Here is a 72,089-nt window from a genome sequence, read left to right on the forward strand (position 1 = left end):
CCGCACTTAATATTTCAATAAGTGTGCATGCAGTGCTTGTATAGCAGTGCCAAACATAACATTTTGAAAAATGAACCTTTAGTAAAACCGTCAGACGCAGAGTGGTGAGTTCTGTGGAGGATATCACTGGGAGAAGCGACACAATACTGGGGTCTCTATCTGGATTAACCAAGGAACTTGTGAAAAATTTAACATCAGCTCAGTATTGATGGGTTTCCTAGTCAGTAATCTGCTGGACTGGCAATAGCTATTTTGAGCCCTTTCCGTTCTGGGCAAGGGAGTTTCACTTGCACAAAGCGGATGGGCAGGTGCCCTTCAATCTGTCGTCAAAGGGCTCGTGGCCCGGCGGGTCCCGCAGAGGCGATGCCGGGTGCTCCGCACCGCTGCCCCGCTCCGGCCCCGCCGCTGGGCGGGGGGAGACGCCCCCGCGCCCCGCCTGCGCTCGCAGTATTTGCCGTTTACCTGCAAATCGCAGACGGTGGAGCCATGAAAGCCCGAGCGCTGCTTATAAACGCATAAAGCATGGAGGGAAGGCAGCATGTCTGAGGGCGGGCGGCGGGCGCTGCTGCGGCGAGCGGGCTGGCAGGCTCGCCCGTGGCGGATCGGGGCGCCGAGGAGGTGAGGGGGGAACAGGGTCTGGGGGAAACCATCGCCTTCCCAGCACCTCTCCGCGCTGGCCGTGCCCGGGGGAACGGGGCGGGGGCTGCCCACCCGTGGGCTTTAGTGGGACACTGCCGGGGCAGGGGGGGGGGCGCAGCGACCCCACCCCCGCGGTGAGCTCAGGAAAAAAAAAAACAGCAAACAAACCAAACAAAAAACCGTCGGGGTGTGGGTGGGAAAAACCCTTCATTGTTGCCGTGGCTGCTCCTCACCTCCCAGGCGGCGCTCCGCGGTGCCAGGATTTCCCTGCAGCCCGGCCGCCCCGCCGGCAGCGCCGCCTCCCCGCGGCTCCGCTCGCCGCCCGCGGCCCCGCGCCGCGCCCCCGGGACACGGGGCGCCGCCGCCGCCGCCCGCGCACTGACAGGCGCTCACAGGTGCCGCGCTCGACCCGAGTCGCGGAGGGGCGGCCCCGCTGCCCTCCCGGCTCCGCACCGGCGGGAGGGAGGTAGCTCGGGAGGGAGGAGCGGCGGGGGAGCAGCCAGCAGCGCCGTAAGTCGGGGAGCGGGGGCGGCGTGTGCGCCGAGCGGGGCGCGGAGTGGAGCGGGGCCCGGCACGGCCCCTCGTCCCCTGCGGAGCGGCGGCGGGGCCGCACCGCGCCCGCTCGGCGGGCAGGGAGGGAGCCTCCGGGGGAGCGGGGGCACCTGGGGGTGGCCGGGGAGAGCATCCATTAATGCGCGTGTTCGGCGGCGGGGGGATTTGTACCGGAGCCATCGCATCGCCAAGACGGTCTGGGGGTGTTCCTACATCCCTGAAACCCCCAGCTGAAACTCGCCCCTCGGCTTAAATTTTCTTCCTGTCGTGTTGTGACCTACGTGATTCCGTGCCCTCGCCTGGGAGGCGGAAGGCATACGTACCTACATCGCCCCGAAACAGCGCGGCGGTTCTAATGCGGGATGTCCCCTCCTGCCGCGCCTTTCTGCGTGGGTTTAAAAATAGCCGGGGGGCTGCGGGGGCCGCACCTGGGGCGGGCAGGGGGCTGGGGGCAGGCAGCGGCCCCCGGTGCTGCTGGGTGCCGAACAAAGAGTTCCGAGTCGGGAAGTCAAATACGAATTTGTATTGGGTTGCTAATGAAGACATGCGGGCGGTATGTTAATAAGAGGGACTTGATTTATTTTCGCCTGAAATTAAAAAGAGGCCAGAATAGAGGAAGTAATTAATTTAGGACTTGCGTCACTGTAGATTGTTGTTACGTTTTAAAAATAGGAAGAGGGCTTATTATGAAATGTTTAATGTAACAAATACGATCCTGATCTCTTACTTTCCTTTGTAAAATATCTGGGGGAGGAAGGCAAAGGAGAGCTCCCGGGAGTGTAATTACTCACGCATGGACCATTATGTTTGGTTACATACAGCCTATAAGTATGTAACGTTGTTCAGCGAAGCACAGGGGAAAAAATCTGAGGCTTTAAGGTATGAAAATCTAAAGCCGAACAATTCTTAAGATGGACGGTACCAGAAATCTTATAATCCATGTGCTGTGGTTCAGACGTGTAGAGGAATGACAGAGATACCAAAAAAGGCATCATGATACTCAGCTCAATTCCAGGAGCAGAATTTTCTCCTTCCCTAACAGAAAAGGAAAGCCCATTTCTGGAAGCAAGAAGTGACAGATGTGGCATCTCAGCAGCTGGCTAAACATAAAAGCATGTATCAGTAGGTGATTACTGTTGCATGGATTTATTTTTAAAGTGTCTTTTACTGAAAGGATCCAGCCTTTTTTAGTGTTAGCATTAAGATTTACTTTAGCTCTATGGCACGTTAAAAATAGTCTTTCAGCAGAAGCATTCAGAAAAGTAAGGGAAAACGCCTATGTTCAAGACACTCTTGCTTTGAACGTTTGTTTTTTGTTACAGCATGCAGAGGAGAGGAATGAGCAGGTTCTTCAGTTGGCAGGATAATACTGAAGGGAATGATTTTTCCTGGCCTCAGCATAAGCCAACGGTATCTGGGAAGGAAACAATGTGGCCTATCTCCTCCTTAGATTAGAGATAATCATAGTTACTGTTCTCTCAGGGACACCTTGTGCATCCACAGAAGTGAAAATCAGGCTGCAGAAACTACCTCTGTGGTTCTGCCTCTTCAGTGATGGGTAAAGCCAGCCAGAATCACCAGGAGGTGGCCTGGGTGAATTTCAGAAAGGAAAGAGATGATATCACCTAAGAGGCAGCCCAGAGCCATTCTTTCCCTGAGGCAGCGCGGCTCTGCTCTGTCCCTATTTGACTGTTGTGGCTAAATGTCACATTGACTTCAAAGAGGCGTCTAAAACTGTTCCAAACCACTTATATCAGCTTTACTGTAACCAAAGAAAGCCACGGTTCATGGCAAAACATGTTTTGTGCTCAGCTTTTCATAATTGGGTATGCTGCTTTGGTTTATAGTCTTCTAAGCTAGATTACTTCTTATAGAAGAAATTCTGATGCTCTGCCCAAGTCTTGAGAAATAGTTTGGAGTAGGAGAGGGAAATGGCATTGAAGAACAAATATCCCTGTGCCATGCAGAATTTACCATCAAGTTATCCTTCTCTTCTTGCCAGTGACCTCTATCCTAGGGGCTCAGTAATGCTCTCTGACCAGTTCTTTTCCTCCTATTCCTCACCCTCACTGACAGAATTGCAGTGGATCAAGTCTGGTCCCTTTTTGGGGGGATCACCTGGTGCCCGTTTTGGCCTTTCACAATGATGTAAAACACCACAGGCTTTGGCTCTCCTGCATGTAAATGTTACTTTTTGAAAACAAATAAAAAGCATAGCTTCTTTACTACTCCCCCCCCAACCCGCCCCCATTATGATCAAGGCAGAGCAAATGTATTTTCTCAAGATCTGAACCATCTTGGGAAGAACTGACAGCCTCTCCCTCCCCCAGCAGTAAAACTGAACTTGTTGGGTGGTCTGTGCCTAATAGGCGCAGCCATGCTGCAGATATTGTATCCCCAGGGGTACAGCCCTCACAGGGGGTGGCAGTTGGCTGAAGGTGTATCTTGTGATGGGTTGGTTGGTTTTCTGTGTGATAGCAAGGTGAATTTCCCAAATAAATTCAAGTCTGAGCTTACATGGGGATGTGGGGAGTATTGTATTCAGGTGTTGGATGGCGAACTTTTTAAATTATTTCCTCTCGCTGCAAAGCAGACTTGTTACCAGCTTGTGAAAGTAGCTAGCTGGTGCTGATGGATGTGCCTGGGTAGAGCAGTGAGAGCAGATTCAAAGCACCACCTATGCAGGGGAGGGTTTTGTGTGAAGCAGAATGGCAGGCTGAGGTGCAACTACTGAGTACAAGCTCAGGTGAAGTTCACGCTGAAGAAGAGATTTACTTCTAGTGCTATGTTAAATAAGATTTCTGGATGATGTTCATGAAGATAAACATTGCTTACAGTATTTTACAATGTTCCGTATTTACATTTGTAATGTTATTGAGCAAAGATATTGATCCAGTGTGGTGGCTGGTGTGGGGAGGTGAGTATAACTGCAGCAGCTGGAACTGGCTGACAAGAAGACTAGCTTCCTCATAGTTTAAGGGTTAAATCAAGATATGCAGTAAAGCTTCAGGAAACACACTGCCAAGATAAAATGAGATGATTACAAATGGACAGAGTTGGCCAGGGTGACCAAGATATATTTATACCTTTACTTGGGTTTCATTGACATTTATGGAATAGTCGGGTGTAGAAACAGATGTTTGTCTTACAGTTCTGCCACTATTTAAGGCCGCAAGAGCACAGTTAGTTAATAGTTTTTGTAAGCAACTCTAAGATTTCTCTTTTGAGAGGCTAGTGAACTGTTGAATGTGTCTTACTCCTTTTTGTTTGTGTTGTGGGTTTTGTTTTTATTTTGGGTGTCTAATTTTTTAAGGAGGGAGGTAAGCTGTTTACAGCCTTCTGAGTGGCACATTTTAATGCCTAAAGCTCTGACAATGTGAAAGCAATAGCTGAATACTCAAACTAAATTGTATCTTCATGACCATAGTAGCTTTTTATGTGAGAGCATTTATTGAAAGGTACGTTTAGCAAAAGTAATTTGAAATAGTTATCTTAGAAATTATACAAGTTGCGCAATACTCAAGCAAAACCTGATGACTAGTATCTCATGAATGCCAGGGAGCCACATTAAGGGTTTCAACCCCCACTATGTGTGGGACCACAACATACAACTTAACTATGTAAATGTGTTAATGTTGTTTACTTGCACTGAATAATAGAAGGCGGCTCACAGAGTCTGATACACTGCTTTGATTTCTATCATAAAGGTCAACAGGGAACAAGTTAGATAAGAAACTAAATGGACTGATATAGTAAGTTATTGTGCTGGGGCTTATTTTGAATGAGCTAAGTGAACTTTTCTGTGATTATGTGTAAATAGCAGCTGACCTTCTGCAGAGATACAAGTGCTGATGGTGAGCTGTGGTCACTGAAACTAGGCATGAGTTGCTTAGTCAGGCCTGCAGACTTGTTTAGATCCATTTAGATAGCAATTAATTATTTTTTCTTTTTTAGGACATCTGTAGAGAACTTTCTAAAAATAAATACTTCTTCATGTCTTTGCTTGGAAGATCTAAAACGTAGAGCCTGGTGTATTTTTTTAATTCTGTCCTTTGAAATACCAGATGTTTCAATTCCAGTTCTCATTGTTTTGCTGTAGAAGTTTTAGGTGTATCTGAATATTTGTGTTGTGCCTTAAACAAAGGAAATGGGTGTTGAGTCTTCATTCCAAATGTTTTTTCACATTAGAATATTAGGAATGACCATAAAATAGTAACTAAAAGCAAACTATTAGCTTTTTATAAAAAATAGACTTCAGACTAACTCTTTAAAAGGTCTGTGCTGTGTAACAGTAAAGTTAGGCAAACCCCAAAACCTAAAGCCTGTTTTGCTGGCAAAATCAAGTATCTGTAAGTTGGAAAAATGCCTGTAGAAAATGGTGATATATATGTAAGTGCATTATGGTCACATTATTTCTCATAGCCCTCTTGCCTCAAACAGTATGTGGGGCAAATGAGATGAGAAGTAACAAAAAGAGAGGATCTGTTTGAAATTCTGTGCCAAAGCTGAAGGTCCTGCTCTGTCATAGTCCTTTTGTTTGGTGCCGAGCAACATTGTAATACAGGTGGTAAAGGAACCAAATAATGGTTGCACGAGTAACGTAATCTTGGGATTTCCTAACTTTGCATTCTTTGACTTTTCAACCTTAGTGTTCCACATACGATATTTCTAATTATGGGGTTCAGAATTCTCAGTGATACTCTGCAAGGAAGATCAAAGGTGCTTTGCTGCCACCACAGTCAGCATGTATGAAGCACTTCTCCAAAGAGGTTGTGAAACAAGCTTTCTGGCCGGCAGAGCTCTGTCATGATCTTCACAGAGTGAAGCCCTGAAAGAGTATGAGTAATATTATTTCAGATCTTCAGCAGAAAGCAAGGAAGAGTCAGGAAGGAGGTGGTAGACAAAATTTGAGGCTTAAGTCTTTAGTGAAGAACAGGCTGATGGATCTTGTTGCTTTGACAAAGACTTTCTATTTCTTCTATTCTAGTTAAGCTACTTACTGACTTCTAAGAAGGTGGTTTTCCCAAGCCATACAACTGGGTCAGCTCCTGTGTAGTAGACAGTGTTTTGTTTGGTTGGTTTGTCTAGTGCTTGAGTGGAGCACTAGTACTATGTGATGTACAGCAATATAATGCCAGTGTTACTGGGGATTTCCTCCCCCACATTTACATTCTTGCCTTTTTGTTTATTTTTTCCCTTAATTCATTTACATTGTCAGAAATTACATGACATCACTAATGGATTCCTCTCATCAAGAAAGTTTTTAAATTTTACAAAAATCAATATTTCAGTAACTTAGAAGCTTAAAAAGATTTCCTTGTGATACCAGAACAATTTTTGAATGTTCGTCTTCAATCTAATACTTACTAAATCTAACCTTTCAAATTGTATTCATTGAGATATTGTGGTCAGAAACAAGTTCCATTCTCTCTCCCTTCTGTGTGTATCTCCAGTTCTAGTCAAGTAAAACCTAAACCATGTGTTTACATATATCTTTTTTCATGAAGGCCTAAGTATTTTCTAGAAACCTCTAACTTCACCTTTTTCCTTCTGTTAATATGGTTCGGTGTATACTTTGATCTAGTTTGACTTTAATTCTGTTTATTCATGAGATTGGATACATTAGATCTGAAACTCTGGCAAAAATTACTTCAAGATGTGGTGGAGTTTAAGGTGAATGTTTTGGTTTGTTTTTTCTCTCCCCTTTTCTGTGCTTGAGATGCACACCATAAATATCCTGTCTTCAATGTGACAGACCACCATTAAGGAACGGCATTGTGTTCAGGAACTCTTGCCACTGCTTCTAATGATGAATTCTGTTGGGGAATGGTCACCAGTATTATTTTTTTGGCCTTTATTTTTGTATTATTTGGTAAACTGCCTTTTTGAAACTGAAGCATAGTTTCAATTTGGTTAAAATTTATCTCCAGAGAATGGTCAGGCCAATCTTTTCAATGTTCAGGTTTGAAATGATAACTTAATCTATTTTAATTTTACAAGCTCTCAGTCATTTGAAGCATTAATGTGACTCATTGATTCTTTGAAAGTACACATTTCTGTAACCACAAAGAATAAAACCAAAAGCATCTCTGACACCCGACACTAAAAGCTACATGTGCCACAGTTAAGGGTGAAGGAAAAAGGAAATGCAGGTTCTGCCTTTTGTAGTCTGATGTAAAGGCCAGCCACACCATTTCTCCCCAGCTCTGCAGTCCTTGCAAAGGCACTGTTCTGTAGCTTTTCCTTGAGTTTTCTGTATTCATTTGGAGAATGGTATGTGGCTGTGTAGTCTTTGGTGTTTCCCTTTTAAGGTTGCATGGCTTCTTCAAATAATGTTAGGGGTTAGCCCAGTTTAAGGAAGACTTAAACAGTAGGAAAGCTACATGTTGAGTGAAAGAGTGACAAGGAGAGAATAGTGCCATTGATTGTCCTGCATGTCAGATGCAGCTCACATGTTCTTGCTCCAGATACAAAAGATTACTGCTCTTCATCAAGTTTAAGCTGGTTCTTTGCTTGCTTATGGCTCTCTAGCAGATGACCTTGGAAGAATAACCACAGTTCATGAAAGGGTAAGATGCAGTGTATCTGGGGATCGCTTCTGCTTGGATGTTAAAAAAACATATGGGAATATGAAGGTAAAGAATGGAGTAGTGTGTTGACGCATAGGCTGTATATATGGCACAAAGAATTGTATTTTACTTCAGTCCAAACGCTTGGAGTGGAAAGCTGAAATAGGAGGGAGGTGGTGCTCACAATAGTTACAATTCTGTTGCAAAGGTAACAGCACTCTCTTCCCCAAAAGACGCAACAACTGGAAATATTTTTTGTGAGATTCTGCTGTTGTTGTTTTATGTCTGCATAATTCTTAGTATACTAGGTACTTGGCTTGTGATTAGGTCTTCTGATGCTACAATAGTACAAATTTATAGTAATACATTGCTCAGTTTGGTCATCTTGCCTGGAAGTAAATTGCAGAATCTAGTCAGTTTGAAGAAAACCTTAAATGAAAAGGTTGGATTGGTAATGTTATCATATCTGTTTTAAACTTGTTTCTTATTAATGATATGCAAAGTAATTAGTGGTACAGAGAAGTCCTACAGACTGAATAGAAAATCTGTTGTTAGGAACAACATAGTGGACTGAGCAGACAAGTAATTTGTATGGCAGCTGCTCTGTTCCTGTATGTCCCTGTCCCACTTGCACAGCATGATTCTTAGTGAGGAGGGAGGCTATGTTTCTTCTGATTTTGTCTGTATGCACTCTCTGGCATGATGAACACCCATCTCAATCTCCAGAGTCTTTTAGATAAGATCCGCTAAGGTCAAAAGCATAGAATCATAAAACTGTTTTGGTTGGAAAAGACCTTTAAGATCATCAAGTCCAACCCTTAGACAACAAAATTATCCATTTTGTGGCAGTGGGCTGAACAACTCTCTTAAAAATACATATTTCTAGTTCCAAAGAAGAAAAGTTGTAATAGCAAAAGCCCAAGTAGGTTAGGAATCTGTAGGAGTTCCTAAAGGAATTTGTGAGGACAAAAATTAAACACACCTTTCCAAATGAAAGCAATGAACAATCAAGCAGTTTATGCTGCAGACAGCTTTCAGATTTTTGTCTAAGAATTAATTTCACTTTTAGTTGCAGTAGTTATTTTAACTTGAGACTACAACAGTACCTCAATACTTTGGCAGAGGACTATGCAACAGTATAACAGTTGAGTTGCTGAGATATGCTCTGACAACTTATAGGAAGAAGAGACAGGAGTAGTATCTAATGAAGCAACAGCAGAGAAGTTGGAAGCTTTTTTACACTGGCTTTGGTAAGAACAGTATATCCATTGAAATGTAAATCCTTAAGTGTATTCAAGTGATCACTGAAAATACAGTTATAATCAACACAAAACTGATGAAACTGTAAGGAAAGAAGTAGGCCTCAATGTCCAAATGAGCAGTCTAAACATGAAATTAACTCCTGTTGCTGAATTCCAGCTAATTTTCATGCATCAAGCCTGCTTACCTGTCTTTCTCCCTTGCATCTATGCATAAGGGTCTATGACTTAGCCACTTCCACTGTCCTCCATCTCTACATCCCTATGCAGAGGTTCTGTCCTTCCTCTGAATTTAGGTTGATGGTTATTCCTTTGTGTTGAGTTGTTTGTGGGTATAGAGCAATGTAAGCAGGAGGGGTGGTATTTTTAATGGAGAGGGGATTTTGGAAGACTAGCTGGCAGACATGAAGCTACTGAATCTCACAAAAATTATAGTTAAAAAACCTCAAAACTGACTGTCCTGGTAATTCACAGTGACAGGAAAAGACACATTCCCAGACACAAATTTGAATGTCAGGACTAGCTTTAACAGCACAGAAGTGTCAGAACATTTTAGTAAGGCTGTGAATTTTGATGGGTGATGTATGCATAGGAGTAAAAGCTGTTACAGTAGACCAGGGGAGTAGAAATAAGTAATTTTGGTTTGTCTCAGTAGAGGAACAGTTTAACAACTTCAGTTAAAATTCTCCCACCTGTTTATAATCTTCCCAATAAACAAACATATACAGATTGCTGCAGATGAAAGGTAGAAAGTGTTGGCTTGAATGGCATAGTCTGATATTTACAAACAACTCTGAAAATGAGCTTTAAAATGGAAGCTTCCAAGACATCTGAAGAGTAGGTGGACATGTTAAAAAGGCATCATTTAAGAAATTGTGTGTATACTCTCTGTAATAAAACAGTGTGGTATCTGTGGAAGTAGGAGCAGCTGTGTGTGTATGTTAAAAAATCTGTGTACGTTAAAAATCCTCGTCTGAAATGGTACCAGATAATTTTTCAGGTGCTCTGATTCAGTGTGTTTTTTCAGTCCATCTGGCGAAGTAGCTGTCTTGGCTTTCTGCATTTCAGAGTTTGTAGGTTTTGGGTTAATGTCCTGAATGTACAAATATGGTCCCAAAGTCAAGTTTAACGATAGAAATAATATATAGATGTGGCTTGAAAAGAAAGGATAGAGTATTATCAAATTCAAGAACTATGTCAATTTCTGTTGAGTAAAAGGGAATGAAGCCACATGACATTTTTTCATTGTGCTTTTCTTCGAAAGTAAGTACCTGAAGTTGGACACTGGATTCTGCTCGGTCATGGATTTGAGATACCATTGTTAGAAAGTTGTACTTTAAAATGTCTGTAACTTAAATTTAGTCTACCTTGTTCACTAACCAGGCTAAGTTGTTGTGAAATGTGTGCCCTTCTGCTTGCACAGCATCAGAAGAGAAACAGCTTTTAAAGCTTGCAGATCTCAAACTGTTCGTGGCAATTTGACAGGAAAGAGTTTATTCAGTTCTACATGCAGGATGTGAAGTAGTGTCAAACATAGATATCTATTTTTTTTTCTTTCTATTTGGTGCTGAAAGACAAGAATTCTCCAAACACAACAGTTTAGATCAGAGCTCTATTTTGCTAACTTCCAGGAGATTTGCCCTTTCAACCTTTGTAACCATCTTGATGGCCAAGAAAACAATCTGTGGACAAAAGGACTCTAAAAATTTAGTATGGCTTTCCCTAGATAAAAATGTTTTTCAAAATATTATTAAGAGAAATGTCACATATTTGGGGAAGAATACTGTTTATATCTTGAATGATAAAAGCCAGAATAGACCATTGGGAACTTGCCTGTCACGAGTTTTAGGCCTTTTCTAAATTGTTACCCAGTTCTGTCAGTACATCTGATTCAAACAATTCAGGCAGAGCTAGGAGTCAATGGGCAGGTTTTAGATGTTTTGTTGGGGTTTTTTAACAAAAATCCAAATAACACAGAATCCATCACAAGCCTTGGTAAATTGTTCTACTGTCAAGAAAAAGTACATTTTCTTTCTTACCCTGCTTTGTTTAGCTTCAGTCTAGCAGACATAAATGATAGTATTGGTCTTGTGGCTCTTCTGAAAATTATTTTTTTTTTTTTGGTGACATTCTCCTGGAATTGTGGCTACCAGGACTGGACATGGTGATGGCCAAACACAGAATTGCTGGACCTTACCTTTTCCTTGTCAGTACCCTCTTATGCAGCAGGGAATTGCAATAGCCTCCTGTGACTACAGCACAAAACCATGAGGTGTAACACCAAGTGACTCAAGCAGTTAATCTTTATTGTTTTTTAAGCTATCAGAAAAGTGTCATTAGTAGCCGTCAAGTGCTATAATGTTTTGACATGTTAATTTTGTTTCATTCTTGCTTCCTGCATCTACTATTGGAATACTCTAGGAAAAAGAACAGAAATAGGAGTTCATTGTACTTCCTGGGGTGAGGGCTGTTGCTTTCCAAATGCAGCGTGCATACCAAGATGTTCATTATATGGGTAAAACCCTTTTTTGCACTCTGCTGAGGGCATGAATGCTAAGTTTGACCAAGGAGCAAATTGCTATATCCAGGTGCCTAGTAAATGACAGCCTTTCAGTGAAAAGTCCAAGAAGAACATTTTGGTGTCTGGAAAGACATATCAGAAAAATTTCTGTATCTTCTGCATAAGAACGATGACTAGCAAAAGGCATAATTTATTAAGCTTAATCAAGTTCTAAATCAGTCCTTGGTTCATCTTGTTGAATAGTAAGCCACTGGGAATGTAACAGCCAAAATGCAAGGCAGATTAAGAGCCTCTCTGGATTTTTCAGGTATTTTCGATTTTCAGGTATTCATAATACTTTTGTTTTTAAAGTTGAGATTTCACTTTAAGATGTAATGCTCTTTCAGCCTGTATTGGCACCCTGGGTGAAACTGCCTGCCTCCTTTCAGACAGTCTGAAATATTCACTTTGGGAGCTGTGAACTTTCTTAATCAGCAGCTGCTAACCTGGGAACCTGGCGACTATTAAAAGTTAACTGTTCTACTGCAAGCTGCTAATGTGTTGTATTTGGAGAGTTTTGGTTTACTAATTAGGTGCAGATTTTTTTTTCTTTTCATTGTTGCTTGGGCCTTTCTTCCAATGCTAAATGTCTCTGCCTTCCCACTTTTGTTCTCTAAAGTGAATGGATTATGGTCTTTTCAGGAACGGCAAGAGTTTAACAGTAGTTAGGGTGGCAGGATTTTTGTTTCAGAAAATGTATATATTTAATTTGAATTATTGCAGGATAACCTATATTTAGTGTTCTGCGTTTGAGATTTTAGACTAACAAAACAGCAACAAAATCCCATTTTTCCCCAAGAGTTTAACTTAAGAAGCATAGGACTATAGCAATAGGAGTGTTGACGAATTATTTCCAACATGGATCTTTGTAGCTGTTGGTGAACAGTTTAACAATTTCCTCCAGTAAGGATCTCCTTGGGCTCCTTCCTTGGAGCCCAAGTATGCTGCCCCACTGCTTCCGCAACCAGAAGGAGCATAAGTCTGGTGAATCCTGGTAGCGCCCATGTACAGAGGAGAAGGAATGTCAGTTTGGTAATATCATCGTCCTTTTAGAACTTACTGTAGATGCCTTTTGCTAGGACTGTGTTTCAAAGAATTTTGGTTATGATATTTCTATTCCTTCCCATGTGAGCTATATCCAGAGAGCCAATAATTTCTTCCCATCCAGTACTGAAGGAGCAACACTGAGATGTTGATGCCCTCCTTGGATGCAAGTTCCCTCTTGAATTTCTTGTGTGTACTGTCTCTGGCCATGTGCTCTTCTGTAATTCAGGGAGCTGAAGTGTGTTGCTTCCCTGCATTTTGACAGAGGCTATCTCTGCTAAAGAAACAATATGGACTTTTACAAGAGAAGAGATCCCCACACTATGCCTTAAATTAATGCAATCCGGGTACATTGTTGCTGTATTAAGTGTGTGTGTGTGTTTCTGAATATGGATTGGATTTGCACTTGGGCAATTGACCTCAGTTTTGCTCCCCTTGCCTACTAAGGAGAGCAGGACTAGCTGGCCACTTCTGTGGCTTGGATTCTGACCATCTTTACATTGGTATTGTTTTCAGAGTTGGTGGGATCTTTTTGTCACAGTTATTGTGGTTTTTTGTTTGTTTGTTTTTTGTTCAAGCTGGTGGTTTGTGTTATTTTAGCTTTGATTCCCTCCCCCCAGCCTCGTTTGAACAGAGGTTTTTGTCAGCATTGCAAGTGTCTGTCCTGGGCTGTACAATGTGTGTGTCACTTTTCCTTAAATTTCCAAAGGATGGTAAACCACGCTAATCAACATATCGCTCCTACCATGACTTGAATTCTGACTTCCTGAAGCTTGCAAGAGCCATTAGAAACTTGTTTTAAATAACCTTCATTAAAGCCAGAAGTTAATATTATCTACTTACTGAAGTATTAAGTAAATAAATGTGCCATTTACACAGGAAAGCAGGTCCCCAAATTATGTTCTTCTGTTTTTCTGCCTACACTCCACTGCCTTCCACACTAGCTGTATGAATTAGTACACAAAAGACTTGAGCATGTGGTAACAGCTCATTCTTGGTCAAGACGGAGGTGCACCCATGCCCAAAGGGATTGCTGCACCTCGTTTCTGTACTGCTAGAGTTGTATAAATAAGACATGTGATGACCAAGCAGAGTTAGAACAGTCTAGCAGCAAGTGTCACAATACAGTGTAAGGTCTTGGCATGTGTGTGCTTTGTTTCAGAACTGGCTTCTCTCAACTCTGAAGTAATTAGTGCAACACAGATAAGGTATAGGCTTAGTATATTTAGCTGGTGTTGGTCTAGTCAGACCTAAATATAACTTTTGCCCTGTGCAACTGATTGATTCTCCTATGTGTCCCCCAGTACTCTGTAGCATGAGGGGCAAAATGTCTGAGATTTCCAAGAGGTAAGCTACGGCATTGCTGAAAAGCCAGGTGATTGTTAAATTATGGTTGAATTTGGCTGTTGGACACCTGGTATAGGTCTCCTCAATATCCTGGGAGTGGAGTGTCACTGGTGATCTGTCTTAATTCTGTGGACAATGGTTTTGGCAATGGATTTTATATTTAATGGTCAGCTTCAGGATCTCTCTCCCCTTTGATCTATCTCTGTTGTTGGAAGTAGCATAAGGAACACAGTAACTGGTGCTGAGGAGTAAAAGGGAGTGAAAGGGACCTGCAAATGCAGAGCTGTGCTTCTGAGGTAGGAGCGAGGGAAGAGTTGTCTTGTTGAACTTGATGATCTTAAAGGTTTTTTCCAATGTAAATGAGTCTATGCTTCTATTTGGCCTGTGAGGGTTGCAGAGAGGTGCAGCTGCGTGTTGTCATTTGTTACCTAATGTCTAGCCTAGTTTCTGTTGAAATATCTGATTAATTTTGGGGGTTTTATTAATGTGGGTTTTGGAACAAATTAAATGTGACCAAGATCCCAGCAAGGATCTGAAATCTTTCTGCTAAAGAACTCTTTATACAAATTAACACCAATTTGCATCATTAAGCGCACGCTTCACTTGGGCTGCCCAACAGGATTGAACACTGAGACAGAAATTGCCTCTTGCAGTGCCTTTCTTATAAGGTGACAGCCACTCAGGCCCAGGTTGTGCTTTGGCGAGCACGTGCGTGTTCTTTTGCAGCCTTTCTGAGGAGGGGGTAGTTGCTTTACAGCAGTCTGAGTTTGCTGCGATCCTCCTCAAAAGGGCCATGTATCTTCAATTTCTTCAGATACTGACTAGCAGTTGGATATTCCGTGCCTCTCCTTATGTGCCCCGAGGGATTTACAGTGTTTTAAGGTGTGTGAGAAGGTTTGTTCAGGTAGGAGAGCTCATCATAAAAAGTTGTAACTTGTTTCTTGCAACAAAGGCAAGTTGTTGTTTTGGTTGAGTATGGTATTACACCACTGTGTGTGTCAGTGTCAATTTATGCCAGGCTTTAAATAGGATACTTTGTAATGAGTTTGTTTTCTGGTAGCCTGTAATCCTTTCAGGCTAGCTAACATTAATGAGCGGCAGCATTACTGTGGCTGGTTTTCGTTTGATCATGCACAGCCCTAGTCAGGAAATGGGTGAGGAGCATGAGTCATGATTACATTACCCTAATGTGACTGCCTACTTGAAGTTTTCTTTTTGCCGCCAATACGCTTTCCCTTGACACTACTTCTGAAAACAAAATGTCCATTTTGGAGCACTTTGAAATATTGACCTTTAAACAGAGGGATTTATGTTCTCTTGCAGTCCCAAGGCAAAGTTCTAAGTGGGAGCCCCTGCAGAGTGCAGAGAGAACACGAACGTTTGCAAAATGCTTTTCCAAAAAGCTGCAAAGGACAGGACTTGACTTGTAGTACATTAGGTCTGCTTGGGTTCATTGGATCCAGCATGTTTCTCTGACCCATTTAATTATTCTGTCATGTTGCCTGCACATGCAAGCTTGAGGTCCGGTCTTCTCTACACACAGATGCTGTCATCTCATTCACCGTTTGGGTAAGCTGTGTCTTAGAGATGTACTTATCTTTTGAAATATGGCTGCAGTGACGGGAAGATAAGTGCTGAGTGCTGGCTGAGGTAAACCCCTGAGTGTTGAGGAGGTAGCTTTAGTGGGATTTGAGACAGCAGCATTTCAGACAGTTTAATTAAATACACGGGGCTTACAGTTTAAAAGAAATATCAACGGCTAATCAGTAAACTAGCTTTAGCACTGAATTGTCACTGTGCCAATCTGAATATTCAGACAGTATACCTCTGTACAAGTGCTGAGTATATTGATTTCTTTCAAATTAAACTGATCAACTCTGCCTAGTTTTAAGACCAGTATGTGAAATACGACTGTTGGCACAGAGAGTGAATGCACTCTGATACTGCTTGATATATTTCAGAAAAAAAGAAGTCTGATCAATCTGGGACAAGCAACTCAAGTTAACAGAACCAAGCATCTGTGGCAGAGAGATCTCAGGAGGAAATGGGGACCCCTGCGCTGCTGTCCAGCATGATGTGTCCCTATCAGCTGGGGCATGTCACAGGTGCCACTGACATGCTGCGGAGCAAAGCCAGAATATGAGATGTGTTTCAGTTGTCACTTATTCCTCCAGATTCTTACTTCCCTCAAATGGTGCCTTCAAATAGTGAAGTTGTTTTGTTAGGAGTTACACTATAAACTCACAGTGAAGATGGAATTTCTATTGTTTTTCCTTTTGTTTCATATCAGGGTGATAAAACAGTTACTTTAGTTGTATTGGCAATCTACTTCAAATTGCATATAGATTAAAAAAAAAAATAGAAGCTGTATTTACTCCATGATTTCATCCCCATTCCTAGAAGTGGGCATAAGTTGGACCAAAAAAAGAAATTATGTGAAGATTTTTGTAACTCATTGAAGAATCTCCTTTTTTCCATCTACCCCAACCCCATGCTCTTTGATCTCATTTTGATGACCATTCAACTCTCTGAAGGAGGTAAACTGCAACAGAGCAGAGGATTCATCCTTTTTCTATGTAATAAAACAAATGAGTCCTGTGCAACCCTATATTTTTCTGTAGCTTTGTACCTCTACCTGACTGTTAGCCTTCGCATATTGAGGGCTCTTTGGCCTTCAAGTTTGTTTTAAAAATAGTTTATCAGCCACTTCAAGATGGTAAATACTTATTTCAATGGAAGCACTTTGAGAACTGAATAATGGGAGAACTGGTGATTATAATATGCCTATGTCACTTGTGTGTTTCAAGGGGATGATAAAGAATATTTGACTTGGAGATGAAGGGTATTTGAGAGTTGGAGGTGGGGAGTTCAGGGTAGGGGTTCTGGGGGTTTTTTGGTTGGTGGGTTTTTTTGGGTTTTATTTTTTATTGAGATCTTGCAATATGATTTTATTTTAGATTACCTTTTGCCAGGAGCTACTAGTTAAGGTAATGTTAAGCTAGAGATCCTTTTAAAAAAAAAAAGTAATAGTATCATCTTAGATATGGTTCAAAAAACTTTCTCAACGTGACAGCAGCCTTGGGAACTGTAAGGCAGAAGCTACTGGACATACCAAGCCATTTTTACAACAGAAGTGAGTGAAATCTGGCTGTAATTCCGTGGACATTTTTTCTTGCAGAAGAGTTGATTAAGAATTGCCCATCCATTCTGCCAGAACTCCATGCTCTCAAAGGGTGGTGTCTCATGAGACAGCTTCATGAGCTTGTTGCAGCTCAAAGTAGCAGTCTTACTCCTAGCCTTGTGATTTTACACCCGTTTCCTATTTAGTTTTCACCCAGTTCAGTGTGCTGAACTGGCTTATAAGGGGTCAAGTGTGTGCATGCAGTAGGGGGGGAAAATGCCTTTCTGACTGCAGCAGTTATATTGAGCTTGAACTCCTTGAAGGATTGCCTTCAGTCACACTGCAGCTGTCAGTAAGCTTTTACTGTAAACTGAGTCAGTGGGGAGAACTGCTGCTGTGAGTGGTTTGCAGCGTGGCTTGTAGGTCTGCCTGGCCACAGAGGGTACAAGGAACTGCGGTGCAGAACTGGGAACCAGCAGCGAGGAGTGAGGAATCCAGGGTGGGAACTCCTTAAACCAGCCTTGAGAGCAGAGCTGGGTTGGGGAACTACACCCTCTGTGTCAAAAGAGAAAGCCATCTATGCTAACCTGCTCAGAACTAAAAAGTGTGTGGATTCATAATCCACTTAAACTGATATGAGTTCTGGCTGACATCAAAAGGGGCAGCACTGCCTGTCTCAATCCACATCTTCCTAAGTTCTTCCATATGACAATACCATCACTTACATGAACATGGCTTGAGCTGCGTCAGGCAGCTGTGCTGGCTAAAAACTGTTCCTTTCTTCTCTCTCAGCAGTTGAGATTTTTCAACCAGAGCAGCCACCTAACCTTTTAGGTGGCACATAAGCTCAGGTTATAGTTGGGGGTGTGGGTGTGCATTGGGGGTGTTCCAGATTTCACAATTGTTTTCCTTTGGCCCAAGAGAACTGATGGACATCTTTTTAAGCCTCTCCATCATGTGACTTATGAGTTTATGGTCCCCAGCTATTTGCTCCTCTAGTCTGCTGGCTTTGTAGGAGGAAAAGTGTGACTGCTTCACTGTACAGTCTGACGTAGCATAACCTCACCTTCAGCGGTTGCATTAGTTAAGGTGCTAGACTTTGTACTGACATGTACCTATGCCTAAATCTGCATGGTCTTGCACTCAGCCAGTTTTTGAAAGCCAATGATAAAACTGAACTATATGGTATTAAATCTGTATATATGAATGTACCAGCCAACAAAGCTAAGGAGAAGGTAATAAAGAGGGACCTTTTTTGGTCCATGGAGCTGAACAACACAATACAGTGAGTTCATTAAATTCCTATCTCTGGAGAAGAGAAAGGGTTTTATTATTCTGGAAAACATGCTAACTGTTAGAAGCTGAAAGAAAGCTGTGACTGAAACCTGATGGAAGGTGAAAAAAATGTTTGCTTGATTAAAAAAAAAAAAAAAGGAATTATTTAAGACATCCTAATAAGTGGTCAAAAGCACAACTGGAAAAGACGACTATAAGGCATTTGACTTAATACTGCATCACAGCCAGTTTTTTAGAATGTTAGTCCTCTGCAGTGGCAACAAAGCAAGTATTAAAAAGCATTTAGAATCTCAGAGTACATATCAGAAAGAAGTCAGTATTAGAGGGACATATTTCTATTGAAATAATGCAGAGGTCTTTTTATACAGCATTGAGCTGCATAGTATTTTTATGAGCTGCCTGTAAATAAGTGTAAAATTGTTGCAGTACAAAGTTGCAGGTGGTCGAGATTGGTGAGGAAGTATCTTCATGAGGAAGATGGAGAAATCTCAACTGATTTATTGATTGACAGCTTGAGCACGTTCAAGTATGATGTTTTCTCTTTCTGAAGTATGGCCTTGCTTTTTATCCTAAACAATATAAATCTAGCTTATTTTCTGGAGAACAATAGCTTGGAAAGCTTTCTTCCCCCAAGGAATAGAGTCTTACTGGATAAACAGTATAATATGAGCACTACCATTGGCTGTGCTGGCAAAGTTTGTTGATTAAATGAATAAATGTGTGTATTCATCCTAAAAAAATAGAATGGGGAAGTCCACTCAGACCTGAGAAATGGTAGTGATAACAACTTTCTGCTTTTGCCAATGTAGTTTATTCTGCTTGGAGAACTCATTTTTGTTACACCAGCGTAAGAACTCTTAAGTGGCTTGTAATATTATCCTAACTTGTAAATACAGGAAAATTCCTGTTGTAAGATGGTGAGGATAAAAGCAGAAATATGATCTTGTTTATAAACAAGGCAGCAATGATGAGAAGAAAGAAGTGATTTTTATCTGTGTATAAGCTGTTAGGGAGAATGATACTGAAATGTTGTCGCTAATTCTGATGTTCTCTCAAAAGGATGTTGGAAAATTGGAAAGGGTTCAAAGGAGGGAGAGAGGGAGGGAGGGAAAAGTATTTGAAGGCTTAAAATTACTTCCCAGCATCACCACATGAGGAATTCCCCCTGTTCACTTCTATCAAAAATGATGACTGAGAAACAACTCGATTAGTATTCAAGTACCTTAACAGGCATGAAGGTTACTGGTTGATAAAAGGCCTTTGTAATCTCACAGACTGATACAGAATAAAATAATAACTGCAGACTGGGGCCAGTTGCTCAAATTAGACAGCAGCCCCAAATTAGATAACTTCAGCAGCTCCCTCCTGCTGTGTTGGTACAGCTGTCTGAAGGATATAATGAACCATGAAAAAGATTTTTGTTTTTCTTTTTCAAACCAGGTTGGCTTTGTTTCATTTCTTTTTCTTGTAAGGTAAAATGAAAACTCTTAAATAGGTGGAATACCTCCTTCATTTCAATATAATGCACAAGTACTTTAATGGTTTAGAGCTGAAAGTGTTCCCTGATTAATATAATTTACTCTGGCTTTGTCCATTTGAAAGGGTATTATGCAGGGAAAGGTAGCAATATTTAAAGGAGTCAACAATTAAAAATAATTTCAGGAACTTGTTTTTTCTTCATTCATGAACCTAGGTTTTAGCGGGGAAGAGGAGGGTGCTGGAGAAAGGGAAGATACCTGGAGAGAAAGTCACTGGATGCAGCCTGCCCCTGTCTGTGCTTACACTTAATGACAATTAATACTTCAGGTGGACTGCTCAGAGCTAGTGTACTATTTATCTCTGATTTACGTGGGAAAAAGTGTTTGTAGCAAGGGTGATGAAAATGTATCCTTATATGATTTTTCTTACATTTCCCGTTCACTTTCCCTTCTAAAGATGACTGATAATGAATTAATTACTTTGCATTATTATTATTATTATTATTTCTCCCCAGCTAGTGTATAGCTGAAGTTTTCCAAGCCTTTCTTGTCATTCGTTAATACACTTGTATTATGGAGCATATTCACATTTTCTTAGTTATCCTGAGCAGACAATTGTTTCAACAATTCAAGCTGCTTCAAACAGCAGTATCTTGGAGTATTTAGCTGCTGTTAATCTGGAAAGATATATCAGGTGGAACTCTGCAGGGCTATCTTCCATCTCTCTTATTTCACAATATTTTCATGAATGATTTCACTGTATGCTTATTACATCAACAGATGATGCTAAAACTGTATGCTGTAGAGGCCCAGATTAAAATTCCAAGTGATCCTGACCATTTGAAGTGTTTGAAATTAATAGAATGCAATACAGTGAGTATGGAGGCTTTGTTACAGGGGCATAGCCAAGAACAAGATGTAGAATAACTGGCTAGACAACAGTTCTTCACTAAAGGAGCTAGGTTTTCAATGGACCACAAACTAAATATAAGCCAACGACATTGTGATGTTGAAAGAAAAATGCAGACACTCTATTAAGAGAGAAATTGAAACCTCTGCTTGAATATTGTGTTTGCTTTTGGTTGTATTTGAAGAAAGATTTGAGCTGAGGGGAGGAAGACCAGAAAAGGAGGTTGAGGGGAAGCAAACTGAGTTCCAGAAAACATGACCTGTGTTGAAAGACTGAAATCTTTGTGGTGTTTAATCTGAAGAAGAAAAGGCTGAAAGGAGATGCATAAAATAATGAACTGCATTCATCAGGGCACAGATTGGAGGGACAAATTGGACAGGGGAGACTTTAGGTGAATCTTGTCTGATGACTAGCCCCTGTGAAGTAAATTAATGTGTGCAGTCTGCAGCTGTAGGGAATTTTAAGAGGAGGGTGGACAAACATCTTCCAGGACTAGCAGAAAGTACCTGAGTCTGCAGGATGACGGAGAAATGAATGAACTGCATCATAGGGTACCCTCTTGACCTGTGTTTCTGGGGACTAGGGATTTTATTTTTTTTTCCTTCACTTTCTGAAAACTGTATATGATAGTGGGATAAAATAGGTTAGATTTGATCTAGGAAAGTAGGTTGAGTGCAGCCTGAGAAAATGAGTTGAAGTGTGATTAACCTGATTTTTTTTTTAAAAGTAATTAAATCTGCAGCTTTAATCAGAAAGGCAAATTCTTTGATGGAGGGAGAAACAAAGGGGTGATGACTTCTAATCTGATCAGGGGAGTTGACTTTAATACAGATGAATTCAAAGGCTGGGCCTCTTATAAACAAGGTACATTTAGATGAACAGTCTGGAGGGAGAAGTGTTACCACCTGGTTAGGTTAAAGTTACTCAGAAGGTGGTGGCTCTATAAGCACAGGCTCGCTGTGGCCTGTCTACAAGCAGCCTTTCATCTTCAGAGGCTGCCAGTTGATAAGGACACTTAAGTCCACAGGAACATGAGAGGCAAGCTCTATGGTGCATCATCTGTTGCTTTTTTCCTACCTGAACACTTGGTTATACTGGGAGTTTGTTTCACCAGCATTCAGGAATTGTGACCGCGTAAGTTCAAGGCTTTTTTAGAAAAACAATAAAAACATGGTTTGCACTGATGTTGTGTCAGGCATAGTGAAAGTAACAGCACTGACAAGGATGTTCTCAACACTATGCTGCTTGAAGGTTACTGGTACCTAAAACGAACCCCTAAAGCCTAATTCTTCTGTGCTTGCAGGTATTTCATTGCATAGAAAAGTTGCAGCAGCTTGTTGCATAGTTTGTGTCTGCCTCTTGCTGTGTTACTGTATTCTCATTTGGATATTTGTATAATGTACATACTTTTTTTTCTTACTGACTAGCACCACAAGATAATTCAATGTTATTTTAAACAATGCTTTGGAAATGAGTTCCTCTGAAGTTCACATGCTTCTACCCATGATGCCTAAGACAAAGCCCAAGGGCTTCTCAGAGCACAGATTTTCTAGTGGTCCTGCTCTGTGGAAACAGGATTTTCTTTCTATCATTTCTGCTTAAGGTTCTAAGCCTCTTGGGATTTGTGCAAAAATAAAATTTTGCACCTTGACCCTCATTTGACTCTGGCTTTGTAAGCTTGGCTGTTGAGATATTTGCTGATAGTTTGTCCTTTTAAAATGGACTGTGGAATAAACTAAGGCATCCATGGAAAACTTTAAGCTGTTTGGAAGGCGATGACTGCTGAGTGGACAGAAGGTTTGTAAGGCAGATTGAGAAGTGCCTCTGAAAATATTAGTCTTTGTTACCAAGCAAAACACTTATGTGAGAGTGTGAAGTGATAGGAATGAAAACGAGCAAGTGTTACAGCCAAACTAAAACTTTAATTTTCACTGGGTTGAAACTTCTCTGACTTGGCACATGCTTGGATCTTGTCAGGAGAGGGTTATGTCTTCAACTGGAATAAAATTAATTTCATGTTGTTTTTCTCTTAAGTTAAGGTTTTCTACTGTAGGCTGGCAGTCTACCATGGACTTTTGGTTATGCATTTGGTTTTCTGGTAATTTCTCATTCAGCTTTCCAGTTTGACTATACATTCCCTTGGTTACTGAGCTGAAATTAGTCAAAACAGAGACTTAGTAGCAAGATCAGAAAAAGGTCTCATTTTCAGACAAAGTGAACTTTACTTTGTGGCCTAGTATCAAGATTGTAGTGTGTTTTGTCCCTTCCCTTAGCCCACGTGTACTGGTGCTTCCATTAAATCTTGCTGAATGGAGGCAGTGTGTAAGGTTCCTGTGAAAATTTTGTGGACTAGTTTTTTCGTTTTGCAGGAGTTGAGCTCTAGGCTTAGTCTCATTAAGCCTTTCTTCATTTGCCAAAGTTGGACTTTTTTCTACTAAAAGCTTTTTTTTTTTTTTTTTTTTAAACCATATGTTATATTGATATAGGTTCTTCCTTATTTAATTGTAAATGAAATATGAGTAACAACAGTATTTTAGGCTAAGTGAATATTTCCAGAGTTATGATATATTTCAGCTGTTCAGAGTAGCTTGGAATCTGTACTCCTTTGGACAGTAGTTGACAAAGAGGATAGATATGCAGAAACAAAGTACAGTTGCTCTGAAGCCTATTATGCTGTATGTGGAAATCTTGCTCATATATGAGGGAACCTTTATCTTTTATTTACAAGATGTAATTTGTAGATGTTCACTAAGGTGGCTAGTGAAATCTGCAACAAGGTAGCCTTTGTTTCCAGCAGAGAAAATGGTGCCTGTAGTAAGCATGTAATTGTGAAAGTTCTCTTCTAGTGTAAAGCCTCTTGCACTGGCCAAATGGAAGGCAAGGCTTTCACAGTTGCTGGGACTACTGTATGCAGAGGGATTATTTTTTGACACTGGAGTTTCTTGCAGCATCCTTTAAGGTAGGGTGGTTTTACACTGCCCCTTACTGGGGTGCTCTCATAGTGCAAGAACAAAAGGAGATTTGGATGCCCAAAAAGTTGCTGTGTTTTGGGTGTTTGCATATTCCCCACCCCGAGCTATGAGCTAAATAAACCACAGCGGTCGTCTTGTGTGTCAAAATGGATTATTTATATTTAAAGTTATGTTATGCTTGATTTTAATATTTCTTGATGTTCAGATGTTTCATTATGTCCTTCAGGTTTTTTTGAAACTCTGTGGAGTTTAGTGATAATGGGTGCTGATACACATCGAAACTGGTGGAAGCCACAAAAGCTTTGAATGAACTAGGATTTGTCTTTCATTCTAAACTACTGACCAGCAGGCATGACTCTGAACCACACTGACACTACATTGCCATTCATTCCAGATTAAAAGATCTGAAAGAATGAAGAATTAGAATTAGAAGGAATTTGACTTGTTATTCATGGGAAGTGAGATAGAGCTGGGTTCACTACATAAGCATAAAACAACTTTGCCATTTGGCTGTGTTTGCCAAGATTAGTCTTCTCTTTAGAGTCGAGGACATTTTGTTTAACTAAATGGGTTACTTGGGTAGATTGATAATCAGGGGGAGAAACAATGCAATGATTTTTTCAGCTTAAAACTGAAAGGTAACCCAGTTGATTAACCAGTTCTGTTGCCATTGTGTGTGGCACAAGTACAGATCTTATTTAGGACTGACTTTTGTATCTTACAGTACTGACATTGAGTTAAGATGGTGGAGTTTTGGTACATAATGTGAATCTCCTAATATTCTGTAGATCCTAATAAAATACCATTTTATTGTCTAGAAGGAAGATTTGAAGTGCTTTTGACTGGTTGATGCAATCAATTGTATTTTCGAAATTGAGTTTAGAAGTATAAAATGTCCTCATAACTCATTGAACAGCAAGTTTATTTTGTATGACAGCTTTCATCTGTCTATATCTGTTGTACTTTTGGGGGGAGGGCTTTTCAGTGATATCTGAAGTGTGGTAGATATCTGGTGGGAACCAAAAGAACAAAATACTAACCTGGCTAGATTCCCAGCTCCCCTTGTGATGCACAGTTAAGTAGTCAGCGGTAGGAGCTAATTACTAAGGTTAAAGGATTTGTGAAAATGCTTAAATACTTCTTGACAATCTGGCTGTATAGCCGTACAGTACGAAGCTTTTGAACTGGTGATTTTTACTGGGCTTAATTTGATGAAAGGAAATATCTGCTGGGGCATGGATAAAAGGCAGCAAAAGTAGCTGTTGTTACAGACAGCTTCCCTTCACTTATTGTGTGGAACAGTTTTTCCGTGCAGAAACTACAACCTCCTTTACAGAATATGAATGGTGATGGACAGAGTGTGAGGGACTTGTGTCTGAGTATTCTGGTGAGGAGGAGTGACCTGTAATGCTCTGGCGCTCTATGGACTTAATAGGGGAAAGCACAAAAACACCCAGGAGAAAAAGGCATTTATCCTGGGATTGCTGATAAGTCAGGAACTGGTACTGTAAGGAAGAAATACACCATTAAAGCATTAATGAAGAGTGGTTTGGGTGTGTGTGGGGTGTGTGTGTAGTGTCCATAACTTTTTGACCCAATAGCCTGTTAACCCTTGTGGACTGCTTTATCAGGCTTTTCAGAAACCACGTTCTAATAGGACAACTTGGTTTGCAAACACTGTTTTGTTTGGTTGCACGGAGCAGCTCTTAAGTCATCGTGGCCTCATGGCCTACATAATTCATGAACTAGTCTATAACTAATTGTTATGAAGAATTCCTGTAGTCTAAAGACTGTAGTCACAAGAATCAGTTTCTTTTAAAGACGCCTGCATTTGGCTATTATTAACTAATTGTAAAGACCTGGGCTAGCACTTTTCCAAGTACCTAAACTATCCTATTAAATAGGCAAAATTATCAGAAGTGTCGTGGATGACATTTGAGAGTTTCAGGACTGAATGGGGGTATCTGAAGTTCTCTAATCCAAGATGGCCCACTCCATTTCCAAAAACATTTCCAAAAAGGCTCTGTCAGTCTTCCTCAGTCTACCAAAAGCTCAATGTTGTTGATTTGTTATAAATGCGTTTCTGCATGTGCTCTCAAAGGCCAGCATTTTGAATGCCAGAAAAAGGAGAAGAAAGGTTGAGATGGTGATACTTATCAAATGAATTGTGCTCAGCCATTGTATCTAAGGAACTCTGACTTCAAAAAAAGCTATGAAGTCAGAGAAAGGTTAGCTAGCCCTTGTTAATCTAAACTCTTTTATCCTGACTAATGAAGGGAAACAATATCATAAAGCTAATCTGCAGGCTGGAACTGTCAGTACCATTGCTAATAATTTTTTTTGTTTGTAAAACAAAATTGAATTAACCATGACAAAAAAAAAAAAATCAATGATAACCTGATTTTGTATCCCATGCAGGTTTCCTGAAGTTCTGGAAGTAGCAGGGCATTTTGGTTGCTAACTGACCTGAAACTTGCTCTATCTTGAAAAGATCTGCAGTGGGTGACGTTCACTTTCACATACCCCACAGTTCTTTGCATCAGAAGAAAGAGACCTTGTGTGCAAGAGTGGTTCAAGATGATGATGTAATGCTGATAACACTGAAGGACTCCTGAGAATAACTGACTTTGTAAGAGGCTTCTCCCTCCCCTTCCCTTTTTTTTGTTTTGTTTTGTTTTTTTAGTAACTTCTCTCAGAAACTACAAGCAAGATGCCAGCCAAAACACCCATCTACTTGAAAGCTGCTAACAATAAGAAAGGGAAGAAATTCAAACTGAGGGATATCTTATCTCCCGATATGATCAGTCCACCACTTGGAGATTTTCGTCACACCATACACATTGGAAAAGAGGGACAACATGATGTTTTTGGAGACATCTCCTTTTTGCAGGGCAACTATGAGTTATTGCCTGGAAATGAAGGAGAAACCAGAATTAGCCAGTCTGGTGGTCACAATGAATTCTTAAGGGCAAACAGCACTTCTGAATCCATGTTTACAGAAACTCCATCACCAGTGCTCAAAAATGCTATTTCCCTTCCTGCCATTGGGGGTTCTCAAGCCCTTACATTGCCCTTATTGTCACCAGTGACATTTAATTCAAAGCAAGAATCCATCAGGTCATCAAGAAATCCTAGGCTTAGCTGTGAGCCAGTAATAGAAGAAAAATTGCAGGAGAAAAGTAAACAGATGGAGGATGGAGAAACATATAAAGATGACATATGGGAGCAAAATGGTTCCTCTTCGCATTTTATTAATGGTAGAGACAGTCACTCATCCAGCTTTTCTGAACGATGCACTGATTGGCAAACAGTTGATTTATTTGATGACAGTCAACTTTCATGTGAACTAACCAAGACAAAGACTAAGTCAGAAGAATCCCTTTCAGATCTTGCAGGCTCTCTTCTCTCATTACAACTTGACTTGGGACCCTCACTTTTGGATGAGGTCCTCAATGTAATGGACAAGAATAAATCTTAGAACTGGTACTCCCTTGCTTCTTTGTAAGTGATTCACTTAAACAAAAACAAATTAAAAAACACAGTTCAAAAGCAGACACTTAAAAATCAGCTGTATTTGCAGTTGTTTTGACGGGTTTTCTAAAAATATTCTTAAAATACTATTTTTTTACCTATTGTTTTTCATGATTTTTATTACACTAAATTCTCATAGCAGGAAGGTAAATTTTAATAACAGTTTTCAGCATTTTAATAACAGTTTTCAGCAAATATAAAATGTTCTTAAGTACCAGTATTAATGATCAGAAACTTAACAGAGTTAGAGGATGATACTGATTGTGACATTTGGTTAGTTCACTTCTATGGGCTTCTGAATTTATGAGAATCTCTTAAGTGTCAGAAAGGAGACTGATATTAATTATTCACTTTTATAAATTATTACAACATCACTTTACATGTAGGCCTCTTTCTAGAACCTTGTGTTTGAGGGTTTGATAGTGTTTTTCTTCATTTTCCGTAGTACCATTTCTGTTATACCTTCACCGTAACTACTTTCTTGGTCTTAGCCTACCACTCTGTATTCATATGTGAACAGTTTGAAGCCTTTTTCAGCTTGAACACCTGGTCCAGAGTCTCAGCTGCTTTGAATGAGTATGCACAAATTTACACAAGTTGAGACTTGGGCCTGACATTGTATGTGAAATGATATGTTGTAAACAGGTGACACATGCAAGATATTATAGTTAAATTATTTTAAAGTTGAAATATATTTTCTGTGTGCATATTGGCTTTTTATTGCAGAGCCTACACATACAGTATCTCATCAAAATAGTTGCTTGGCATTATTGGTGCTCTTCTGAAAATTGTATATTTGTGTGTTTGAAAAGAATTATGTATTGATACGCCTTGCTGGTTTTTTTCTTCATTTATTGCCACAACATGCTTAAACTTGCAACTGATTATTTTAATTTTTGAAGAAGGCACTGGTTATTCACAATGCTTGTGATGTGTGCTGCAACAGGCAATGTTTTGGGAAATGTCAATCCTTTAATACAGTACCTACATGGATTGCATAGATATCTTGTGCAATACAATAAAAAAACCCCAAACTTTAAATTGCTATGTCTTTGTGATTCAGTACATAGCTTCACCAAAACACAGAGGTTTGTTTTATGCTGTAATGAAACAGACTGCAGTAGAATTGCAGAAATATGGGACCAAGGGGCAGATAAATTCTACTATCTTAATTCAGTTGACTTCTCCAATTAGGTTTACTTCCTGAGGTTTTAAGGGCAAACTCCAAGAAGGTAGGACCCTCTGGGATAAATGCTGATTTTAAGTAACTGGGGACGAGAGGGTAATACTTTGGTGCTAGTGAAATTAATGGCAAAGTTCCAGCAGCTTTCACTGAAGTCTTTAGGTAAAATCCTGACACAGTTTGTAGACTGTTCTTCATTAGATAACCTCATTTTTCTTCCTATCAAAACATGTAAGTCATGGATGATTTAATATATATTTATCCTTAAAATTTTTAGGGAGTCAGTGCCAACTAATTCCCTTCTGTCAATGTGTTTTAGAAAGACAGCCATCACTCCTGTTTCTGCTTAAGCTTATATTGTTGTGCATTAATGAGAGAAGCAGCTAGAGTCTCCCATATTATTCCTGTAAATGAGGAACTGAGATGTAGAATGGCCAAGAACTGTGGTAATTTTTAAGATAATGCTTAATTGCCTTGGATTTCATATTCTCTGTGTATAAGCCTAGGTCAAATTTCCAGTGCATTCATTATCCAAGAAGAATGGTGGTTCTGTGGCTATAGTGCTTTTGGTCTTTTAGAAAGCAGGTTTTCAAGGCTTGGCTTGGCCACATGTTTCTTATGGGATCTGGGGATTTAGAACCTGATGAGAATTTAGGCCAAAACTTTCACTGGAAAGTTTGGGTGAGATGGGGAAGTAGACATTTTCTGTGTAGACCCTTCGAATACTACAATTAGAACATTAAAAGTATTTGCTGAATGGAAAGTCATTATCTTGCAGGACTCTTCAAGTAAGCATTCTCTAGAAAGCAGAAACAGACTCTTAGAGCAGCTATTGCAGTCATGTTATTTTTGCTTTGTTGTGTTTTGTACTTGATTTCCTGGCTTAGTCTGCTGAAAAATGTCTCACTACTGCAGGATTTTTTAGTCTGTATTATCCTTCCTTATGTGATTGCTTTTCTAAATTTGTAAATCCTTAGGTCTTGTGATGAGGGTGGGTGGTCTGAACTAAAATAATAACCATTGCTCCAGGCAAAAACAACTACTGTTTTGTGGAAGAGAAACTTTTCTCAAGTCAAGAACAGGACTTTTACACTGGGAAAGTATTTTTCATATTTCTTTAAAGTCTTCTTGTTACTTCCCTCAAAGCTGGATCCTTCAAATGTTCAGATCTGCTCAGTCTTACATGTGAAGACCTAGGAGATGCAAAGTTGAAATGTGCTCAGCTTCTGTTCTGACATGGTCTTCTGTAAAATACTGCTTTGTGTAAGCTGATCTGGCATCTCAGCTGTTACAATACAGCTTGTCAGATCAAAACCTTGAATTTCTGGTTTGTGAGAAATTCTGCTTTCCTGAAACCTTCATGAAATCCTTAACAAATTAGAATTTCCAAGGAGCATATATTTACACAGCAGTTTCCTGAAAACCAAGATACTGCTGCAAGTTGGCTTTCTGGCTGGAACAGAGGACTGGAAGGAGTTGCCTTGGATATCACATCGTTTTTCTCTGGCCATGGGGAAAAGTATGCTAACTGTACAACTGCCCAGAAAGTTCCACAGATGCTTCACAAGTCTTCCAGTATGCCAGAAAACTCTTCCTCATATCTTCTACTACCTGAAGTATAGTGAAGACCTAAAGATGTAATCTAAATGTGCCAAAGTTAGAAAGCATGTGTCTAGTTTCTGCATGAGTATTTGCTAAATTCCTCATCTGTACAGTCCTGCAAGCTGGGGTATGCACAATACAAAAATATACCAGAAAGTCTAACAATCATCCAATTCAAGAACCCTTGAACCCCTGTCCCAGTACCCCTGCCAGCCTGACTGAAGTGGGAGGTAAAAAGCAGGTCAAATGCTGGAAACTGCACAACCCCATTTTGATCTCTGTCTTTTTCTAACAAGGACCAAATCCAATGCCTTAGAGGAAACAGAAAAGCAAAACAAACCTCCCAGCTAGATCACCACTGACGGATGGAAAACAGAGCTGGGTTTGGCACAAACACAGTTTGTCTTGAAAGTCCCTTGTATAGGTACATAAAGTAATTAATGACTTCCACGGTAACCTTATTTTCCTCTCCACATTGACAAAGCTTTATTATGTTAATAAAAATTGCTCATCAGTGACATTTACTGGAATTCACACTCTTGAAACTTTAATGTACTGAAGGTATGCATTTAATTTCACTGGTTTACCCATATCACCACAAAGTAAGTAAACGTGACAGAAAAGGGCAGAAAATAATAAAAAAAATTTAAATCTGAAGAGAGTCAGAAGCAATACCTTCTTTAAGGATGATTTTACTTTACAGTCCTTTTTCCTTTTTGCATTTACTGGTGTTAGCAAGGAAGCTAGCCATCAGGGTTAGAGCTGAAGGGCATTCTTCAATTTGTGTAGGAAATTCTCAACAAGCAACAAGAATAGGCTGAGACCAAGTTTCAGAGAAACATAGAAGGAATATCAGATCAAATTTTTTTTTCATTCCTGCTAGAATTAGTGAGAGAAGGGATAGTTTGGGTGGCTGCCTTTTTGACAATGTCAGACCAGAATTGGAAGCAGCTGTTTGATATGTCAAATATTAATAACCCAGATACATGCCTAGCAGGAAAGGTGTTGGACCTAGCACAGTGAGACCAAACAAAATTCAGATGATGCAAGAAACTAAGAAAGAGACACACAAGACTTTATTCCAAGGAAAGAAATTAATGCTTGTAAACAAATGAATTAAATTAGCAGTGACCTAACTGCAAATGTTTGCATCCATTTACTTTTTGTATGAACACAAAGTATGTTAGTACATCTGTTTCCTATAAACACTTTCATTTTATGTGTTTTTTTAAGGGGTTTCCAAATGAAAGGCTGGATCCATCACTAACTGCTGCTTTCTAGTTAGCATTTTCTAAGTATGAGAAAATCAAGGAAGCACCTAATACATTCTGTTTGCTTTTGAATATTGCAAGCTATTTTCTCCCTATAACAATTATAAGAGAACTGATTTTCTCCTGGTATAAATTAACATCATTCCAATAAAATCACAGATTCTGATTTATACCAGAGTATTGCCAGAAAGAAATACGTTTCCCAGAATATTTACACCAGAGAGAACATTTCTTTTCACAGGTACATTGCAGTATGACCCTACACATTCTTCAAGTTATTTCTTTTCCTCATTGTCTAAAACAAATCTTTCTTAGGTTATGCTCAAAGAAACTAGGACTTTAGCTTTTTGGTTGGGTGACTTTTAGCTTGTGCTATGTTTCGTTTGCTTCTTGAGATATTCATATATTTAGGAACCTTTCTTCTGTTAGAACCTCCTGTTTGGGTGCATGTGAACCATGGCAGAGGTGGAGACCAGCACTCGTATGGCATCATTAGGGCAGGGACTGAAGGCTCTGTGCTGAGCTGAAATGGGGCTCTTGAGCCCATGGACAGGGGTGGGATCCCACCTAAGAACCCTGACACCTCTGGCAGATTTTTGTGGGTAATACTTTTGACCTGAGAGATGAACCCTAATTGTATCTTCAGTAAGTCATAAATAGTCACAGAAGCCATCTAACAAACTATGAGATTTTGGTTCAGTACAAATGAAGGAGCCTTGGGCTGCTCCCTGTTTGCTACATAGGCTGGAACCATCCCACAAGGAAAAGTCAAAGCCATTGCTCATTTAGCAAATTGCTAATGCCGTTCCAGGGCACCTAACTGTCTTATTAAAAAAATGCTGCAGTTTTAGAAGACAAAGTGCTGATCAATAAAACTACTTCTCAAGAAGGAAGTTGCTCCCATGTATTGCAGAGGTAGCTATATATTTTGGTAAAATTCACACCAAGTTAGATAACATATGTCTGCAGTTAGCCAAGTGGATTTTTTGCCAATCCTTTCTTGACTCCTTTCAGCTATAAGTGCTTTGAGGTCATAGTCCCCAGATATTCCGTAGAGATGGTCACATCACACTATAAGATACTGTCTCATGCACTTACGAAAGATCAGTGGACCCTGGCCTTTCCCTGCTTCTTGCCAGACTCCATATATACTGTCAGCTCTGTTGCGCCTAATGAAAGCAAGTCAGACCCAGACCCAACCCAAAGCCAGAACTAGCCATAGTGGAAACTACTCACCATAATTTGGTCCCTAGGAGCTATCTGCTGCAGTCTCAACTGGAGTCAGACCAGCTGGGACTTCTGGGAGGAGACATCCAGGAATGGGCCCATCACTGGAAAGGAGAAGAATAAATCCATCTATTGTGCCAAACACATGAGGCACATATGCCTGAGGACATAGACCTAAGAAGGACCGTGGCTAGCCCTTCAAGATTCACCCTCAGGAAAGCCATAGGGAATAATAGCTGTCCTCAGTGTGTGAGTGTATTAGCTCTACCATCAATTGTGTACTTGGTCGGGAAGCAGATTCAGGCTTTGAATACAAGGGACAGATGAGTGAGCATCAGGGAGGAGCCTTTGTTCAAGACAAATCCAGTCTTCCAAGGCAGGGGACCAAGGTCAAAGCAATGGGTGATCAGACAGACAATAGGTCACTGGGAAGCAAGAGTGGAGGCGAAGCAAAAGAGAAGTCCGGGAACAAGTCTAGTTGGAAGGCACAAGACCAAGAACCTCACATGAACAGCACTGCTACAGATTAGGAGTCCTGCCTTACAAACTGGTTTGTCAACTGTGAAGGGTTTGGTTTTCTTCCTCTGGGTATGCTTACAGCTCCCAGGGGCTTTGCCAAAGGGAAGTCTGGCTCTCCGGCTCTGTGGACTGCACCTTTTGCCATATACTGGCTAGTTGTGCTTGTCACAGTTTGGCCAACACCAGGTTTCCACCTGGCGCACGGAAGTTCCCCACATCCAACAACTTTATGCTGCCAGGACATTGTCCCCACATCCTCCCCCTCCCAGGCTTATGTTGCCTGAATCCCATGGGAGAATTGTAAAAGCGAATGAGACACAGTCATCAAAGTGCAGTAAAGTTAGGTTCAACCAGGCTCAATCTCTCCACCTGGCCCAACAAATGATAAATAACTATGTGTCAAATTTCAGAAAATGACTTGGTGGTTATAAATCTGAACTACAGCCCCAATAGTAGAGTAACTTTGTGAGAAGTATTTCCCAGGATAGCAGACATCTCCACTGACCTTTCATAGTGTCTATAAACACAGCTTCACCAGGGAATATTTAGCTTGGCTTCCACCCTCATCTTGTGGGAACAGGTAATTTTCTAGGTCTGAAGTGACACTGATCACAAGAACATAAGATGAGCTGTACTGGATCACATCAAACTCCATCTAGCCAATATCCTGTTACCAGAGAGTGAGTGCTCAGGGAGCAATACTGGGCATAGAAGGCTGTTGGGTTGATGAGGCATAATTTCCCCTTTGTATATGCAAACTGACTACTCCTAATCACCTTCTTATCCTTCTTTTGTTTCAAAATGTTTTAAAGGATTATTTGCTCAATCACCTTCCCAGGGATTGTGGTGGGGCTGACAAGATCCTCCTTCCCCTTCTGAAAGACAGAAGTAACTTTTACTTTCTTCTAGTCCACAGGAAACTCTCCTGATCACCATGATCTTCCAAAGATTATCAAGAATGCCCTTGCAATAACATTTGCACTTGTGGTTGCATGCCATCAGACCCAATGGACTTCTATCCAAACAAAATGTCCATTTTGTTTAAATATTTCCTAACATGATCCTCCTCCACCCAGGCTAAGTCTTCCTTGCTCTAGACTCTCCCACTGGTCTTGGGAACCTGCGATGCTTGAAGACCAGTCTCACCAGTAAAGACTGTGGTGAAGGAGGCATCAAATACCTTAGCTCTTTCCACAACCTTTGTTACCAGGTTCCCTGCCCCTTTCAGCAGTGAGCACATATTTTCCCTACTGTGCTACTTATTGCTGCTGATGTACTTACACAAGCCTGTCTTGTTGCCCTTCACCATCTCTCACCATCACCTCATATTCAGCTCAGCGGGATTTGGCTTTCCTAACCTTGCCTCTGTATGCTTTAACAGTGTTTCTATATTCCTCTTGGGTCACTGGACGGAGTTTCCACCTCTTGCATACTTCCTATTTATACCTGACTTTAGTCAGGAGCTTCTTGTTTGTTCATGCAGGTCTCCTGCCACATTTACTTGATTTCCTTCTCATTGGGATGAGTCTTTCTTGAGTTTGGGGGAGGTGATCCTTGAAAATAAACCATCTTTCCTGGATCTCTCTTTTCTCCAAAGCTCTATATCATGGGATTCTTCCAAGCAGATCCCTGATAGGTTAGAGTCTACTCTCCTGAAGTCTGGGGTTGTGATCTTGCTTTTGCCTGGCTCCCTCCTCCCAAGATCCAGAATTCCACCATCTCATGTTCATTGCACTACAACAGAGGCTGCCCCCAGTTTTCAAATCTCCAACTGGTTGTGATCCATGTGGACTAAGAATGCATTGTATGTTATAGCATAGGCTAAGCCCTAGGTTACTCATTAGCTGCCAACAGATATCGTGCATTCTTAAAAAGAAAAATGTACACCAAGAATAATATTTAAGAAACCCATGCTCACTGCCACTGGAAGAAAAAAACACCTTAATTGAAAACATTTACTCCAGGCTCCTTAGGTACCTGCCTAAAGGCATTATCAGAATCAAAAGATTTTAAATGCTTGGAGTCCGAAACAGCTGTCATTGCCCTCTATTTTATAATGTAATAACTGGATGGCTCGTTTGTTTTCTAATATTTATTCTTTTTACAGGAAACAGTTTCAGCCATTACTTTCTGTTTCTGAATGATACTGCAGGGTGTTAGCCCTGTCTCTCAGGGTTTCCACCTATTCCTTTTTGACAAAGCACTCTGCTGCAATACAGAAAAATTTCTAGGGACGTATTCTGTTGCCCCCCCCCCCCCTTTAATTTCTGGTAAATTTTATCTAGTGGGTTGGAAAAATTGTGAGAATAGACTTAATCATAATATTTCTATTTCCTCTCCTGGCAGATGTGCATAACTGTAGTTCATGGTTCATGGATTTATGTTTAATCAAGTATTTTCTAAGTTCAGAAAAGCTTTACATCACTTGTTATTTTATCCAAACTGCTCTCACTAGAAAAATGCAGATGGAGACAGCAACTTAACAAGCTGACTGTAAATGTTGACCTTCTGCATCCACAGGGTTGCAAGAGTTTTCACTGCATTTGGTTTATGAAATCACTTTTGAATGTAAGCCACAAATGTACTAAATGTTAACCAGGATTCTACAGTGAGCCCTATATCCTGTGGCAGTGTTGAGGAAATCCCAACCACACTGAGGAATACCATTTCTCACACTGGAAGTAATATACTTTCCTACACTGATAGCTGTGGTTATACCGGTAGAGTGAAGGGAGTTTTCCCTAGCATTGCAGGGCAGACAACCAAGCTAATATGAAGAACAAAGAGAAAGGGAAAGATATGTCTGACTACAGCATTAACCTGAACATCTAGGCTCTCTTGGCTGTAGCACAGACTTGAACTGTGGCCATGAACTTGGGCAAATCATTTAATCTCTCCATAGCTGAGACCAACGTCTCTAGAATAAGACAGACAGCATTGTGCTTCTATCAACTTTTGCCTGTTCTGTCAAATTAGATGAAAAAATATTTAGGTAAATCATTTGGAGGGCAGTGCTTAGCCTAAGAGCATCAGGTGGGTTATCTACGGAATACAGTTATATGGAACTGCAGGGCTTCACTAGATTATACACAACAAGGTTTTGTAAATATGTATATTCAACAGACTGTGTAAGGTTTCAATGACAGATGCTTAAAATTATATATTCTATAAACTCCCATTAAAAACCATATAATCTGAAGAAAAACCCTAGGCTTTGCTCTCAGTTTGAACTATAATCAATCATAAGGCAAGCACTGGAACAGTGCCTAAGGGAAGTGGTTGAGTCACCTTCCCTGGAGGTATTTAAAAGACATGTAGACATGGTGCTTAGGGACATGGTTTAGTGGTGGACTTGGCAGTGTTAGGTTTGTGGTTGGAGCTGATGATCTTAAAGGTCTTTTCCAACCTAAATGATTCGTGATTCCATGATTACATGATTTGGAAAAGAGGGCAAGATGGGATAGTGATGGCTTCAGGAAATCTAATATTCAGGGATTACAATTAAGGCATTTAATTCATTAGTTTGACTATTATTGTTTGTCTTTTTGGAACTGTGCTGGGGAGCAAGGACTGTCTCATACTGTGTCTGGAGAGCAGTTAGAGTAACCTGGCTGTCACCACAGTTCAAGAAATAATACAGCACATGCCCAGCAACAGAAGGATGTTCACTGTGCTATGACATGTTAGCAGAAATGTCAGACAGAGGTCAAATTTGTGCAGAATCAGTTAAGTGTGAACAGGTGCGACCAGACCACCACGAAATAACTCTCTGGTTAAGTTGTTCTAAATGAGGCACAATACACTCTACCCTAGTGGTATTTGTAACCATAAACCATCCTGTAGCCACAGAGTATCTGACACTATTCCTAAAGCAAGCAAGCAAGCGAGAGAAATGGACATCCTTAATTACCACTGCATGATGTAAAAAATATTAGCCTGTTAATACTGTGGATTGCTCCCTGATGGGGGAGTAATCAAGGGATATTTTCCTTTCCTACTGTTATTGAATGAAAGTAAGAAAACTGTAAGTAGTCCACGCATGGGGTGGCATCCTTTCACCAGATTGTTTCATAAGGGGGGAGAGAGTCATATAGCAAGAAGATTACTTTGCACTCCATGGAAAATGGCTCTGACAGCCCAACATGTAGCTGTCCCACAATCCACAGGAAGCTGAGCCATTGCACACTAAGTCTCAGTGCCTTCACACCAATTAAAAAAGCCTCTAGGCTTTTCCACTTACCGTAGAAATTAGTTCATTCAGGCTGTGTTGGGATTGAGCAGTGGAGGCACAGTGCACACTGAGGCTAAGAACCTTCAGCGGAACAGCATCAAGATATAGCTAAAGCATGCCTAGCTCTCCTCTGCCCCATACGTTAAAGTTCCTTCTACTGAAAAATGAGCATCGGAATGAAAAATGTATGTCTGCTTGGGTCTTGCTCTAATCTTAGACAGGATGTTGCCAGGCCATACCCACAGCCAGAAGCCCAAGAACGCACCAGTTTATCCACAGTCCTAGTTTTCCCCTGCTGGAATTGTGGGCTTTGCCTTTTCACCATGCACCTTACAAAGCATCACTCAGATGAAAGTGTGCCCACTGTGCCTTGTTTTCTGTGTATTATATAACATGACAGCAAGAAAAATAGAAGTTACACACTTTTCCATTTGTGGGCTTCCTCTTGCAGTTCTGAAAACTGAATATGGATAAAATAAGTCCTACTGCCTCCCTCCCTTCATGATTAACTTGTATGTGCAAGGTGCATTCTGAAAGCTTCCTTACTACATTAAATCATAACCATTTAGCCCTTGGCATGTTGGAAGATCCATCATGCCAGTGGGCAAATCTGAGAGAAGAACATAAGTTAGTGACTGATTCACTGGGTAATGCAGCTTTTTCTGATATAGAATAAAACTCAAATTATAACATTATGTGTATATATATGCATATATGCTGTCACTACAGCATGAACACATATACAAATAAACCAGCATTGCTAATGCATCATGGTTTCTATGAGCTTTTATATCTCTGGGAGCAGGGGGAAATCCTGTTGTGTGGATTCTCTCATGTCTAAAAAAGTATCCTGTCATGATACAGCCTTTTCTGCATTGGAGGAGTATAAGCATACTAAAAGGGTCTTTCTCTGCTGCCTAGCTGCTTATTTTCATCAAATTTGTAGCAAACAGAACTGAGCCATTTACCTGTCCATCAACTCTAACTGAAACAGACCAAGGTTTCCAAAAGTACTTCAGGATCTCACACATATACCAACCTTTAATGTGATTTCCAAACTGTATTACTTTAGAAAGCCAGGCTAATTGTGTACTGTATTGTATCCCACACTGAAATCTAGGAAGTCAGGCAAAGTCAGGCTGAATTTGACTTTGAGTTTTGATATTCAGATGTGTGCTAAGTGCAAATAAATTTAAATACTATGGAGTCCAATTTGGGATTGTTTGTTCGTTGTTTCTTAACACATCTTTTAATCTGCTGTGGACAATTCTACCTCTTCCTTTTTAGGAAATGTCTTAAAGATGTAATTTAAACTATCTCATAAAATGTTCATCACTGTCAGGCAGAGATATGTACAACTGGGCTTGCACATGGCTATTTTTTGGATTCTGTGAACTGTTTCCTTTTAGGGGAAAATCTATTGACAGGGCAAAATTCCACTAGTCTTCGTTTAAGGGTGTTATTTGCATTCTATACCTGCTTGTTCATATCCATTATACTTTCTACCAAAATTAAATTTGTATTAAAATTACTAGTTGACACATGCCAGCTTTTCAGATCAGCCAGGTCTTTTCATTTATGTATGCAAAAAAGTCTGCACACGATGGAGTCAAAGTAGGGAAGACACACAATCTGAAATACTGAACTTTGACATTTTCCTTCTAAAATTCCTACAATAATCCATTCAATCACATTTCCTGCTTAAATTTACATTTCTTTTGAATATGTTTTCCTGTCCAGCTAGAGTGATTTTCTTGTTACAAATGTGTGTATGAGGTAGGAGAGTTCAAAAAGGTATGAAGCTTTTTTCAGAAAGCTGTGCTACTGGGAAATATCCCTATATTTTCTAACCTAATAAACCAAGAGTTCATAACTTCAGTTGCAAGAGAATAACTTGAAATGCAAAATATGACCGTTTTGGTGGTTTTCCATCTTTCTACAGTGTAAGATGTTGCTTTAAATAGGATTTCACATATGTTCTATAAAACTGAGCTATATCTGGACTTGATAAAGAAAAGGAAGAAAAGAAACAAGGAGATATCTCAAATCTACCAATAAAGCTGTAACAAATTATACCTGTGAGGGATTCTCACAGTACCAATTAGGCTTGAGGAAATTAGGTTTCCTCTACTGTGAAACTGTTTAAAAAGCTGAAAGCTATAGATCTGACCTGAGGATAAGAAAAGTCCGTAGTGCCCTGTGAATTTTATTGTGGAATATCCTTCAGGTCATTTTTACAGTGAAGCAAGATTTAGCTCCTGTAGAATGAAGAATTATCACTTTAAAATGTATTGTCTATAGATCTGAATGGTTGTCAGAAAGCAAACGGAAAACAGAGCTGTCTGTAGGAAGCTATATGAGTTTATAATGCTCCAGTGGTTCCAGGTTTGCCCCCTTCCTCTTCCCCCCTAGTTCCTTGCAACAAGGCCACAGTAAAGTACTAAATGTGTCTTTCTTCTGGCCAACACCCCTTGACCAGTCTAAAGCACAAGAAATGTATGCAGAAATGAATACTGTGTTGGGAAATCCTTCACAGAATCCCCACTTATATTTCCAGTAATACATAGGTGGCCTTGGAAGTTTCCCATTCAGCCCAGTTTAGATCATGGATCTGAAATGTAACCACAACAGGATCCTACTCTGGAATAACATGATTCAGTGTTCCTCAGAAAGAATCAGGTATCTCTTGAACTCATAGATAATCAGCACTTGTTTTCTATGGTAACTTATTCCTGATGTTTATCTTGGGGGAATTTCAAGATGATCTCACAAATCCTCTTCATCTTACCCATTTATAGGATTGTTTTTCCTTTCTCTTATTTGCACTGCTAGATCCAACTGGCCCAAACTCTCCCTACAGTAACTGCTTTACACCAGAGATAATTTTTTTATTATGTTTTATAAATAAATAGCTTAGATATTTTGGTAAGATTACCCGCTAGCTGAATATGCTGAAAGAGAATAACTGTTATTTTTATAGTCTGCCTCCAAGTACTTACTATACTAATTGAACAGTTTCTTCTGATCAGACAAATTATAATGAGGTGTTTAAAACCAGCAAACCTAAACATGATCATAAAGACATGTGGCTCTAATGCTTTGCTTCTAAATGTCTGTTTAAGACCTGTGAAGAGGAGGCAGTCATGTTAAGACAAGCCACACACCCAAGAAAGGCCTCATCAAGTTGCATGGAAACATGGCAGCCCAGCAGACACCTGTGGGTCTTTCTTCAGCAACAGGACAGGAAAAAAACAGATTGTCTTTAGGGACCCTTTTTATCAGTTTTGACTAGAGGCACAGAAGGACTTTCATGGATAGCATGAGATTACAAGGCCATGACAAAAGTCTAAGAAGCGGTGTATAGTCTCCAGATGTAGTACAACAGAAGAATTGTAGGAACAGTCATAAGCCTGTTCATATGTAAAGTCAAAGTCTTTTTGCCAAGTTATTTATTAATACAGTACTGCAAAACTTAAAGTAGCTCTGAAATGATTTTTCTAAATTCGTAAGATGTCTAAGAATACATAACCTAGAAGAAACTGCTCTAAGGAAATGGTGAAGAATCCTTCATTAAAGTTAGGCACCTGCCTATGTTTCTCAAAAAAATTCTAAAAATAATTATTTTATAACATCTATGAAAATTACAGCCACAATTTTCCCCACTCGCTGTCTCCCCCACTTGTAGAAATAATGAAAATATCATTAAAATCAGAACGTGTCCATGTGCCTATAAAGCTTACTGTAGGAAATCAAGCAAATTAGTTTTATATTTAGTTATGAATACAGTGAGATCTGAAACTCATCCTTAGTTCTACAAGTAACATATTCCAAATGTCAAAAAGCCAAGTCCCTGTCTCTCTTGCTCATGAGGGAGCCTGGACTCATTTCATTGTTCTTGTGGAATGCAGCTGCTGTGTGAAGGTCCTGCTCACAGCTGGAGATGCAATGGCTGAAGTTATTTCAGTACATGTTTGTTTGTAGACTGGGTCTTAAAAAGATAAAACTGCATTAAGTACCGCAGTTATCAAGACCAATCTCCCACATCCTAGCTAGTTCCATGATACAGACCCTTTCATAGCTAGGTCAAACTCCATCTTAAACCTTTGTTTCCACTGCTGTTGTCACGACTCCAGCAATTCACTCTTGCAGCAACCTTCTCCCCGTTTTTCCAGTCTAAAGTCATTAAGAGTCAGTTTGTACCCTTGTGCCAGTGCTGTCTTTTATCCTAAATAGCTTTTCCACCTAGTGTTCACCCCTCTTCACCAGTGTATTTGTTGACAGCATTCATTTTCTCCCTCAATCTCCATTTTGCTAGACTAAACAAGCTGTTCTATTTAAATCTCTTAAAAGGCCTTTCATTCAATAATGATCCTTCCAGCTTTTTTATGCAAACATTCCAGTTTAAGTTCCTCCTTCCTGTACGTAGATAATTACGCAGTTTACCAAAAGTGATTTCACTAGTGCCTGTACTTCCCAACTTGTACCGGAAGAGCCTACTACAGTCTTGAGCCCTGATTAGCATTAGACATTCCCTATATCCTGCATGAAATGAGAAGCCACTACAGACTGCAAAGCAGTGAAGTGAGATACTGGTGCTGGCTTTCGTTGCTAAGTAGAAAGCCTGCCATGCAGTGAAACAGTTAGAGGCTACAGTAGCATATATGTGTTTATTCCTAGCCAAGTGTTATGGTAACGTAGTCCTGAATTCCTGAACTTACAGATCACTGTGGTCAGGCCTACTTCTGAAAGGGAAGTCCAGGCTTAGGCATAAGTAGGCATTATGTGGATACCTAATAGCACTGAAATGCTTGAAAGAACCAAAAAGTTGTTGAGCACTTGTGTGAATTAGATGTATTTCCACAGTACTTCCCCCTTTTTGCTACAAGGCCATATTTTTGTCCTCCTCATGTCCAGCTGGCTGTTCTCAAAGCAGTGGTTGATTTTGCTTTGATAGAAAGCTGGAGGGTTGTGCCATGTGCCTTTGAAAGGAAGACCCTGTAGACCTGGATGCTATCCACCCACTATTAGTACTGTATGCTGCCTTGCCACCCACCCTCCTGAATCATGATCCAGACTGGAGCAACGAAAGAGTTCATTCTCTGCAGGGCTGTTACAGAGCACAGAGCTGTTGTCACCAGTAAATTGTCATGAGGTAAAAGGATGCACCTAAGCTATACCCCTCCTGCACATTTGTGGTAGCAAGAAGTCTCAGAGAGTTTTCATGAAGTTTCCTTCTCATCCTTTATTGAGAAGGTGTTTTGGGGTCCCAGAGATCTGGGAAGGCTGAAATATGACACAGCTGAACCACCACTGAGGGTCATCCTCAGAACTGGGCCAAATGGAAGCATACCACAGAGGTAGCTCTCAACCTTCCTAGAAACAGTGGCTATGAGTATATTGTGTGGATATGATTCTCAATTTCTGAGAAAATTTCTCATCCTTTCATGCCATTGTGAAGGGGGAAAAGATCCATCTTTTGTGTATCTAGACCAATCCAGTTGCAAAATCTGGTGAAAATTTGGTGTCATTTAAAGTTAATGGCAAAACTTTTTTACTTTCGTTGGGCCGAGATGGCCTGGATGTTAACCGTAAGGTATAATATCACAGCTTCTCTTTGTTACTCCATTTGGTAAAGCAAAAAATTCTGCACATGGCTTATTTTTAATGAATTTTAATAGCTGTAATGCAAATATTATTGCAGAGAAGGTGAATTATAGCAATATGTGACAACTAAGCAAGACAGCCTCAGCTGCTGAGAATTGTCACAGTTTAGCTGAAAACACATAATGTTACCAAAGAATGTTCCCCACACATTTAAAATACAGGAATAGTGAAGGTGTTAGGAACATGTGGGAAGCAACTCAATGACTCACTTTGGTTTAGTGTTGGGAAGCCCCAGCTTCATGTATTGCAGAACTTCTCCAGACTATTTTAGAGAAACTAAATAACATACTGAGAATGTAAAACATATCAACTTTGAAAGAAATGAAACCATTGTTGTATATTACTGGCTGCAAGCACAGACCTACAAGCAAAGAAGTAATGTGGAAAAATTACTGGAAACTTGTATTTAAAATATGATACCTTCCAAAATAATTTCTACAAGCAGTAAGAATTAATGCATTGTGAACAAAACAGTGCTTTCACTATAAGCTTTTAAAAAGGAAAAAGGTTCAGCACAAAAATTCTGCATTAAATCTCTGATGATTTAGGCTTCTTCTTTTTAAAGTGTTAATAATTTAGCAAGAAGCTATGGGTTTTTAGAAGAATAACTCCATGCTTACTTATTTTGAAGCAACTTTGGGTTTTTCCTTTTGTTTTCGATTTGTTCTAGTTTGCAATCCTTCTAAGTGGGAAAAATAAACCAAGTATTTCTAAGATATAAATAGTTTAGGATGAGATGACTAATTAAATGAGAAGAAACCAGAGTTGATTGGTGATAGATCTAAGTGACATTCCAATGAAATTTCATTCTTTCCTACTAGGTCAGCATTAAGGAGGTGATGATTTTATCGTACAATGCTCCATAAAAAGACAATGTATTGCAGAATGTTATTATACCTCCCCCCCAAAAGAAAAAGTAACATCAAAAACTAAATATTAAAATTACCTTTTAGTTTATAAAAGACATGAAAACTGTGACACATGAGATGATTTCAGGAGTTTTTTCCAGGTGTTCTTGCTGCAATATTGGACCTTGGGAAACTAGCCAACCTCACACTAAATAAGCCTTACTTTTCTCCAGCTGTCACCTGCTCTCACTCACCTGCCTGCTTTGGAACCTGCTCTTTCTCAGCAGTAGGAATAGTAGCTGCTACAAAGTGGGCACATTTTTCACAGTTTGGCACCCTTCTTATTACACCTTTAATATTTTGGTTTTCTTCCCTCAAAGCATAAGAGTACAAAGGAAAAGACCTTCAAAGAATCAAACATTTTATGCCTTCTGTTTACTCTGAAGTTAATAATGCTCATATTCCTCTAACAAAATCAGTAAATAGATGTAAAGACATGTGAAATGTAAATACATGTATTTGCTTTACTGAATTGGTTATTTAGAGATGTTATTTTAGTCTCTTCTTAAAGAATTATAAATAGACAATGATTGAAATAAAATACATTTGCTCTACATTGTCTTGCCATGCTCCATTTTACTTATACTTCCCTGTAGACTGAGTATTAATGTGTCTGTTATGGTGAAATAAAAGAGTTTAAATGAACAGAAAAAAAACGATTAAGGCTTCCTGAATCCTCTTTTGCCATCCACCTACTCAACATGCTTAAATTTTCCTGCAGCGTGAAAGATCTGTGCTATTCAAGTATATACTGCAAGTCACTTTGCATCACTGATGGCCAGAGTATTTTAAAGGTTAAAGATTAAAAAGTGAGTTGTAAATTAAAGGAGCAGGTGCCAAGCAAAGAACATAACATACCATTGTTACCGGAGAAGGGAGTCACATTCACTTCACCTGATAGAAGAATGAAGCTCATTGATAAAAACTGTGTGCCCTTACTCTGTATTGTACAACAGCTTTGTAAAGTTAGGTTCAGGGAACAGGGGAAGGGCTTATTGTTTATTATTCCTAGATGAGCCATAAGATTGCTAGGGGAGCCTTATCTACACTAAATTTACTGCTATAAGGTTTTACAGAATTTCCTTAGCGCAGATGAACATGCTTATTCAAAACCAGCTATACTAGCTACTTCACCGTAATGTATTTACGTATGGGTGTCCACCCAACAGCCTTACCTGCATATAACTATTTTGGTAAAACAGTACACTTCTAATCAAAACAGTAATAACAGTAAAATTTTTTAAAGTATATCAGATTTGAATGACCTTTTGATTCTCAATAGTCCCACAGTTCTCTCTCTTCCTTTTTAGGAAACATTCATCAAGATTAATTTATCTCTTTGAAAGATCATCATGGGGAAACAATAGATTGGACAATAGAGGTCTTGCAACCTCAGTCACACAACTGATGTGAATGTCAAATCTATTGATACATAAGTCAAGATGAAAAAACATAAAATTATCACAACTGGGAATGTTGGAAGGTTAAATGTAAAAATAGTTATTTTAAGCTCTAAAACAAGCCAAATATTTGTGCAACTTAGAAGCACCATTGAAACTATTCAGTGACACAGGAGCACTATCTGGGGTAATGCAAGCTTAGGTTCATTTATACTACCTCCTGTTACTGTAAAAGAATACTGTTAAAGAATATACAGATGGTGCTGAGTTTAGAGTGATTACCTGCTGAACTTCTAATAGAAGGACTATGCCTAGCTGGAGAGTAGTTCCTTAGGAAAGCTTGTGCTCTCCTTGCATTTCTGCTAGTAGTAAGGTGTCATGTCCTCGTCATTCACAGCAACATTTTCTTTCTCATCTGAAATGAAGATGACTGCAAAAGAAAGGGAAAAATCGTAAGGTTACCAACTTTTGTCAGTAGGAGCAAGAATAGTAGTTGAAAAGGGCCTTGTAAGTGGGTTTCTGTGCTCTATCCTGACTATGACTCCACAGCACGTGCTTCTCCTTTGTGTTAGTAACAGAAATATTGTGTATATGTCAACTAGTCCATCCCACAGGCTCATTGAAGCAAAAGAGGTCTCCTTAGCAACAACCTCTGAGGAGGAAATTCCCCCATTTCTCCGACCTGGAGGCTCAAACCCTCCCTCTGGGGATCAGCTGCTGTCTTTTGTCTCTAGCTTCATTTTTAAAACATTTTAGCTTTGAACTGTGTTTATATTGACAAGAATCTGTATAAAATAAATGAGGCAAGTTCAATTGTATAAACCTGCAGGCTGCCTCAGCAAGAGCAGGAAGCAACAATGCTGAAGATAGAAATCTTCAACATATTCCATTAACGTATAGAGACAAGTAAACTGGCATTATTGCTGTCTTCAGTAGCTCTTACAATAAAGTCAAAGTATGTACTTCCACATGGACAGACAGCAAAGCCACTTACATTCTCTTTTCTATGCAGACCTATGGTTTTATTGGACCTGACTTCAACAGCAGTCCTGCAAATATTAACTTGTGGTTAATTTCAAATATATGAGAAATCTATTTAAGCTAGGTGACATTTGTAAAACTTTGCAAGATCAGGGCACCTATCATATCTGTCTGTTATATCCATGCCAACCTACTGCAATATGAGGAACCACATTAACATACCAGTTCTGCTGCTTGCTGCCTTTTTATGTGGAAAAAGTTAGTAGGTCATCGAATTACCACTTTTCTGCAGCTGCAGTGCAAAAAGCGCCTGAGGAAGCAAGTGTAAATCAAAAAATTCACACTGTCATGCTCTGGGAAAGACTTTTAAGAAACAGGGATGAATCCTACCTGTATCTATCCAGTTAGCTCCCAGCTGGCAAAAAAGGATGTGGCTTGAAGAGCAGTTGCTGCTGTTGCTCACAGAAATACTCTAGTCCAAGGAATGCTGTCAGGATTATGGTCCTGGCTGAGTGACCAAACAGGCTGATGGTACCTCCTAACAAAGTGGCAATAGAAGTTTTGACACAGAGTCCTAGTTGTTGCCTTTTGCTAGGATTTCTTTCAATGTTAAACTATATACCACTAATAAATGGGAACAATATGCTATCTCTAGTCATAGTTTGATGATGCATTGCACTGGCTGGCTTACATGGCAATGAAGAGCCTGGTTCAGTGCCAAGCTTGATGGAAATTTCTTGTGCATATACATGTTTATACTCTGGTTTGGTTTCTGCCCCAACAAGTGACTGAGTGAGCCAATGACTAGGATCAAGTTTGTTTCCCTTGGTGGGAGCACAGCAGCAACACTCAATGTACTTCTTGTCTCATTCTGCTATTGCTTCACTGCCTGAGAAGTCCTATAGAACATGCTAGTTTATGGACCTGCTTTTAACTCCATTTCTTCCTACACTGTTATTCATGAGGTGGGAACACAAGGCGACTTATACAAATATTCCACTATGTAAATTAGTCTAGCCCTAAAACTGAATGCTAAAATGCAATTGTAAATAAGCACATCTAAAACTGATATTGAAGTGGAATTACTGCTCTGCTCTGAAATGGATTTGTTAAGAACACAAACAAGTGAGTGTTAGCTTGAGACATTTTCATCTATTACTTTATTTGTAAGAAAAAGAAAACATGCTAGTAGTGTTAGCAAACATTAGAGCTAAGCAATTTCATAGGGTGATTATACAGCAGAGTTCTGGAAACCTTCTTGTCTACTACAGCTCCTAGATATTAACACAAGCAGCAGACTAAACATTTGTACCCTGTTTGTACTGTCAGCTGACAAATGAAGGTAATTAATGGGCAGCTATAAGGTGGAAGAGTCTGGAAAATACCAAAACTTGTCATCCTGAAATGTATAGCACTGATGCCAAAATATTGATTTAACTACATTCCTGTTGCCAAGTAATCTTGTAAAGTTTTACATTATGTATTGATGTTTACAGCTTATTATTTGTTCATATTTATTTTCTATCAGATTTTCCCTTTGAACATTTATTGCTATCTGGACACTAGACAAAAAAAATATCCCATATCAAGTGCAGCTATTCAAGTAAACTGGTAATAGGACTTGACACGTCAGGATTTTTTGAAGTTAGGTTTCAAGTCTCTTTTTGTAGCATGGACTCTGCTAGTGGATAATTACAGTGAAGGCGCTTAGTGAAATCAAAATCAATGACACCCGTGTCTTTGCTCTTTAAGGAAATTGCCAATATAGGCAAGAAAGATTTTCCAAATACTTTTTTGGAAGTGGCCATACTAAATGAAAACGGGAATTGAAAATGCATGCCAGTATACCCCTTGCATTATTCTGGGTTGATTCTCTAAAATCCATAGTCATGTAAGGTGAACTAATTGTATTTGACCTTAACTGCAGAGTAGTCTCCAAATCCAGAGTTCTCTGCAGGCCACTCAGGGCATCTACTCTTCAGTGGAACCAGGGAAGGAACACTCCAGCTTCAGCTTTCAAATCAGCTTTGTTAGAAAATGTACTGCTTGTCTGGAAGGCTATCAGCCTATGGCTTGTTAGGTACAGAGGATGATAATCATGGTTTGTAGTAAAAAGGGATGGTTATAATAGTCTGTCCTGTCCTGATCTCCTACCTATCCTATCCGGCAATTTCTGTGGTTACCCCAAAAACTTCACTAGAAAATATCTCTTTATAAAGACAGCCAATTCAAATTTAAGAAGTGCAAAACATGCTGAGTTGTCCATGCCTGTGGTAAACTGCTCCAGTACCTCAGTGTTCAAAATATATTTTATTTCCTGTTTAAAATTGGCTAATTTAAACTTCAACCACTGCATTTTGCTATGCCTGTATCTTTATACTAGAAACTCTTTAATCTGTCTTCAGCATTGATAAAAACTGTTCTGTGGGGTGGGAAGAGGGATAAGAGTAAAGCTAAAAAGCCATGGATTTACTCTCTCCAGTTTTCCAGGAGAGGCATAAAAAGATATGTTTCATTAATTGCTAAATTTTATCACACCCAAGTGAGCTTGCCAAGATTGTGCCAATATGAACACATGATTAGATCATGTTATTAGATTAATCCATATGCAGATTATAATGCTTTCTTCTGCACAGCATTTTTCTCATGGTTGTATTGTGTGATTTTATAGAATATTAACATACCACTTTAGAAAACTTACAGGTATTTGTATGAGTGCATTGGCTTGCACAGAGGAAGATAACATTACCCTCTAGAAGGATGTTTCTCTGAAAAAAACCTTGGGGATGTGCACATTCAAGCATTGTGGCAGTTCTATTTTTCATGCATGAAAGGGGCTCAGGCTGCATTTCAGCCATTGTAGCATAACAGTAAAATCAGTTCCTAAATATTATAAAAGTAATTCCTGTCCTAGGATTTTTTAATGTATTTTTTTTTGTTGTTGTTATAGGAAGGAGACCACTCATCGCTGGTAGCCCTTGTGAGCAGTGAGAAGAGCAGTGATGGCTGCTTGAGCCAGGTCCCAAAATGGTGGCAGCACTCCACTGGCACACACCAGTGACTGAGGGGAAAGGCCTGACAATGCCAGGCTGATATGCCTGGGTTTCAGACTTCAAATAAAACAAAGACTGAAATTCAATAAATTGATCAAACACAATCAAGAGGAGACTTAATCTCTCCCCTGTCCTCTTCCCAGGCCTCTGCCGCTGGCTACGCGTACCTTTCTCACACCTGCTCTGGCACACCCTGGGCCCTGCTGTGATCTAATTTAACTCATTAGTATGGCAGAGATCTATTCAGGTTTTCATTGTGGGTGTTTTGGGTGGTTTTTTTGCTATTTTAGGTAATGGAATTAGCATGTAAGGAGGGCTCTGGCAAGTGCCAGCACCAGCCTGACAGTAAGGAGGGGATAGGAGGTGGGTGAGCGCATGCACCCTTTTTGGCGGCAGTGACCTTTAGACCGGCCTGCTGTGCCTTTTGAAACCACACTCTTAAGTAAGTTTTCATCAAAATACATCTAATACCTTGAAACGAAGAGACCTGTTGCAGACCTGGGGGGCAGCAGAGCGGTGAGAGCCTGGAGAAGCTGGGGCTGCCTGAAGCAAGGGGAGTGGGAGAGCAGAGGGTTTCTCTCAGGGCTCCCGCCTTCTCTGCCAGGGCCCTGAGTGGATCACCCGCCCCTTCCTGCACACTGAGGCGAAGCAGATGCAGTTTCGAAGCAGCCCCGTGCACAGATACAGCTTTGAAGCTGCCCCGTGCACGGCAGCAGCCCACTAGTGCGAAGGCCGCTGCGAGGACACCACCGTGGTGGCTGCCCCAGGGCTGGGGCACAGCGCCCTGAGGAGACCTTCACCCTCTGCCCGGGCCGCTGAGGCGCTGGGTGAGGTGCTGGGCCAGCCCAAATCCGGGGGTTGCCCACTACAGGCAGCGAGGGTGGCTGAGGGAGGGAAGACAGCCCTGGACCCTGGCAACCTCAGAAGTGGGAGCCCCTGGAAGACATCACATCAGTAAGAATCTTTAAAAAATATTTTTTTTTTAATTCCTTTGAATTTACATTCTCCTTTCCTTCATTCACTTTTGAATGCTGTGGGTGTCTACCTACACCTTGGGCAGTGAGGGGAAAGCATTCTTCCTGAGGTAGGGTGACAGGATGAAAGAGGGCCCTGCCACACGGCTCGCAGGGGCAAAGCAACAGGTCCCACTGCGGCGTGGCTGGCCTGCGTGCCCCGGCTGGCCCAGGTGCTCCGGCGTGTCCCTGTGCGGCATGGCCGTGCCTTCAGCCCAGCAGAGGGGCTGCCCGAGCCTGCTGCTGCGCCATGTCGGGGCCCAGCTGCTGCCCCAGGGCCCGGCCGAAGCATGCTGGCACTCAGAGCTATGTTTTACCGTACAGCAAACAGCCAAAATGTCTGCAGCTGGTGCGCGTGTGTCAGATCTGCAAATGGAAGCTTGAAAGATGAACATTGTTCAGACCTCATGCATGGTATGCTGACAGCCCGAACATCACATAGGGTCTGAGGTGCTTTGCCAGCATGTCTGGATTTTAGTGATAGATTCAGTCACACACAAAGAAATTGTAGAAATTGATTCTGACTTGAGGCATTTATTTTTATCTTATGTTTATCACGTTGACCTGCCGGGTAAAAAAATAGCGGTTATTACAAGAAACACATAGTTGTATAATTTATATATGATTCCAAAAATCAGCCCATGCTATACATGCAGCTATTACAGAAAGACTGTCAGATTGAATTGGGAAAATAAAAATTATATACACCAACTGCAGCAAGCTTTTCTGTGTGTCTTCTTGCTTCTGTTCTCTTGCTCTCGCATGCTTAAATTGAAGACTGACATTCCTGGGCATTTTTCATTTTCTTCCTACTGTCCTTTGTGCTGTTACTTATTTTTGTCAGTCTGCTGCATTAACTTAATGCTTTTGAGGTAAAAAAATATTACCATTCACTGTCACTTGATATTTTCATAACTGTCACTTGGCAGATTAAGATTGATTAATCATATTTAAAAGTGTCTATAACCACAACTTTGTTGTAGCAGAGGAAAAATCCTAATTATAATATCCTATATAAATACTTTGATGCAGTACAGTAGCTCTAAGTCATGTGTAAAACGGCTGCTATTCAGTTGTGTGGGTCAGGTGATGAAAGAAACCATGAAGGTGACTAAAACTGGAAATAAGAGAGAATAGTAAGTATTCTTATGTCAGTTTCGATACAGCTGACAAAAAGATATGGTTTTGCTTACAGAGCTAAACCTTCACCCTTCCTTGTTTACTGATGTACTCAATGCCCTTTTCGCCACAGTGCTGCTGCTCTTGCAGTGCATGTTTCACTAGTATTTGCAACCCACCTCCATAAGATTTCTAATGATTTTTAAAAGTCGAAATACCAGAGTATTAGACTTTAAATCCAAATTTATCTCTGTTAAATAGAAAATGAACTTTATAAACCCAAAAGCTGCTAGTGAGCAGTCAGAGATCAGCTAACATTTATTTTAAATGTTATTTTCAAAGCAGTGGCCATTTTTTATTTTCTAAGTTGAAGAGTAAGTATGTGACTACTACGGTGTTTTCTATTGTCAAAGTAACGGACAGACACTAAAGAAAAAGGCCAGGTTGATGGAGAGTTGAGGCTGTTGTAGCAAGTCAAACAATTCTGTGAGGTGTTGGCAGGCCTGCCTGAACAAGGCTCAGGTGAACTGGGTTTGGCTTTGTAATCATGTGAGCTTAAAACTGGTGATTCTTTTCATCTGTCCAGTTATGTTCTCAGGCTTTAGTGTATGTGTTTTCAAGGTTTTCTTTGCAGTCATGAGGGATATAAACGTAAGGAAAAGAAAGGTAAAAGTGCATATATTACAGTATAGTAAATGACTCCAGGAGTTAGGACTTAAACCACCTTTCATGTATGGAAGGACTTACAATAAAAGTTATGAGAGCTGGCAGTGTTGGTGAATGGTCTATTCAATTCAAAATCTTTTGCAATGACAGGAAAGGCCGTCCAGGTAATGCTCTTTACCTAGCTCTGTTCTTAGCTGCTATTGCTATCACCAGGTAGGTAATGTAGTATATGGTAGGGAAAAGGATTCTAAGGGAATACAGGTTGCAAATGGCTACTGCTTCTATGAAATGTTGCTACAAGAGCAGCACCTGTGTACAGAGTCCTGCACGAGCTTCAGTTTCTGGGCTGGGGCACAAATTGTTTGTTTTGTGTTTCCTTACCAATGTTTTTGTAGCCTTTTCCATGTGCTGAGTATGTCTTTAGGATCTTTCCTAAAGATCTTTTCATCTTTCAAAGCCTGGCATGAGTCTTAATTTACTATTCACTTGCTCTTCTAATTCTTTGGAAACAAAATGTGATCATCAGCATAGATATTTTAATGTCACATACTTCTGTACTCATTTTGTGGTTTTAAAAGGTTCAGTAAATCATTTTGGACCTTTTGAGCAGTCTCTGATTCCCATCTTATTGTGCCTGTTTTTTCTTACAAGTTCCATGAGCGCAGTGTGCAACCAAACAGAAAGACTATAATTTATCTCTTGCCATTAGTGGAGTAAATAAAGGGTAAAATTATTTGTAATCTAACCACCTTGTACACACCTGCATTTAAAACCACACACACCTCTGCTAGTCAAGCGAGTTCCTCAGTTGCAACCTGTAGGAACTCAGGGAGGGAAGGAGGGAAAGGGTATAGCAGGGCATTTATCATGTCATGCCTGCGTCGCTTTTGTGTTCTTCTGTAGAAAAGCACTATTTAGTGCTGGCAGAGATGGCTTTCTGTGCTAAGGAGACAGTCGATCTGGCCCAGTATGGCCATTCTTATGCTTAAAGATTGAGGGCATTCTGGCCTTCAATAAGATAGTTTTTAATACCAGAATAAATACTCACTACACAGTTAACCTGAAAGAGTTAAGTTTAGTTTAGCTTCTTTTACAAAGTGCTTCTTAAAGGCTTTTCTGTTTGCTCATCTCCACTGGATCTTAAACAGAGACATTGTGTTGCTAAGGAAAGTAGTAAGCAAGCAATAACAAATGCTTCCTCACAGAAGCAAAGCACCCTGTTAACCATCAGCCATGCAGATATGACTGAGAGTGGAAAAGAAAATATGGGGGAAAATATGAAACCAGTTCCAGCTTTCATTCTGTCCTTAAGTGAAATACGACCTCATTTTCTTCTTTCAGCACAGCACAGTGGCATTCATGTGATCCTGGAGAAGAAGGTCAGTTGCTGATAGCAATTTTATTATTCGAGGATATCCACCACAGTCATGAGCATCGGTCTGAAACAAGATTTTGAAAAGCCTTGCCTGAGTTACACTTCACATATGCATGTCTTATAATAAGCCAAAAAGAATAAGGGATTTTTAGTTCTGTGATTTTCTTAGCCCCAAGAAATTTCTTCGTGAGACATATGTGGGAATATAATACCTCCAATCCAGTCAGACTTTGTCTGCCTCCAGACTCTGAAAGCATTAGAGAAATATAAATTAGAAAAAATTGGCATTGGCCTTGATCTTTGCTTTGCCACCTAAGATGCTTTCCAGGGTCAGCCTTGAAATTCAACACAACACCATTCTGTTGGAAGAAAGCAAAAGTTGCATAGTAGAGCTATTTTATTTTTTAAAATATGACTGTTATAGCTTAATTTTTTTAAATGGCCACATAGGACCCAACCTATTTTTAAACAACTGAATCTTTTCATTCTAAAGTCTCTGCCTTTTTTCCATCTATCTGCAGTTTTCTTTTTATAATGTTCTTGACTAAGCAAAGTTAAAGTCAATATTCATACAGCATACTGAAGCTGACATTGTAGGCCTTTGTTTCAAGAGGCCATTTGTGTTGTGACAGGCTAAGAACAAACTACAGTTACACTGCTGTTCTTACCAAAGACAGGCAAAACCAGGCCAAATCCTATAGGACTTACTCAAGCAGAACTCCAAATAACAGTTTGCCTCAATTCAGCTAAGAACAGTCAGAAAGGGAGTTTAGCAGTTCCATGTTTTTCACAGTGTACTCTGAAAAACCCAGGTAACGCTTTTTGCAGCTGTTGCTCATGCATGGTTCAAAAATGTCTCATTCAAATGTAAAAACTCAGCTAAAAATATATATCAGAATTTCCTTTGATATAAAGTTCCAATTATATGTGAGATGAAACCTAGTAAATAGAAGATTTCCCACTAGCTGAAATTAAGCTAATTTGTGTTAACAATGAGCAGTGAATAAGATGGTCTGAAAAATGCTCACTGCCTTGTGAACTTAATCTGCAACAGCAATTGCACATTAGTCTCCTTGAATTGGCAACATATCTATTTGTCAAAAGAATTAAATCATAAAATCCAGAGTATTTTGTTACATGTGTTTTCTTAGTCTTTTTCTAGTTGTAGATGCTCATGTAAATCTTCTATCAGGAGGCTGCATTACTTTTTAAGGAGTGCAATAATTCACTTATGCACATAAACTTTTTATGGTAATACATCCCCATTTCATCTACATTTTCCAAGAACTTTAACTTATTCAAAGAACATTCAGGTTGTATATGGAGGGCAGCATCCACAATGCTTATTTTTTTTCCCCAATTTCTAGCTACATTACCTGAAGCAGATGAGGTCTTGGGATATGCCCATGATTATGTTTTGAGTCAGTGCATGAAGCAGGATTAATACACCACTCTGTAAACAGAAATTATTCCCAGTGAGTGATTGAGACTAAGTTCAGGGTTATAAGGTTGACTCCTTTAATTCAGTTTCCTGCACCAGAAAAATAAAGTACTCGTTATTACTTACCAGGAAGGTAATGTACCTGCAACATAACAAGGTGATCCTGCAGAGAAAGTAACATAGACTTCTCTGGACATCAAAAACATGCAATAATATTTTATTTCTCCCTTGGTAGGGAATCAAAGAGAGCCTTGGGTACTCCAGTTCAAACCACATCACAGCTGAAGTGTCCAAAGAGAATCTAAAGTTTCAGATTCAACCACTGCTATGTAAAACAATGCCACAGCAACATTCCCATGTCAAACCCACAATTTTTATAGCCAGCTGAATAGCTCTTTCAGGCAATGAGCAACCAGTTCAAATATATACCTTATTCCAACTAAAACAGAGATCCACTGTATATCTGTTCATGGAGAGTACTTAGCCTAGACTCTAATCTCTAGAAATTGGCATAATTTGAAGGCACTCAAGAGAAAAAATACTCAAATTACAGACTGTTAAAATAGGAAATATGCTGGAGTTCTATTGGCATGCTTCATTGGACACTTTTCCAGTTATGTTGCTGTCCAAATATAACTGCTTTGTGTATTAGTTTGAAAGGCATTAGGGGTCACATTTTCTGTACATGAGCTGAGATGAGGGCTGCAGATCTAACTTGCAAAAATAAAGATGACAGGTCTCAAGAGTACTCCCCCTAATCCTGTGTATGGAAAGCTCTTTTATGGGTCTACTGTGACAGATATAGGGACAGAGCTGGCTTTATATGGAGGAGGGGTAGAGATAGGATCTCTGTGTTCTGTTGATGTCTTAGGCTGCTTCCTACTTTTCCTCCTTTTATAGCTTCAGGAGATTACCCTAGCTATCCCAAAAAACAGTTTAGCTCCAGATGGGGACAAAGCAGGACAGAATAATAGTATTGTCTCCTTCAGTCCCTAGAAAAGCTGAGCTTGTGTGAAGACAGCTCACACCGATAACAACTCATACAAGCTTGCTCTTTCTTTCTGTCTTCTCCTATTGCAAGCAAAAGATGTTCCAGACTGTGCAAAGCAGGATGAATATCAAAGCATCCCATGACTGATGGCTCTGTCCTCCAGTTTCCTGAGTTTTGTTCACAACTGAATAGGAAAATATTTATTCTTAGAGTCCTTGCCCTGCAAAGCAGCTGAGGTTCCTCTTTCCAACACTGTTCTGAATCACTTAGAACAGGCTTAAACAGTCTGTGGAGCTGACAGTACTAAGGTGAGGAGAAAAAATAAGTTGACTTTGAAGTTCTGTATTTTCCCCAAGACAAGGAAGAAGGGAGAAGCCTAGTATCTCACTAGTAAAGGTGATCACATTCTTCAGTACTGTGTTGTTTTTTAAAAGTTTGTATCTAGCCATCTCTTACAATTTCTGAGGCCTGATTTCACTGTGAGTTCACAACACCAGGAATATTTTAGGAACCTACTGCTTGTGTTTAGACCTCCAAATGCCTTGAAAAGAACCTGTCCAGAATAGAGAGCAAAAGGTTTAACTTTATGTACTTGAGCATAAAACTGAAGAATCATTTAAAAATCCTTTATTTTCTCAAATATTCCGTAATGGTGTCCTTGACCCCTTTTGCCTCAGGACATACAAGAACTCCAGTTTTAACTTATTGTGTTATCCTTTGTGAGGCTGAAAACACAGGATGTTTTCTCCCCAGTTACATCAGTCTAATTGTGGACTTGACTTACAGACATATTTTAGAGCAACTTTTCAGTTATCTGTTCTCAAAATGAATTATCTAAATCAAATAACACATTAAAATATAAAACAAATTATTGTTGTCTTTACGTTGGTTTGAATTCACATCTCAGGCTGTACAGAAAAAATACCTTTCTTGCATAGATAGGGTCTCTGAATGTAAATATCTAGCAATGATAAATATATAATTATATTTTATATATTTATATATAAATGTATATATATAAATTAAAAATTAAATAATTATAAATAAAAAATAAAAGTGTCTGATTTACTTCTAAAACCTCACAGTTTGGGAAAAGTCACTAAAAATGGTTAAAGGCCTTGAACTTTGCTGACTAGCACTCTGCAGTTTCTGATGGAAGTTCCATGGAAGGAAACAAACATGTCCCTGTCCTTTGGGTACCAGAGGAGGAATTTATGGGCTGACTTTCCTTCATGTAAAGCTGCACTCCCAATCCTCACACAGAAATGTCTACTGCTAGAAAAAGCTGTTTGAATGGTGTTTCAGTAATTTTGAATAATTCAGGCCTGCACATTCACCTGGACTCCAGAGCAATCTGAGGCTTGGAACTGGGACATTAGAGCTAAAATAACATAAATGGAATTACATATATGACCTTCTAGGATCTGGAAGCCTGCTGCTCTCCAGGTCCCTAGCTTATTCAGGAAATTATCTTCTTTATAATGTTGACATTCACATACACAAATGGAAATCTGTAGTGTTTCCCGGACCTGACACTGAAACCCACACAAAAGGGAGCAGCAGGCTCAGGATGAAATGAAGTGCTAAAGGAAATAAGAATAATAATCTTGAATTTCATTTATTGTTCTTCTTTAAATCTTTGTTTGGCAATGTTTCTATGAAAAGATTGAAGTTTAGTGTTTCACACATATTTAACACCTGGTTAAACACTGTGTAAACCCATGGCCGTGGCCAAATACACCTCATTAAGGAAAACTTGTGACTACTGTCCTAATTAAGTCCCAGACTTTTCTATGTGCTATCCTGAATTGGTTCTCTAGAAGCTTTTTTAATAAAGCACCTATCCCAATTAAATGTGTCCAAATTAAGGGAAATACATTTTATTGAAATAACCACCGCCATCTGTGATTCTTTATATGGTTTGAAAATGTGTTTCTAATAATGCTGTTTGCAGGACAGCAGAGGGCAAATGTTTTTACAAAGTAAAACAAAAACATTGAATTGTAAAAGAGAATTCTTCTTGACACCTGTCAGTATTTTGTCCTGTGGCTGATATGTCCCTCGCTTTCTTGACTTCCTTCATGTACTGACTCACTCTCACCAGCGTCTCGGCAACATTCTGGCTTTGTATCTTCTGCAGAGTGCTACAGGCCAAGTATCTTTTACCTCCCTTCTTTCACCCCCAGAGGTCAGAAGTTCATTTACATTGATTTGGAGCAGCCAGCTTCAGCAACAATTTGTGAAATAACATTATATTAAAGAAAGCATGGTTGATTATGTTAGAAACTAGAGGGAAGAATTAAATGATGCAAAAGTTGAACAGGACAACCTTTCCTGTGTCTGGCAACTGCACAAAATCTAGCTCACCAGGTTACAATCTCATAGTTATTACTGATGCATTCAAGCACACTAGAAAAATGTATCAGTGCTTATCTGACCTTTCTTCTCATAATATGGCCCACAGATCCGTTACAACAGGAACTGCAGCCAGAAGCAGCTTCAGGGAAGTACAGTTCTGGCAGTCATGAGCAGCAGGGAAATGTTTCACCTTTTGAAGCTCCCCTCAGCTGAGAAAACTCTCCCTTGTTAGGATAACTGAAATAAAATTTTTTTAAGTCATAGGTTTTGTTAAATATATTTTGAGGACACAAAAAACAAGCAACTGTTTTGCTGACTGCAGAACATTGCTAATTCTACTCAGTGATGACAGCATTTCCAAACCTTTGCATGGCAATTCCAGCTTTCTGCTAGATGTGTCAGAATATGTTGTCCGTATGAACTGATAAAAGGAAATCTTCAGCTTAGCCCACACACATTTTTGCATTTCTCTTTTTGGAAGCGCCACTGATCTGTCACTGGGGAAATGCGTTCCTCAAAGGAGAAGAAACAGAATTATTTTTTCAATACAGTAATTCAAAATTAAGTATACTGTATTTAAGTATGTCTTCTGCAGGCAAAGACTCCTGCTATAAGACAGAAAACTGCACAGTCTGAGGCTGGCTTGTCAGTGTGCAGAATCTGATGTACTTGGTACATTGTAGTCTTTAATAAAAAAGACAAGGATACCCCGCTTCAGATCGTCACCATTTTTAAAACTGGTCTTAGATGCCTCACAGAGTTCAATATTACTTGAATTTCTTTAGTCAGTAGCTGCCAGAAAGTTTGAAAAAAATTGTCAGAATTAAGAGTTAGTAAGAATAATAGTTGGTATCATTATAGAAATCTGTCAAATTCAGGTTCAAAAGCCTATCACACTGAAGAAAAAACTGTCATTGATAAGCATAAATCATGGATCAGAAGTGCAAGGGCACCAATTGCAGTGTTTCAGTCTGTGCATGGCGCAGTCTGTTTGAAACTTCGCACCATGCGAGTAATGTTCGTGGCCTAGGAAATTCTTTAATACCAATACATGAACAAAACTGTTCAGAACAGAGAAATCCACCTCTACCACAGGGATGCATTCATGGGATGTGTTCATGTTCGTCCTGATTAGTAAATCAAATTGTCACATTCAACACCAGTCTCTAATCGACTGGAGGAGCTGTGCTCTCTCTTTCCAGTGCTTGTTCTAAGAATGGAAGAGCATCAGTTTCCTCAAAATGTCTCATTTCCCACGTGTCAATTGTGAGAGCACATAATATGTAACCAGAACTGACAGGAGTCAACAGCCATATCGAGAAAAGTGTGACGCAGTGTTTTGAAAGAGGAATGGAGGGCCAGAGGCGAGAGCAAGGAAGAGCAGGCATGACAGCCTTGAGGCAGCCTGAAACAAGGGAGGAGAGCCATGGAAACAGTGTCAGACAAGGAGCCGGAAACTAAAAACAGGGAACAGAAACTAATCACTATATTTAGGGAGGGATTCAAAGACAGTAGAACCAGGAAAAAAAGACATATGAGAGTGAGACGGTTATGAAAATAAGGTTAGAAGTGGTATAATAGAAAACTGCTCTAGAGGAAGTAGAGTGAGCTAGGGGAGATTAGAGACTGAGGCAAATATCACTAAATATGAGGAATGGGTAAGGAAGGGAGAGTTTACCTGACACTTTAATTAACTGTTGATGAAAGCAAAAAGCAATAGAAACAGAGAATGAGGAAAACATTTGGGGAATGATAAGTAAAGAAGGAATGTGAAAACACTGGCACATAAGAAAGAGTAGACAAGAAAGGATACTCTAATGCAGGCAAAAATAAAAAATAATTCCAAACCCAAAATAAGCAAAAAAAAAATCAAAACCCAACTTTCTTGTCTTAAGCTATCAAGGTAGGAGAAAGAGAAGAGGTGATCCATTGTTCACATATCCTTTCCTTATACAAAAGACTGTACACTGCAAATGATAGAAACGGCAGAGTAACTTTTGTTACCACAGTGCATGTTGCTGCAAAACTAATCCTCTTCTGGATGCCCATGTATGACCTTGTCATGCACAACTACATTGAAGAATCACTACAAATGCTTCCAAATGTATTAGAAAACTTCCATTTATCCTCCTAATGAGCTTTAGATTAGTCCTGTAATTGTAGTGACTTACACTTGCTTTGTCTGAAACCTTCCACAGTAAACCATTCTTCCTGGAAACCATTCACCAAACTTACCTGAACACACACCAGTATTAATTGGCACATTCATATGAAGTAACAGAGACATAAGCACAACATAAGCCTTGCAATGTGATGTAATCCTCAGTGTTACAGATGAAGAAGCTCTTAGAAAGACGTTTGGGGACAAAGGCGTTTTATTGTAGCGTAGAGATTCAAGCACATGTCTGTACTGCTTCTAATTATGATTTTGCCATCAACTGGATTCATTGTCCCAGGAGTTACTTTGCATTTCAGGTTAGTAGGTATATTTTGATTTCTACATATTTTATAGGAATGATGCAAATCTTTCCTAAATAGTAGCTTTATCCTGGAACAAGATAAGAAAATGCAACTTTTAAAGGAAAGTAAGAGTAATGTTAGAGAAAGTGTTTCTATAAAGAGCTCTAAAGATTTCTGTGTATTCACTGCCTATGCAAATCTCTCAGTCTCTCTCTGTTGATTTTAACAGGCATTGCATTAGACTGAAAGTTGAAGCATTCAGTTATAAAAATATGATGTAATCTGTGGACCACTGCATTCTCAACATTGTGATCAGGCCACAAAGAATGTAGCTTGAAACAAGTGCCAGACATTTTTGAAGAAAATGGGTGCAATTTCAAATCAGTTTAATGGAGCAGCCATTTCATGAAGCAGTTAAGCAGCTGCTCACATGTGTATTTCACTCATCTCAGCAAAATGGTTCAAATACTTGGTTTTCTACTACTCATATACAGAATTGCACTTTCAAATGGTCATGCTTTGCCTGTATTTAATCCATTCTTCCTTAGCTGTGCAAACACATGATACTCATTGCAGGATGCTTACTATGTGGGAGGCCACAAAATGTGCAGCAAAGTTGCCTGGAACCTAATGTGTCCAAACACAGTAATACTATTTATAAAAAGTAAGCTGCAAAATGACAAATGAAAGAAAATTACTATAAACTGGGTGTAAGTATATGAACTATAAATTGGGTTAGAGGGAAAATGGGCTCAAATTTCCCCTTACTCTCCTTACCAAGCTACACAGAACTCAGTGAGGTAACTCAAGGTAGATGTAAATAATTTAGTTCCTAACTGAAGAATTGTATCTTATTGCTATTCATTCTTTCTAGGCATGGAACACATTTGTTTTTCCCCACTAGACTGTTTAGTAAACCACAGAGTTATCCAGTTAGTGATCAAACCTTATGTTGTGGTTTAACCCGGCAGGCGGCTAAGCACCACACAGCCACTCACTCACTTCCCCTCCCCCCAGTGGGATGGGGGAAAGAATTGGAAAAACCCCTAAAATTAGATTACTTACATGCCAAAATAACCACATTAATGGCAAATAATTTAGAAGGAAATCACAGGCACTGAAACCAGTTCCCTCTCTCATGGATGGGAGAGCAGCTGCCTCTCAGACCATGGCTGTGCCAAGGACGCTTTACGCTCTGCAGATGGTTCCCTTCCATTTCAAGTCTGAAGACAGAGGTGTGCTGAACCAGCCTTTTGTAACATTCTTATTGAAAAGTTAATAGCCAACAACCAAATTTGAACAAAAAAGCATGGTGGAATATTCCCCTTAAATATAAAAATGTATTGATGGTCTTTTAGCAACAGTAACTAATTTGGTATTTCCTAAACAAGGGCTTGATTGATGATACTTGGAAGGGATAATGTTTTTAAATGTTAGAACTGGAATGGAATTAAATCATTGTTGATTGTAGTGAATGCCTGCTCACACCAGTTATCATCCTTCGCCGGTCTGAAGATTAATACTCTGTATATATACTGTGAGGGGAGAAAGATGAAGCAAATTCCTTTCCTGCATTTTTTTAATTCAGTCGGATTTTTTTTTTTTGTCTCTGGTAAGAGAATTTTATTCCCAGCTTTTTATGTGCAGTAGCTGCAGGAAAATGAGTAGAAAAAACTGTGTCCACAATGTGTAGCACTTCTAGTCACAAAGATGTGAGCAGTGAAAGCCAGATCCTGTGCAAGCAGAAATTTTCTAGTGCCAGTCAGTGCCCAATGTGCAGGGCTGTGTGCTCTCTTGCAGAGGTATATTATAGTCAAATATATCACTGCAGCAAGCTTGGTGTACACCTCATGCAACAGGAACCTTTTGGGGATGGTATATAAGAATAATGAAAAGGCCTGACAACAGGATGTCCTTTCCCTGAGGAACTGAAAATAATCACCCCCTGAAGGCAGGAGAATTTTAACAGCTGTTTGTACAGGTTAATTTTTGTCTTCGTTTCTGATGACCATTTACAAACAAGTGTCATTGTGTAGCACAAATACTTCCTATGGCTTCGAAATTAAGCAGGTTTCTTTCAGCAATGAGAAACACACCACAACTGTGAAATGCCATTGCAGATCTTGCCAGCAGAAACAGGGAAAGAAATGTTCTTTAGCCTTCTGTATCAACAACAACTGTCTCTGTAAACTAATTTGTGCTTTGCTTAATGTTAAAATCACAGTTGGCTTTAAATAAATAGGTGGCACGAATGAAAGGGACTGGAGAATTCACATGGAGAGCAACAGAATGGAGTCTGAGGCAACTCCCTGTTCCTACAAGTTACTCCACACCACTCTCATTTGTCAACCCACAAAGAAATTAATGGAGCCTGCAAACTGCAGAACTCCAGACCATAAAGTCCTGCTGTTTGTACTTTATTTTACAGGTACTGAAGTGATTTCCTGGTAGGTATTCTTAGTAAGTTAAAATGGAATAATAGTTATAATGTGAAAGTAAACTAGTCTATGCTCCTCTGCAACATGTAGACCTAACTACTTTAGCATTGAGTAGATTCAATCCATATATAAGCAAGTGATACAGAGATGGCAGGATTTCAATTCTGAATTTGCTTTGCTGGTCTTTTCCAGCATTTTGTGGATATCCATTTCTTATCATTTATCCCTTTAGTATTATTTCTAATGAGGGCACTGCCTCTGCCAGATCTGCTTGTATACTGTAAACTTTCATCAAATTGCCAAAATTATATCACTCTTCATTTGAGCCTTTCCCCACTCAATTTAGGAAAGATAAAGGCATCTCTGTTCTTATCTGCATACATACATACTGGGGTTTTTTTCATTATTTCTAACCATAAGGAGTATTTTTTGGATGAGATTTCAAAAATTTCCTTTCTGTCAGACCTTAGGGCAACTACAATCGTAGATGTAAACTGACAGACACTAACATGTTTTTTTCAAATTAAAGCATCATGAAATGCTAAAATTGCCATATACATTCCCTTCAGATAACTCACTTTGGGTAAGAAAGCGGTTCTGCCTCTAAAATGTAATAATATGCAAAGCAATGTCTTGTCATAGTATCTAAAAAAATTGTGTAAACTGCTCCCCTTCTCAGTGCCATAAGATAGGATCTCCTCTAATGTTTCAGAAGTCATAAGAAAGGCTTTTGCTAATAGCCCCCCAAAGCAAAAGGGATATGAGAAGCATCATTCCAAATCTGTGAGTAAGCACTTAGCATATTTTGCATATATATTACAGAGTAGACCTCTAAGATAGACATAAATTTTACTACTTCTTATTGGCTGTGATCTGAGACTAGCAGCCAAACTTTTAATATGAGTACAAAGTAGCACCTGTTTCTTTAATAGTATCATTTCTTGACCCACAGTGAAATTTTGATTCTGCCTCTTTTAAAAACATTTTGGCTCTATACCTGTGGATGTTTTTTTCAAGTGACTGCTTTATGAGACGTGGTCAGTGTATTTAGTGCATTAATGAGCTGCATGTCCCAGCCTTTGTAGGCAATTGTTCAATAGTGTAAATCTCAGTTTTCCTTTTCCAGAATCATACATGGAGAAGGCAGCAATGGGAGTTGCTCCAGAATTACACCATTTAGACAAGATAAGACTGCTTCTGGCTTTATTCTAGACTAAGTTTCCCCATGTGTAGGATAGCACATGGTGAGGGGGAGGTTCATAATAAGTTGCACACTTCAGAGGACAAGGTAAAAATATTTTTTTTCTCATTTGCAAATTATGTTTGTGTCTCATTGGCAAAATCCCATCTCTGTAATGTTACACAATTACATATTTCTAGCTGAATGCTGGGTAGAGCACTCACCAAATCAGTCATCTATAAAGATACTTGGCAATCACTAAAAATCAGAATAGAACACCCAGAGGGTGAACATACTTCAATTTAGATATTTCAAATTAAGAAACACATTCTTGTTCTGTTTTGGTTTTCAGGATGCCAAAGAACATGTTCTGGGCATGATTTGTATGAAAACTAGAGAAAATTCCACTTTCTCCTATCCCACAAACCTGCTAATCATTTATAGATAAGATCATCAGAGCAAGCTCAAGTCAGGATGTAAATCTTTGTGTCATTAGTCAACCATTTATGAAAATGTTTTTAAAAGCTCTGTCATAAGTAATAAAATCAATTCTAACACTGTGTCCTTGTTTTCTTTATTTTTTCTTTTAAAAAGGGCCAGTGAAAAGAAAGGTTAATTAAAAGTCTATTCTTTAAAAATGTCTTTATAAGACATAAACCTATTTTCCAAACAATGCCTATCACACAAGAAATATTCCAGAAAGCTGATTTTTTGTAATTATGTAAAAGTCAACTTGTTCAGAACTCCCCACAATTATCGCTCCCAATCTATGGAACAGCAAAAATTATTAAGTAGCTAGAGTAGCTTTGTTACGAAAAACATAGCAACTTTTGCACAAGCTATATATATATATATATCTGTATGCATGCACATGCACAAACACAGGCACAGCAAAAGAGGTGTCCAGCATTTGTGCTTTTATCCTGTATTTGAGATAAATAGAAATCTCTGATTTAATTTATTGGGAGTACCAGCCTAAATTTTTAAAAATTGACTAATTAGCTGAATTCAAGGCACTAAGAAGATTTTGATTTTCAGAGGGAAGTTCAGTTTGAAAATTAAGCTATGACCATTTTTTATGGGAGCCACCTCTTCAAAGTGCAAATGCCAAAAATATATCTGAATCAGGCATTAAAAATAAGGCCTGTGAGTGAAAGCTCTGATGCATAAAGCTCAGAATTTTGACATAGTCTAGGAGAAAAATTAGACATATGGGTACTTTGATGCCAGAGAGAATTACAACAATACCATTAAAATATGAATACAAAAATAATTTTCATCCAAAATCCAGCTACAATGAAAATGTAACTGTAAAAAGTCTTCTACCAGAAGTCCTCGCTTCATTTTAAAGCTCTTCTTAAAAATATTATTCTCTGAAAGATCTCTAGATTAAGAAAAAAGAGAGTAGTTTTAACCAACCAGTATCTATACCATTATCTTTTCCATCACATCTTATTTCATACACTCTCTGTCCATTAAACAAAACTTATTCTGTCTTCCTATTTCTATTCAGCAGCCAAAATCAGAACATACAAATCAAATAATATACAGCAAGTTTCCATTCTTCAATAAGAAGCCAGGCTATTCTCTAGGCTATAATATTCCTGACAGCATGCGGTGTGAAGGCCCAGCCCTATCTGCTGCTGCAAAATAAGAGCTCAACTGACACTAAGAAATACTGGCTGTTGCCAGACTCTTAGACAAACATTTTAGGGAAAAAGGAGCTTACACATACGTCCTGAGTCTTTGGTCTTAAGTAGCTTGTTGCCTGCATGGTCCAGCACTTCTGTGTCTGTTGTGGATACTCAGTACCACAAGTGCTGTCTTTACCCCAAGGCTGAAGGAGAAGCAGCTCTATTTTTTTCCTTTTTCCATACCAGTGAAAAAAAGGCTTTCCATTTGAAGATAGCTGGTTAAGGATGCTATTGAGAGAAGTTTCGAACAAGAAGAAAGCTTCAGTGTCCTTCTCTGAATACAGTAGAATAAGTATAGCACTCAATTTTCTCATCGTTCCTGTGTAAGAATGGTGTGCGGTTTGGAGGATTAAAGCCAAATTCTGATCTCACTGATGTTAGATGAGATACCTCAGTGATGAATGTGGTTCTTGGCTTCCCAAGCAGCCGTCAGAGTCAATGTGTTTCTAATAAGATGGAGACTCAGTAGGGGCCAGGTGCTCTATTAGTTTAAACTGTTAGAGTAGCAGGAGTCGTGTAGAAGGTTAGTAGATGGAAAATGTTTTCTGCCTTCCCTAAACTCATACTTCTGGTCCAGAAATTCAATTGCTGAAGCCCAGCATTTGTACTGGCTGAGCTTCTGACTAAGGCTTATTTTATAAGCCTTTTATATAATAGTAATAAAGAAAATACTTGATGTTGTACAGTTGCAAGAGATCTCAGTTTCAACTAATTAATTTCTTGCTCATTTGGTTTGGGGCAGAATTCTACCTGTTCCTCTCCAAGTAATTATTTTCCTTGTATTTTCAAAAGTACTCTTGTACCTACTATTTACATAAATCTTTAGTTCAAAGGTAGCTGGTGTTCATTAAATGTGCTACTGAACAAAATATTTAATGCAAGCTAAACACAAAACCTGTGGCTGGGTAATAATGCTGTAATGGAACAAAATGTTGTATTACAAGATGAAAGTTAAGTGAAGCTTCACACAGTCAGACCTGAGTAATTTCAGACCACGGAGCTGTAAAAAGGCTGGCAAGCAGTGGTGTGATTTGCTGTTGTATTGATGGCTATCCTGATGGAGAAAGCCCAGTCACATCTTGTAATCATTCCATAAGCATTTCTGGCAGCCATGCAGCACCCTGAGGACCACTGCTGGGGTGTCCGCAACATCAGCCTTTTGGCACTGGGCTCTATTTCCAGAGCAGGGAAGCTGCTCACCAATAGTTAGACTTCAGAATAACGTGGTGTATGTGCTACTTGGCACAGCAGAGTGGGGTGTTTTGCTTTGACAGCACGTGCAGCAGTGCTCAGCACCTCTAATCCCTCAGCTATCCTCCCCAGAAAGCCAGGCTATGTGCATAAGCGATGCCATCGTCCTAACCCGCTCCTCTTCATAAATCCTGCCCATAAATCCCCAAAGCAATCCTGTACAGGAGAGAGAGACTGGGGAGAAAGCTGCAAGTATACCCATAGACAACACAAACTGAAAGAATCCCGGTTACCATTAAACTCTTTTTCTTTGAGTGCGTATTTATACATGTATTTACACAGTACGTGACTTCAGGCAGTACCTCCAGCATACCACTGTGTAGCTGGAGAAGTGCCCTGGTGTCCTTTAAATGAATGAAGACAGAAGGACTCTTTTCTTCATGACAGAGCAGTCTTGTGCGTAAAAGTATCTGTATTTGTGTAGCTCAGTTACAGAGTGGGTGAATGGAGTCCAGATGGCAGCTTTGCAATTTGCAGAGATGAAAACATCCCACAGAGAGATCACTAGTACCATCTGAGCTGTAATGGAGGTTCAGATCATACTGTGCTGCCCTGCCTTACTGACACTTAACAGCTTTAAACATCATCTGTGACCTACTAAGTCTCTCTGGAGATAACTGACCCTTTACAAGCCTTGAGACACAAATTTCAGAAGACGGGTAAAATTTTGTGGTTTTCATCCTGTCCAGATTTTAAAAATATTTTAAAAGATCCATAGATTATATAGAACATGCAAGAGTAGTTTAGGCAATAAAAATCATAGATTAATTTTTCAACTAGGATGGAAACTGGACTTTATCTCAGAGAGACATCCAGGAGTAGTACTAAGCATGACATTTTCAGATTTTAAAAAGGGCTGTTTTCACTGAGATGAAGGAGGGAGCTCCATGCTGATCTGTGAGGGACAAATTCAGCTCCTTCAAGGACCAGGGACTGCTAATGTGGCAGAGGCACTCACTAACATATCAGGGAATGCCGTTGTAGTAAAGCAAGAAAGGCCAGAGCAGCCTCTTACTGTAAGAACTGCTTTTCTTACTGAAAAGATCCACTGACTGCTCCTTGCCTGGGCTGATGGCTTTGCTGTTCAGTCCCACATAACCATAGGCTAGGTGGTTTCGTGGCAAAAATGTACCAAATGGAACATGAGATCAAGTTATCTTTTTAGGAATATAAATGTATAATCCTTTCTACTACTGTCAGCTAAAGCATTTGCCATATGAGGCGCTCATATGCTCTACATGTGAGAACTAACCTCACTGCCTTAACATATGAGGTGCTGCTGTTCAGAAGTGCAGGTGGTGAACCTGAACTGAGAAGGTCTGGTAGCAAGGATAGGAGCAGGATAAGCTGCCCATGTAATAGGAGAGGACAAGGAGGGTAAATGTTCTGAATACAAATTTTGGAAACAGTGCAGCAGCTCTGTTCCTGCAGTAGGGAGGAAGACAATGATGTGTATGGGCCTCACAGTGTGAGTGTAAAAACCACCAACTGCTTGAAAAAGAGGATGAAAAAACCACAATCTCACTTGCATTACAAATTGACAGAGTCCACCACATTAACACATACTTTGCTTTTCTTTTGTAGTCTATTTATATTTTTATATGTTCTTATTTAAAAAGTAACTACTCACAATTAGTTCTATATCATGAGGGAGAAATTAGCTCCCTTCCAAAATAGCTAGCTCTTATGCCAGAAAGTAAAAAGATGGGCAAAAGCAGGAACAATATATGTATCTTTTCAGGAAAGTTCCATAATCTTTTCCAGTCCACAAATGTTGACACTCAAAGCAACCAGACACTTACTTTGCACATGCTATATTCATGTCCCAAATTCCAGTTCAATATGCAAACTACTAGGCTGTTTTCTTCCCTTTGTTTCTGAACACAGGCAAGGTAGGAAACAATTTATTTTTTTCACTATACACATTTTGAAAAGTCCTAGGAACAGACACTTCATACCTTAAAATAACTTTATACCTCCTTTTAAAATTGAAAAATGCAACAATAATTCCCTGCTCATGATAGTCTCTTTTCTGAATGAACCAATGTTCAGATATGGCTCACAGTGAGCATTCATGAAATTAAATGAAGAAATTAAAATTACTTTATTGCAATATATAAAGTGGCTAGTTAGGGGCAGGGAGAACACAAAAATCACAATAAGAATAAAATTATGAGATCATTAAGTAGTTTTACCCAGTAAAATATCATTTGTTCTGGAAACAGAATTTCTATTCTTTTAATATCTTCAAAGTATTTGTGTTTGACTGTATTTTTTATTGTCTGTATGTGAACATTATTATACACTGCTGTACACTTTGCAGTTCTAATCTCATACTTGCAGATAAATGTTAAGGTATTTTAATGATTTGGAAACAAGTTAAAATTTTACTATTTCATGATTCTGTACAACTGAAGACTTTTCAAATGTGTTTTTCTGCAGTACAACTTGGCACTCTGTAAATGAAAAGTGTAACTATTTGATCCATTGAACCAAGCACCTGAAAATCACCAAAAAACTAAAAAGGCAAAGCCTTGTGAACAAAACTGTTATTAACTTCCATTGAAAGACATTATATAGAATAGTATATTTTCACTCTGAAAAAGGGTAACATGATTATAATTTGGGAGGAAAGAAGGCCTAAATCAGAAGGAAAATATCTACCCAGATAAATCTTTTTACTCAGTATGTGATTATCACACTACCAGCACATTACAAAATGGGACAAATTCACTTACCCTTCCTGGAGGAAATGGTATGAAATAAGGAAAGCCTATTTATCATAAATGTCCAAGAAAGAAATCTTACAGAAAGCAATAGCCCTGTACTGAATAGTATTAGAGAGGTTAGGGTGCCAAAGATTTCAGAAGTAGTTGAGGTTGAAAAACAAGTGCATCTGGAGATGTTTAAGGGAGAGGTCAGCTATAGGTCTCCAGATGGCTGAAAAAAAAGCTGAACAGAAAATAAGAACTGGTGTCCTTGTGAGAGGCATCATCTAAATTAATCAATCACAAACCTTTTGAAGTTCAAGTTTAGCTTGGAGAAGGTGTTCAGTTCACAGCTGATTTCTAGTGTATTGAAATTATTAAGCTGTAAACTTCAGAGTTTACTCTTAGGCTTTCTCAAAATCACAGGAACTACTGTATGTCAAGATTAGACACATGCTCTTTGTTGAGGAAAAACAGTTGTCCATTTGTCCAGCTGATGCAAATAAGGTCAAGGGAGTTCAACACCTGTTTTGGAAAAACACACTCAATAGTTACCACATTTTGCTACAACAGGTGCTGAACTCATCTAACCTTGGTCATGCTAGAAAGACAACTGTTTTCAGCGCTATCTGAGGGGAGGAATAAGCTCTGGTATGTTTATCAGCAATATTTGTACTGTGGTTACATCTTTGCATTCTTCTGGAAATTTATAGCCAATGGGTCTGGTTAGGCAACTGAAGTTTCTTCAAAGGGATTTCTTTGGACTTAAAAGCTCTGTGTTACTTCAAGATGGGCAAATGAGGATGATATTTGCCTTTGCTCATACTTTTGCAAAATGATTCCTAGAACTATCTAAGAAGCCTGGCTGCCTTATGAAACAACAAAAGGTGCTACAAACACAGTTTGTAGCATGACACTCTAATCTGTAGTGGCACAGCACAGTAAATTGCCTAGTCCCATAAAAGAGAAGTCATAAAAATAAGACAAATTTTTTTGCAAATAAGACCACTAAATTACAGTTAAGCATTGTTACAACCAAATAGCTCATGTACAACTTCATAAACACTTCAACCGGTGCTCTTAAATTTCCAGATATATTTACTTTACTCCTCTAAAGCACATTAAAGAAAAAGTGTTCTTTGTTATCTGGGACTATTTGGAATCTTTAGCCGTTCACTTAACACATCATAATGTCTGTCATAGGCTTTCCTAAAACACCAGGGAAAAATGCATACCTCAGGAGAGGAATAAATCTCTTAAAAGGTATTAGTGTAATTAAGTAGGTCACCCTGTAGAGGTGAAGTGCCTGTTAGTATCGGTGGATTTTAGTCCTGATTCAGCAGAGTGCTGAAGCAAGTTCCACTAAAATCTGTAGGCAAATATATGTGCAAGTTCTTTTCTGAAGCACAGTCTTTAATTGATATGCTGGCTTTGGGGGATTTTGCCTTTCACTTCCCAGTGGAGAGTCAGCCTTACAGCACATGACAGAGCCAGATGTCCGAACATAAATTATACGTCTGTCTATCAAGTTTATTGCTCCTTTCTCCTGGGTTGCCTCAGTGTAAATCCATTCTATCCCAAACATACATGTTTGAGAGTTGTGTTCGAAGCCTTGTATACCCTGTGACAAATCTGCAAGAAAGCAGAGCAATGAGTTAAGTATTTTCAAGCCTGTGGATGTTCACACAGAATCATAGAGAAAGGTTGAAGTTGGAAGGGACTTCTGGTGGCTGTTTAGCCCAATCCTTCCTGCTCAGAGCAGGGCCGGCTAAAGCAGGTTGCTCAGTGTGGTGTCCCATCAGGTTTTCAATGACCTCCAAGGAAGAGACCCCACAATATGCCTCAGCAACCTGTCCCGGTGTTATACCAGCCTTACAGTGAAAAAAGGCTTTTTCTTATGTTTAAATGGAATTTCCTATATTTCATTGTGTGTCCTCTTGCCCTTTCACCAGGCACCACTGAGAAGCCTCCCCACCATCATATAGTTACACACACTGAGAAGATCCCTGTGAGCTGTCTCTCCCCCAGGTTGAACAATCCCAGCTCTCTCAGCCTCTCCTTGTATGTCACATCAGGAA

At 39.6% G+C, this 72,089-nt stretch overlaps 1 protein-coding gene across 2 annotated transcripts; it reads left to right on the forward strand.

Moving 5' to 3' along the window:
* Nucleotides 1-485: 485 nt before the first annotated feature.
* Nucleotides 486-30,587, forward strand: CDC42EP3 (CDC42 effector protein 3). 2 transcript variants are annotated; one of them, XM_037405925.1, is made up of 2 exons: nt 486-618; nt 26,166-30,587. In XM_037405925.1, exon 2 carries the CDS (start codon nt 26,458-26,460, stop codon nt 27,223-27,225), a length of 768 nt encoding a protein of 255 aa, XP_037261822.1. In that variant the 5' UTR covers nt 486-618; nt 26,166-26,457; the 3' UTR covers nt 27,226-30,587. The 2 variants fall into 2 exon arrangements, with proteins under 2 accessions (XP_037261822.1, XP_037261821.1); XM_037405924.1 differs by lacking the exon at nt 486-618 and adding an exon at nt 961-1,149.
* The last annotated feature ends 41,502 nt before the right edge of the window (nt 30,588-72,089 follow it).

This window comes from Falco rusticolus, chromosome 12 (genome assembly GCF_015220075.1).
Source record: "Falco rusticolus isolate bFalRus1 chromosome 12, bFalRus1.pri, whole genome shotgun sequence".
NCBI lineage: Eukaryota > Metazoa > Chordata > Aves > Falconiformes > Falconidae > Falco > Falco rusticolus.

What these genes read in the sequence shown, in the direction of transcription:
- CDC42EP3 (XM_037405925.1), top strand. Translation starts at nt 26,458, where the DNA reads ATGCCAGCCAAAACACCCATCTACTTGAAAGCTGCTAACAATAAGAAA.